Source organism: Oryctolagus cuniculus, chromosome 21, assembly GCF_051225735.1.
Source record: "Oryctolagus cuniculus isolate XC-2025 breed Fujian yellow rabbit chromosome 21, ASM5122573v1, whole genome shotgun sequence".
NCBI classification, from domain to species: Eukaryota; Metazoa; Chordata; class Mammalia; order Lagomorpha; family Leporidae; genus Oryctolagus; species Oryctolagus cuniculus.
In genome coordinates, this window is record NC_142887.1 from 36,101,980 (window position 1) to 36,174,068 (window position 72,089).

At 40.9% G+C, this 72,089-nt stretch overlaps 2 pseudogenes; one reads left to right on the plus strand and one right to left on the minus strand.

Moving 5' to 3' along the window:
* Window positions 1–3,365: 3,365 nt before the first annotated feature.
* Window positions 3,366–4,483, minus strand: LOC149119929 (ubiquitin-conjugating enzyme E2 R2 pseudogene; annotated as a pseudogene).
* An 11,813-nt stretch (window positions 4,484–16,296) lies between these two features.
* Window positions 16,297–21,780, plus strand: LOC127488344 (embryonic polyadenylate-binding protein 2 pseudogene; annotated as a pseudogene).
* Window positions 21,781–72,089: the final 50,309 nt, after the last annotated feature.

Genomic DNA, 72,089 nt, shown 5'->3' on the forward strand with positions numbered 1-72,089 from the left:
GGGACTGCCATGTACTGTCCTTGTGTCCTGTGGTTTTAGTTTTCAGTTGCTGGATAAAATCTAGGTTTGATGGCTACCTTGCTTTATTACTGAAGTTTTGTGAATGTAGTGGGAGAATTTTTTTTGTCCTATCTTTGGTTCCTGTTCTCAGTGTTGCTTTAAGTTCAATCACTTAACCCAGAAACTAGGATACTGTTTAGGTTGGTCTTGGATCTGTTTACTTGTCTCAGTTTATTTGACTCCTTAAATTCACTTCCTCATCTTAATCTTTGACCCCAGCCTTTGGCCAATTGCTTATTGGACCATCTGCCACTTCTGTCACCTCTTTTACCAACACATCTTATCTCTACCTCCCCTGGATAGTCAGGTTTTGATACCAGTGTTGGTACTGCAGCAGATCTAGATCAACCAAACAAGGGGCTTTGACTATGCTCACTATTTCAAGTCTTAGATGAACCAAAATGATGTATCATGTGGAATCTGCATGGTCACCAGAGTGATGGATTAACATTACCTTTCCGTTCCTCCATCTGAGATGAAATTGTCACATACAGTCTATCCTACCCAGAAGTATATCCTGTGAGACAGAAAAACTAGTTAGCATTTATTTCAAGCTCTGAGAAATTTGGTAAATAGTCCCTTTTATTTTATTTTCCTCATTCTCCTTTCTTTTCTTTTCTTTTCTTTTCTTTTCTTTTCTTTTCTTTTCTTTTTTTTGACAGGCAGAGTGGACAGTGAGAGAGAGAGAGAGAGAGAGACAGAGAGAAAGGTTTTCCTTTGCTGTTGGTTCACCCCACAATGGCCACTGTGGCTGGCACGCTGTGACCTGCACACCGCGCTGCTCCGAGGCCAGGAGCCAGGTGCTTCTCCTGGTCTCCCATGCAGGTGCAGGGCCCAAGGACTTGAGCCATCCTCCACTGCACTTCCGGGCCACAGCAGAGAGCTGGACTGGAAGAGGGACAACCGGGACAGAATCTGGCGCCCCGACTGGGACTAGAACCCGGTGTGCTGGCGCCACAGGTGGAGGATTAGCCTATTGAGCTGCGGCGCCAGTCTCTCTCTCTCTCTCTCTCTTTCTTTCTTTCTTTCTTTCTTTCTTTCTTTCTTTCTTTCTTTCTTTCTTTCTTTCTTTCTTTCTTTCTTTTTTTAAAGATCTATTTATTTATTTGAAAGTCAGAGTTACAGAGAGAGAGAGGAGAGGCAGAGAGAGAAAAAGACATCTTCCATCCATTGGTTCACTCCCTATCGACCACAACAGCCCGGGTTGCACTGATCTGAAGCCAGAAGCCAGGAGGTTCCTCTGGGTCTCCCATGTGTGTGCAGGAGCCCAAAGACTTGGACCATTTTCTACTGCTTTTCCAAGGCCATAGCAGAGAGCTGGATCAGAAGTGGAACAGCTGGGACTTGAACTGGCACCCATATGGGATTCCAGCACTTCAGACAGCTTTACCCACTATGCCACAGTGCCTGCCCCTCTCCTTTTACTTCTTGGTGTCCTAGGCTTGTATTTTCCAATTAAGTTTAAACAAATAAGCTTCACCTTAGGTTCTGTTTTCTAGTGAAGCAGAGCAAAAACTTAAGAGAGCCAAGTGTTACGTTAAACTGTAGTGCAGAGCAACAAGTATATACTGAACTTTTATACTGTCCCATTATTTGAGTGCATTTTGCCTTATCTTTGTCCAAAACAGGTTATAGATTGATGAGGTTTTGGAATTCTTAAAATTGATTTCTACAGCACTAAAATAAAAAAAGAAGAAGAAAAAAATCACATTCTGGGAGAAGTCAAGGTGACCATGAAAGGCTTAAGGTGGGGCATAAAGAAGCCCTCTTATATAGATAGAAGGTGTGTTTTTTTATTCTTAACAGATAAGGTTGACTGTACCCTATTCTTTCTTTTTTTTAAAGATTTATTTATGTATTTATTTTAAAGTCAGAGTTACACAGAGAGAGGAGAGAGAGAGAGAGAGAGAGAGAGAGAGAGAGCAAGAGAGCTCTTCCATCCACTGGTTCATTTGCCAATTGGCTGCAATGGTCGGAGCTGTGCTAATCCAAAGCCAGGAGACAGGAGTTTCCTTCTGGTCTCCCACATGGGTGCAGGTGCCCAAGGACTTGGGCCGTCTTCTATTACTTTCCCAGGACATAGCAGAGAGCTGATTCAGAAGTGGAGTAGCCGGGACTAGAACCAGCACCCATATGGGATGCTGGCACTTCAGGCCAGGGCTTTAACCCATGGCACCACAGTGTTGGCCCTGACTGTACACTATTCTTTTTCCAGAACTAGGGATATAACAAAGTCAGAGACAGAAAAGGGTATCTTATAGCCTCTTATATTTATTATTTTATTTATTCTTGCTTATTTATTTTCCTATTCTTCCTTTTCCACCACATGTTCAGTATAGAAACTCTTTAAGGATAGAGGTTGCATTGTCATATTTACTGCTGAATCTCTTACCGGTGGTACTCTGCATCTTTGTTGGCTGATTGAGCAAGTGTAGGTAATGTCTAGGTGACAATCAGAGGAAGATGATCTTGTCCCAACTGCAAGAATGGGAAACTAGGGAGACACATTTCCACTCCCCTGGCACTAAGGGAAGTGCCATCTGTCCTCACTGCTCTTCATTCCCTCACTTGCTCACAAATATTTTTGGCATGCCTGTTTTAATGTATAAATATTTATTTCATGCTTTATGTCCCAATTTATTTCATAAAACAAAATCTGATCCTCTCTTCAAAGCAGCTGACTCATTTGTTAGGATGCTTTCATAGAGGCTAAAGGACCATATTTCATAAGGCTTAACCTAAGCATAAAGTCCTCAGTGCACACTATATTCCAGCCTGGTGAGCTGAAAGAAGCAAAATTCACCACCATGGGGCAGAATGGATGAATAAACACTAATGTAAATGAAGTACCCCTTGGAAAATTTGCTTTTTAAATTTTTTGTGTGTTTTCACTTCCATTTTCCTTTGCTACTCAGTACACACAGCATTTATGAGTTCTCAGCTTCAAACACATTAAACATCCAGAAAGAATAACTATTCAGGAACATGAATATGTATTGCTGAGAACATTCTGTAGGGAAGACATCAGGTAGGAATTGGTTGCTGCCATTTAAGATAAAAAGAATGAATGAAGTGATGGAAGAGTGAAGAATGCAAAACTTCTTTCATGGAGTGGTATTTGCTCTCCCCTGAAAGTCCATAAAAAGAAAACTGAGATCCACAAGGGGAGTAGGCAGGAGCTGTGCTTGTTTTTTGCTTTTCTCACCTGCAGTGAAAGTGTTTTGCTGATGGGTCACTGCTAAGTCCCCACTTGCTTCCTTCCCTTCGGCCTGAAGAGGCAGGGAAGTATGAGAAGCTGAGCGAGTTCACTGGGGCTCCTCATTCCCAGAATTGAAAGAACAGTTAGCATCTTCCTCCTCATAATCACCCATGCCATCATTTTATAAGTCGGCATAAAGCAAATCTGAACTATTGTCATTGAATGGCCCTTTAAATTACGTGCAGTATTCTGCCAGGTTTGTGGGGACCTTCACATCATCCTTTTCTGTCTTAGCCTTAGTAGCTGAAACCTGCTTCCTAACGACACTAAACTTGATCTTAGCCAAAAAGCCAAGAAGCAATTCTGCTTCCTAGTGACTTCAGTATTTTCTTTTTTTAAAAAAGATTTATTTTTATTTATTTGAAAGATAGAGTTAGAGAGAGAGGTAGAGCCAGAGTGAGTAAAGGTCTTCCATCTGCTGGTTCACTCCCCAAATGACCAAAATGACCAGAGCTGAGCCGATCCAAAACCAGGAGCCAGGAACTTCTTTTGTTTCTCCCACATGGTTACAGGGGCCCAAGGACTTGGGCCATCTTCTACTGCTTTCTCAGGCAACAGCAGAGCTGGATTGGAAGAGGGGCAGCTGGGACTCAAACTGTTGCCCATATGGGGTGCCGGCATTGCAGGCTGTTTTAATCCATTACACCACAGTGCTGGACCCAGTATCCTCTTTATCTGTTTTCTTTAATATCCTTCCATTTCCTGAACACAACCAAAGCAACTATATTGGCTGGGGAGAAGGTATTGGGCCAATTATGCAATATGATTGCATTTAACAGTGTAGTCCTCACATTTGGAATAGCATCCACCTTTCAGAGAACAGTTCTTTACTCTGTGTGTCATCAATAGGTGGATGAAGAGTTGCAATGCATCTCTAACCATTCTCAGAAATGTTGGGGTGCCATATGTTGGTTAAGAATCTGAAGGTAAGTTATAAATATGGGTAGTTATTAGGAAATGTAATATGTGCCTTGAAGTGGCAGCCTTCCCGAAGGAAGTGGGGGGTCAGAAGGTGGTGATCTCCAAGTTGCAGGGGACAAACTCATCAATCAGAATGATTTAGAAGCCCTCCATGGGTTCTTCCTGCAGATATTTCAGTTGAGTACTGGAACCTTCCATGGGCTTATCATCCAATGGCTCATCATGTGCCATTGAGGTGGCCATGTTAGGGTCTCATAAACCAGCCAGAATGGACCAGGCTCCCCCCTCCACTTGGCATCAAGCTGAACGGCACCAGGCCTCTCTTTTTGATGGACTACCTGGGTCTTCTTCACTCACATGGGTGGTGTGACATGTAGTGTGGGGCAGAGGGAGTCCAGGGAGTTAGAGGAAGTCATTCCTAATCCTGGACTTACCAATTATCTTTTCCCGTAGGGCCTCAGTTGATGGAGGGAGAAGAGGCAGATTTGGGGAAAGAAAGCAGAAGGCCAGTGATGGTAAGGGGAGAGGCCTTTGCAGTTTTGACAATTCCGGGATCACTGGCCATCTTATTCTCTTCTGGGATGGAGGGTGCGGATGTGCAGAGGGGGTAGGATGTGCAGTGCATAGGGTTCTCACGGTAGCAGCTGCCCATGGGGACTAGTGGAGGAGAAGAGCAAGAGCCTCTTGCACTTCAGGAGTGACAGAGTTGACAAGGAGGAATATAGAGAAGGACACATGCCTGATTTATGCTTGGTGCTGTGTATAATTGATGCTACATGAATCATATGGCAATAATGCCTACCCTAAAGGTGCCTCCAGTCTTGGGGGAGAGATGAAAAGTTTTAGACAATTACAGAACAACGTGAGAAATGCTGAAGGTGCTCTGTAGAATCACCTGCTTCATTTGTAGGTGGGATTAAGGCACCATTTCCTGATACGGTGATTTCTAGCCATGCCGAGGTCAGGTTGGAACCACTGGGTTAAGGTCAAGTCTCAGAGCTGGTAGAGCCGAGAACTGATATGATTGTCCTTTTTCAAAATATTTATTTTATTTATTTGAAAGGCAGAGTTACATTTCCCAAATGTCCATAACTGCAAGAGGTGGGGCCAGGCCAAGGTCAGGAGCCTGAAATTCCTTTCAGGTCTCCCACATGGACTTCAGGAGCCCAAGCACTTGGGCCATTATCCACTGCCTGTCTTCCTAAATGAATTAGCACAGAACTGGATGAGAAGTAGCAGCAAGGACATGCACCTGTGCACTTATGACATGCTGGCATTGCAGGAGTTAGCTTAACCTGCTATGCTGTAATACACCAACATCACTGTGTTGAGTGAAATGCAGAGGCTAGACAGAAGGCTTGATAACTGAACCTGAGCCAAGAAGATGAGTCCTGACTGATTGAGAAGCTACCAGGGCCATCACTAGCTTGGCCAAGGCCAAGGTCTCCCAGTATAACCTGATGCCTTTGCAGAGAGTCCTAATAAGAGGGAGAGATGCATCTCTGGTTGTAGCCAGAGTTCTTCGCTGACTGGAGGCATTGTGGAAACTCCCATTATTGAGGTCAGAATCTTTTTAACTCTGAAGTTCCCTAATCCTTGGGAAATCTAAGCATTTTCTACTTAGCCTAAACCTCTCCTGTGATCAGATCTCCCATGGGCTTACATTAGAAAGCAGATGATAACTACCTGTTGAGTAAACAGAATAATGAGATATTATCTAAATAGAACACATCATTTTATGAGCCTAATACTTGTAGGTATACTGGAAGGTGAGAAAATGGAGGTGGAAGACTTGGTTCATGGTAAGCCTTAAAATGTCTTCCTTTAACAACATAAGAACTTCTGTTTCACAGCTCAAAAGCGCCCCCTGCCTTGTGAGGAGGTACAACTGGAAAACTACAAACTCATAAGGCCAGCCAAAGGGAGGAATGATCTTGAGATACTTTAGAGAGTATTTGGGGAGAAGGCCTGGGCCACTAAGACCTGTTGGTCAATGGGGTAAATGGCAGGTTCAGAAGGTGGCTACATCACTTGCCTGTCCACCACATTAATTGAGGTCAGAGTGTGCAAATTTAGTCATGTTTTTGAGCACATGACGCTAACTGAAGGTGTTAAGATGTCCAGGAATGGGTGGTGGAGAGTGAACAGAACTAGCCCTGTCGCACCATCACTAAGAGAACTTGAGACTGAGGACTTTCAAGGCCTGCACCTGAAAGAACTCTGATGCACTGGCCCTGAGGTTGGAATGTCACCATGGAGACATCCTTTTCTACAGCTGATGGGGTTGTGGACTGCCTTGGAAAGGAGGGATGGTCTCCTGGCCCCATGCCTTTCCTCTTATGTTCCTCTGAACTTAGATAAACTTGAGTTAGGGGCAACACTCTGGGGTGGGTGATGGCAAGCAGCTCCCTCAGTCTGGCCTCTGGTTAATACATGCAGGATATGACTCATGGCATGAACACTTTGTGCAGCTTCTGTTGCTGGCCAGTGTGTTTACCCTGGATGCATGATCTGAGCAAGGTTCTGGCAAGGGAAGTGTGGCAATGATTTTGCTAGACAGATGAATGAATTGGTTAAGGAAGTTGACTTCTTATGTGGGACTAAGAGAGAAAATGAAAAGAGGTTTGCCAGCATAGAAACTGAACAAGGAGATAGCAGATAGTATGACCTCTTTGCCCCTCCACAGGAAACACAAACAAGATTAGCAGTTGGCCACTGTGAATTTGGTGTTAGTTCTGTGGGGTAGTGCATATATGTATTTTTTATTCCAGATCATTGTCATGCATAAAGAGAAGAATTCTTATTGCTGAAATACAGTAAATTTTATTCAGAAATTAGAATGTGAACACACAGAGAAGATTAGCATTGTAGCATAGCAGGTAGTGCCTGAGATGCCAGCATCTTATGTGGGTGCTGGTTCGTGTCCCAGATGTTCCACTTCATATCCAGATCCTAAATTCTGCTGCTTAGTATCTCTTACTTCAATTTCTAGGGAAATCAAGTGGCTGGTAGTTCTTGTAACACACCACAAAAAAGACTGTTCAATAAATTCTTGTTTAATAAATGACATATCTAGAGTAACCATTCAACTTGCATTGTTTCTGATGGTTCTTGTTCACACATTTCATCCCTTTGTAATTATTAGTATGCCCCTTTTAATTGTCAAACTTGTCTTAGAAAATAAATCTTGTTTATTCACCTAATTGTGGCAGCCATCAAATAGACTTATAACTTTTTCCTCGTGTCATCTACTAGTGAGAAGGACCCCAACACCTCAGGAACAAGAGACAAAATTCCATCTTAAGACCAGATCAGACCCCTACTATCTCCCTACTTCTTGCCTACATGTTCACACACAGGCTGTAAAAGCAAGATATTGTGCTTGACCTTGAGGGGCCCAGTCCAGCTCAACTGGTTTAACCACCAATGTTCTGTTGAATAAATTAGGAAAGTTCCTTCTGCAACCCTGACCATAGCTCCTCCGCCCAACAACAACAGCCATCATAGCAGGTTCCAGTCAGCTTCAGTCCCATCTTCTTTTAGAAACCAATCAATATGAGAATCATAAATACCACTGGACTGTGTCTACCTCAGCTTGGTCCTTTTCCACCAGCTTCTGCCATTGATGGGAGCTTTATTATTATTTAATAAAGCTTTGTTCCACTTCTCACCACCGCATTTAGCCTCATTATTCTTCTTCAACTCTCAGAGACCAATCCAGATTTGATCTAGAAAATTTCCACAATCATAGATAGTAAGCTCTCGAAGGTCAAGGATTTTGTTTGCTCAGTCCTGATATCCTCATTCACTTATTTTTTAACTTTTATTTAATGAATATTAATTTCCAAAGTACAGCTTATGGAATACAATGGCTTCCCCCTCCCATAACTTCCCTCCCACCTGAAACCCTCCCCTTTCCCTCTCCCTCCCCCCTTCCATTCACATCAAGATTCATTTTCAATTCTCTTTATATACAGAAGATCATTTTAGAAAATATTAAGTAAAGATTTCAACAGTTTGCACCCACATAGAAACACAAAGTGAAAAATACTGTTTGAGTACTAGTTACAGCATTAAATCACAATGTACAGCACATTAAGGACAGAGATCCTACATGAGGAGTAAGTGCACAATGACTCCTGTTGTTGACTTAACAAATTGACAGTCTTGTTTATGGCATCAGTAATCACCCTAGGCTCTTGTCATGAGTTGCCAAGGCTATGGAAGCCTTTTGAGTTCACTGACTCTGATCATATTTAGACAAGGTCATAGTCAAAGTGGAAGTTCTCCCTTCAGAAAAAGGTACCTCCTTCTTTGATGACCTGTTCTTTTCACTGGGATCTCACTCGCAGAGATCTTTCATGTAGGGTTTTTTTTTTTTGCCAGAGTGTTTTGGCTTTCCATGCCTGTAATACTCTCATGGGCTTTTCAGCCAGATCCGCGTGCCTTAAGGGCTGATTCTGAGGCCAGAGTGCTGTTTAGGACATCTTCCATTCTATGGGTCTGCTGTGTATCTCACTTCTCATGTTGGATTGTTCTCTCCCTTTTTTATTCTATCAGCTAGTATTTGCAGACACTAGTCTTGTTTATGTGCTCCCTTTGGCTCTTAGTCCTATCATTATGATAAATTGTGAACAGAAATTGATCACCGGGACTAGTGAGATGGCATTGGTACATGCCACCTTGATGGGATTGAATTGGAATGCCCTGGTATGTTTCTAACTCTACTGCTTGAGGTAAGTCAGCTTGAGCATGTCCCGAATTGCACATCTCTTCCCTCTCTTATTCCCACTCTTATATTTAACAACGATCACTTTTCAGTTAAGTTTCAACACTTGAGAATAACTGAGTATTGATTACAGTATTCAACCAAAAGTATTAAGTAGAACAAATAAACAAAAAAAATACTAAGAGGGATAACGTATTAAGTTGCTCATCAACAGTCAGGGCAAGGGCTGATCAAGTCACCATTTCTCAGAGTGTCCATTTCACTTCAGGAGGTTTCCTTTTTGGTGTTGAGTCAGTTGTCACTGATCAGGGAGAACATATGGTATTTGTCCCTTTGGGACTGGCTTATTTCACTCAGCATAATGCTTTCCAGATTCCTAACAGGGATCACTTTTCAGTTAAAATTTAAACACGTAAGAATAATTGTGTGTTAATTACAGAGTTCAACCAATAGTACTAGAACAAGAAAAAAAATACTAAAATGGATAAAGTATTACATTGTACATCAACAGTCAGGACAAGAGCTGATCAAGTCACTGTTTCTCATAGTGTCCATTTCACTTCAACAGGTTTCCCCTTTGGTGCTCAGTTAGCTGTTGTCGATCAGGGAGAACATATGATACTTGTCCCTTTGGGACTGGCTTAATTCTCTCAGCATGATGTTTTCCCAATTCCTCCATCTTGTTGCAAATGACCGGATTTCATTGTTTTTGACTGCTGTGTAGTATTCTATAGAGTACATGTCCCATAATTTCTTTATCCAGTCTACTGTTGATGGGCATTTGGGTTGGTTCCAGGTCTTAGCTATTGTGAATTGATCTGCAATAAACATTAAGGTGCAGACAGCTTGTTTGTTTGCCAATTTCATTTCCTTTGGGTAAATTCCAAGGAGTGGGATGGCTGGGTTGAATGGTAGGGTTATATTCAGGTTTCTGAGGAATCTCCAGACTGACTTCCATAGTGGCATAACCAGTTTGGATTCCCACCAACCCACTGTTGGTGGGTTAGTGGGTTAGTGTCCCTTTTTCCCCACATCCTCGCCAGCATCTATTGTTGGTAGATTTCTGAATGTGAGCCATTCTAACCGGGGTGAGGTGAAACCTCATTGTGGTTTTGATTTGCATTTCTCTAATTGCTAGTGATCTTGAACATTTTTTCATGTGTCTGTTGGCCATTTGGATTTCCTCTTTTGAAAAATGTCTCTTGAGGTCCTTGGCCCATCTCTTAAGTGGTTTTTTTTTTTTTTTTGTGGAGTTTTGGTATGTTGTCCTGTTATCCTCATTTACTTCCAGAAAATTTTTGATTTCTCTTTCAATTTCTTCTATGACCCATTGTTCATTCAGGAGCATGTTGTTCAATCTCCATGTGGTTGCATATGCTCTAGGGATTCCTGAGTTGCTAATTTCCAACTTCATTCCTTTATGGTCTGAGAAGCTGCATGGTATGATTCTAATTCTTTTGAATTTGCTAAGACTTGCTTTATGGCCTAGTATGTGGTCAATCCTAGAGAAGGTTCCATGTACTGCTCAGAAGAATGTGAATGCTTTCTGTGTAGGATGAAAAGTTCTGTATATATCTGTTAGATCCATTTGGGCTATAGTGTCGTTTAAATCTACTGTCTCCTTGTTGATCTTCTGTACTGTTGATCTGTCTATTTCTGAGAGTGGAGTATTGAATTCCCCCAGTACTATTGTATTGGGGTCTAAGTCTCCCTTTAAGTCCCTTAACAAATCTTTTAAATAAACCGGTGCCCTGTAATTAGGTGCATATACATTGATAATCGCTATATCTTCCTGTTGAATTGATCCCTGAATCATTATATAGTGCCCCTCTTTGTGTCTCCTAACAGTTTTTGTGGTAAAGTTTATGTTGTCCAGTATTAAGATGGCTACGCCCGCTCTTTTTTCATTTCTGTTGGCATGGTATATCTTTTTCCAGCCTTTCACTTTTAGTCTGTATGGATCTTTATTGGAAAGATGTGTTTCTTGTAGGTAGCAAATAGTTGGGTTTTGTTCCTTAAGCCAATCAGCCAATTGGTGTCTTTTAACTGGAGAGTTCAGGACATTAATGTTCAATGTGACTATTGATAAGTAGTAGCTTTGCCCTGCCATTTGCCAAAGATATTTTCTGATATATGTTTTGAACTTCCTGTGATCTTTTGGTGTGAGATTTCCTTAATTTACCTTCTTTCATATTGATGACCCTGTTTCTGTGTTTCTGTGTGTAACACATCTTTAAGCATCTTTTGCAGGGCTGGACGAGTGGCAACAAATTCTTTCAATTTCTCTTTGCTGTGAAAGGTCTTTATTTCACCTTCATTCACAAATGAGAGCTTTGCAGGATATAATATTCTGGGCTGGCAGTTTTTCTCTCTTAGTACCTGGGCTATATCTCGCCATTCCCTCCTAGCTTGTAGTGTTTGTGATGAGAAGTCAGCTGTGAGTCTGATTGGAGATCCTCTGAGAGTAATCTGGCGTTTCTCTCTTGCACATTTTAGGATCTTTTCTTTATGTTTCACTGTGGTGAGTTTAATTACCATGTGTCGCGGTGAGGATCTCTTTTGGTCATGTTTATTAGGGGTTCTGTGAGCTTCCTGTACTAGGATGTCTCTGTCCTTCTCCAAACCTGGGAAATTTTCTGCTAATATCTCACTAAAAAGGCCTTCTAATCCTTTCTCCCTCTCCATGTCTTCAGGAACTCCTAGAACCTGAATGTTGGGTTTTTTAATAGTATCCTGTAGATTCCCAACAATATTTTTTAGGTTTCTAATTTCCTCTTCTTTTCTTTGGTTTGACTGTATGTTTTCCTGTGCTCTATCTTCTAAGTCCGATATTCTCTCTTCTGCTTCACCCATTCTGTTTTTAAGGCTTTCTAATGTGTTTGTCATTTGATCTATTGAGCTCTTCATTTCATTTTGATTTCTCTTCACTATCACACTTTCCTGTTCTACTAGTTTCTGAGTTTCATTTTGACTCTTCCTGTCAATGGCATCAGTAATCTCCCTATGCTCCAGTCATGAGTTTCCTGCAAAGGTGACACCCTCAGGTTATGCGTGGTAAATCTCTCTCTTTTTATTTATGTATTTATTTATTTATTTATTTATTTTACTTATTCAGTGGGTAAGTAATACCGCAAGGCACGGCTGTGCAGAATTGATGGTATTTAGCTTCCAGTCTCTGGCTTCTACCCAAAGAGTCTGTGTAGGCTCCGTTTCTCCTCTGGACTCCCACTGGGTTGCCTAGGCTACTGAATTGTAGTGACTCAGTTCCTTAGCTCTCCCCCATTGATATGTAAATCCAGAGAGGAGGCCTGCTTTTTGTCTCTTGGGAATTCTTCAAGCCTTGCAGCCTTGTAACCTTTGCAAGGTTAGGGGGAAGAGAAACCCCGAAGCTTTTTTTTTTTTCCTTCTTTCCGGTAGTGAGTTTGCTGCACTTTCCGGCCCCCCTCTAGATTCTGACCCCCGTTTCCCCACCAATGTCTCGGGTTATTGAGCTCACCTCCCCTTCCAGCGCCGATGTGTGGACTCGGAGCCCTGAGCGTCCCAAGTCTCCCCGCTGTTGTCTGTGTGGCATGCAATCCCCTTGGAGCACTGGCGTGCAGACCCTGGGGCTTCTGCGGCTCGGTCCCGCGACTTGGCTTCCGTGCGGTGGGCGACCTTGTTCTCCCAGTAGGTCCTCCGATTCACGGCTGCTCCATCTAGAAGGGTTTCCCCTGCAATTTTTTTTTGGTTCTATTTTCTGCAGCTACCGTAACTCCCCTTTTATTAAACTAAATTTTCCCGGACTATCGGTGCGCGCCCTCACTATTCCGCCATCTTGGCTCCGCCCGGGACCAAATTTCATACATCAACTACTCTCAATTCCACTCAGCTATGTGGAATTACTTCCCAACTGAGTCAAAAAAAAGAGAGAGAGAGAGAGAGAGCAAGAGAACAATCAGGGTGAATCACCTTTGGCACACCCCTAACCCTGTAACCAGAGCTCTCTGGCCACACCCATCACAGCCTCTAAGGATCCATCAAAAGCAGACAGTCCTCTTAATCTAGAGTCACAGTATAACAAGAAAAAAACAAAGAATATCTCCAATATGACAAACAAATGCAAAAGCCGAGGTAACAAGAACAAGGAAGATGCTATGATGCCCCCAAATGAAATAGACACCCCAATTCAAGATTATGAAGATGATGAGATAGAAGAAATGCAAGAAGCGGGTCTCAAAAAATTGATAAGAACATTAAGAAGTTCTCAGAAACAAATTCTCGAACTACAGAAATCCTTAATGGACAAGATAGAAAATCTCTCTCATGAAAATGAAATATTAAGGAGGAATCAAAATGAAATGAAACAACTAGTACAACAGGAAACTGTGATAGTGACGAGAAATCATAATGAAGTGAAGAATTCAATAGATCAAATGACAAACACATTAGAAAGCCTTAAAAACAGAATGGGTGAAGCAGAAGAGAGAATATCAGAAGACAGAGTACAGGAAAATATACAATCAAACCAAAGAAAAGAAGAGGAAATTAGACTGGGACTGGCTTAGTTCACTCAGCATGATGTTTTCCAAATTCCTCCATCTTGTTGCAAATGACCAGATTTCATTGTTTTTGACTGCTGTCAAAATTATGTCCCATAATTTCTTTATCCAGTCTACTGTTGATGGGCATTTGGGTTGATCCTGGTCTTAGCTATTGTGAATTGATCTGCAATAAACATTAATGTGCAGACAGCTTTTTTGTTTGTCAATTTAATTTCCTTTGCGTAAATTCCAAGGAGTGGGATGGCTGGGTTGAATGGTAGGGTTATTTTCAGGTTTCTGAGGAATCTCCAGACTGACTTCCATAGTGGCTTGACCAGATTGCATTCCCACCAACAGTGGGTTAGTGTCCCTTTTCCCCACATCCTCGCCAGCATCTATTGTTGGTAGATTTCTGAATGTGAGCCATTCTAACCGGGGTGAGGTGAAACTTCATTGTGATTTTGATTTGCATTTCCCTGATTGCTAGTGATCTTGAACATTTTTTCATGTGTCTGTTGGCCATTTGGATTTCCTCTTTTGAAAAATGTCTGTTCTGGTTTAATTCTGTAATTAATACACAGTTATTCTTAAGTGTTGAAATTAAACTGAAATGTGATCCCTGTTAAACATAAGAGTGGGAATAAGAGAGGGAAGAGATGTACAATTTGGGACATGCTCAAGCTGACTTGTCCCAAACGGTAGAATTAGAAACATACCAGGGGACTCCAATTCAATCCCATCAAGGTGGCATGTACCAATGCCATCTCACTATTCCAAGTGATCAATTTCAGTTCACAATTGATCATAATGAAAGGACTAAGAGTCAAAGGGAGCACATAAACAAGTCTAGTACCTGCTAACACTAACCGATAGAATAAATAAAGGGGAGAGTGATCCAACATGGGAAGCGAGATACTCAGCAGACTCCTAGAATGGCAGATGTCCTAAACAGCACTCTGGCCTCAGAATCAGGCCTAAAGCCATTCGGATCTGGCTGAAAAGCACATGAGAGTATTTCAGGCATGGAAAGCCAAGACACTCTGGCCAAAAAAAAAAAAAAAACCTAAATGAAAGATCTCTGTGAGTGAGATCCCAGTGGAAAGAACGGGTCTTCAAAGAAGAAGGTACCTTTCTCTGAAGGGAGGAGAGAACCTCCACTTTGACTATGACCTTGTCTAAACAAGATAAGAGTCGGAGAACTCAAGGGGCTTCCATAGCCTTGGCAACTCATGACAAGAGCCTAGGGTGATTACTGATGCCATAAACAAGAGTGTCAATTTGTTAAGTCAACAACAGGAGTCACTGTGCACTTACTCCTCATGTAGGATCTCTGTCCTTAATGTGCTGTACATTGAGATTTAATGCTATAACGAGTACTCAAACAGTATATTTCACTTTGTGTTTCTATGGGGGTGCAAACTGTTGAAATCTTTACTTAATGTATCCTAAACTGATCTTCTGTAAAAAAAAAAAGACGAAATTATCAATTCCCAACTTGACTCTCACTGGGATTAAACATGACAATAGGTCTGATCTGATTTCATCATCATTTAAAAAATCATCTATTATTTTTCACTTTATGTTTCTGTGTGGGAGCAAACTGTTGAAATCTTTACTTAATGTATGCTAAACTGATCTTCTGTATATAAAGAGAATTGAAAATGAATGTTGATGTGAATGGAAGGGGAGAGGGAATGGGAAAGGGGAGGGTTGTGGGTGGGAGGGACATTATGGGGGGGAAGCCATTGTAATCCATAAGCCGTACTTTGGAAATTTATATTCATTAAATAAAAGTTAAAAAAAAAGAAAAATGTCTGTTGAGATCCTTGGCCCATCTCTTAAGTGGGTTGTTTGTTTTGATGTTGGGGAGTTTCTTGATTTCTTTGTAGATTCTGCTTATCAACCCTTTACCTGTTGCATAGTTTGCAAATATTTTTTCCCATTCTGTTGGTTGCCTCTTCACTCTCCTGTTTCTTTTGCAGTACAGAAACTTCTCAATTTGATGCAATCCCAAATGTTAATTTTGGCTTTGACTGCCTGTGCTTCTGGGGTATTTTCCAAGAAGTCTTTACCAGTTCCTATATCTTGCAGGGTTTCTCCAATGCTCTCTAATAATTTGATGGTGTCGGGTTGTAGATTTAAGTCTTTAATCCATGTTGAGTGAATTTTTGTGTAAGGTGAAAGGTAGGGGTCTTGCTTCATGATTCTGCACGTGGAAATCCAATTTTCCCAGCACCATTTATTGAATAGACTGTCCTTACTCCAGGGACTGGTTTTGGATCCTTGATCAAATATAAGTTGGCTGTAGATGTTTGGATTGATTTCTGGTGTTTCTATTCTGTTCCATTGGTCTATCCATCTGCAATTTATTCTTTAACTGCTTCAAGCATCTGGAATTCTTTCTTGCTATTGCTTTTAGTTGTTGAATATTCATGAATTGCATGTATTTAGTACATGAATGTGTATTATTTAACATTAACAGTATACATTTTGTCATGAACGATTAACTACATTTTATAGACATGATATCTGCATTAGGATTTGGAGAAGAGCAAGATAATCTCCTGGGAATTCTGAGGAACTGTCCATTGCTGCTTACATTTTCAAACAATTTTTATTGATGTTAAGACATAAAATATACTTATTTTCTTATCTTCCCTTTTTTAAAAGATTGTTTTAGATTGGTGAGGTAGAGGCAGAAAGATGTCCCATCTAACAATTCTTTCTCAAAATGACTTCATCGGCCATACTGTCCCATGATACACCTAAGAGCCAGTAGACCAGTCTTGGTCTTCCATATACGCAGCATGGAATCAACCACTTCATCAATCACCTTCTCCCTCCCAAAGAGCACAATAACAAGAATTCGCAATCAAGAGCCCCTTTCAAGAATAAGTCTAGGTTTTCTTATTCAGGAGGTAGCCATTCTAACTGGCTTCTTAACTATTGGCTAGATGCCCACAAATATACTAAGATTTGACTTATTTATCTCCATATATAGCCATAGAACTTTTAAAAAATTTACAATTATCAATCTATAATTAGTAATGTAATTAATTATATGTTAACTGCATAACTTTTTTTTTATTAGACAGGCAGAGTTAGACAGTGAGAGAGGGAGATATAGAGAAAGGTCTTCCTTCCATTGGTTCATCCCCCCAAATGGCCACTATGGCTGGCACTCTGCACCGATCTGAAGCCAGGAGCCAGGCACCACCTCCTGGTCCCATGCGGGTGCAGGGGCCCAAGCACTCGGGCCATCCCCCACTGCCTTCCTGGGCCACAGCAGAGAGCTGGACTGGAAGAGGAGCAACTGAGACTAGAACCAGTGCCCAGATGGGATGCTGGTGCCACAGGCAGAGGATTAACCAAGTGAGCCATGGCACTGGCGCTCCCCCCTTTTTTATTAGACAGGCAGAGTTAGTCAGAGAGGGAGACAGAGAGAAAGGGTTAACTGTATTACTTTTCTTTTTTTTTTTTTGACAGGCAGAGTGGACAGTGAGAGAGAGAGAGACAGAGAGAAAGGTCTTCCTTTGCTGTTGGTTCACCATCCAATGGCCGCCGCAGCCAGAGCACTGCGGCCGGCATACCGCGCTGATCCGATGGCAGGAGCCAGGTACTTATCCTGGTCTCCCATGGGGTGCAGGGCCCAAGGACTTGGGACATCCTCCACTGCACTCCCTGGCCACAGCAGAGAGCTGGCCTGGAAGAGAGGCAACCGGGACAGAATCTGGTGCCCCGACCGGGACTAGAACCCGGTGTGCTGGCGCCGCAAGGCGGAGGATTAGCCTAGTGAGCCAGCGGCGCTGGCCTGTATTACTTCTACATAGTAAAGTTCTACTAAGATGCATGATTCATTTATTTAATTCAGTGTCATATAGTATAAAATAATTCCCAAGGCTTAGAGTGAAATGATCATTTAGGGTTCTAAAACTAAGTGTATCTAAAACCCAAAGATTGGGGCTGTTGCTGTGTCCTAGCAATGTGATAATCACATCCCATATTGAAGTTCCTGGATTGAGTCTGGTTACATGGTTTCTAATTCAACTTCCTGTTAATGCACACCCTAGAAAGCAGCAGGTGATGGCTCAAATACTTGGGTTCTTCCACACAGGTAGGAAACCCAGATGGAGTTCCTGGCTCCCCACTTCCCTGGCCCAGCCATGACTGTTGGAGGAATATGGGGCTGAACTAGCAGATGGAAGATCTTTCTCTGTCTTTCATATAAACAAAAAATAAGACTTTAGGAAAATAAGAACTAGAACAGAAAACAATCATGGTAAATATTAATCCAACTACATCAATATCCTTACATGTATATTATCTTAATATATAAAAAATAGAATAACAGGGGCCAGTTCTGTGGCACAGCAGTTAAAGCTGATGCCTGCAACCCGGACATCCCATTTGGGCAGTGGTTTGAGTCTCAGCTGCTCCACTTCCAATCCAGCTCCCTATTAATGTTCCTGGGAAAGCAAAAGATGGACCAGTACTTGGGTCCCTGTACTCACAATGGGAGAACAAAAAGAAGCTCCTGGCTCCTGGTTTCATCCTGGCCCAGCCCTGGCCATTATGGCCATTTGAGGAGTGAACCAGCAGATGAAGACCTCTTTCTCTCTGTCTCTGCCTCCTTCTGTAAACTCCACCTTTCAAATAAATAAATAAATCTTTAAGAAAAGAGTAACAGGAAAATTAAAAGTATATAATTTTGTGTTGTCTACCAAAAATTAAATATAGAGAGAATTTGAGACCATGTTGGTCAAAGGAGAATAAATTTTATTTGCATAAGAGGAATGAGTTCCAGAGGTCTGATGTACAATACAGTGAAAATAATAACAATGTACTCTACTATGGAAATTAACTAAGAGATTAGAATTTAAGTATTTTCACCACAAGAAATATAGGTATGTGGAGGCTGGCATTGTGGCACAATGGGTTAAGCCACCACCTGCCATACTGACATTCCATGATGACTGGTTCAGGTCCCTGTTGCTCTACTTCTGATCTAGTTTTTTGCTAATTCACCTAGGAAAGCAGGGAAGATGATCCAAGTCTCTGAATCCCTGATACTCATGTGGAAGACCCAGGTGGAGTTCCAGTCTCCTAGCTTTGGCCTATCCCAGCCCTGGCCTTTGTGGAGTGAACCAACAGAAGAAAGATTCTCTCTCTCTCTCTCTCTCTCTCTCTCTCTCTCTCTGCCTTCTCTTTCATCCTCTTTCTGTAACTTTGCCTTTCAAATAAACATTAAACCTTCAAAAACAGATATGTGATAAACTACATATTATAATTAGCTTGACTTATCTGTTTTACAGTGTATAAATATTTCCAAACTTCATTTTATATGGTAAACTAATGTTTGTCAACTCAGATATATTAAAATATGTATTTTAAAAGGTAAGCATAAGGGCTGGCATGGTGGGATAGGGGGTAAAGCCACCACCTGCAACACCAGGATCTGATATGGGTGCCAGTTCCTGTCCCAGCTACTGCACTTCCAATCCAACTCTCTGATAACAGCCTAAAAAAGTAGGGGAGGTGGTGCAAGTGTTTAGGCCATGCCGCTCACATAGGAGACCTCAAAGGAGCTCCTTAGGCCTGACCCATTCCCAGGCATTGCAGCCATCTAGGGAGTGAACAAGCATATGGAAGATGAATCTCTCTCTCTCTCTCTCTCTCTCTCTCTCTCATTCATGTAAATAAATCTTTAAAAAAAGATATAAGCATAAAGATATAAATTTAAATGCATACAGAAATATAGACCACTGTAACACCAGTCCAAACAAACCTGGAATATCTATATTCAGACAAATCAGGACTTAGGTCAGAAAAAATTTGCAAAGGTTACATAAAGATACAGCAGGCAATTGTCTAAAAAGACATTAAAGTGCTTCATATCTATACATGTAACAGAGCATCAAACTAAGGCAAAAACTTACAGAATTGCAAGGGAAAATATTGATACACCATTGTTAAGTGTATAAACACAACAGTAAACATAATAAGCAAGTTATTACTATGTAGTATAATTATAAAGGAAGGACAGTTAATAGAAGATGGGAAAATCAATAATTAAGGTCACCCTAAGTTTTGGAAAATTGTAAAACAAATGAATACACACATGAAAAGTTATATATTAATCTATCAACACTTTCTACTAAATTTGAACTTGTTCACAATGTACAAAACAACAAAATTTTCTCATTATGTACAAAAATTTACCATGCATTAGCTCTTGGGGAATTAAATAATAAAAAAGAATAACACTGTCATTAACATCAAAAATAAACTTAAAACAAGCCAAATACCACAAACAACAAGAGCAGTGAGGGAATTTGGTGAACCACAGGCTCAAACAGCAGCATGCTGCATGTGCAAAAGTCTGAGGCAAGAAGCGTTAGTATAGTATCAATAGGCTAACAAATTGCACAATTCAAAAAAAGCAGAAACTGACAATAAGCTGCAAAGAACATCCAAAAGAATCAGGACTTGATCACCTCTGGGTGGAGAATTAGCAAAGGTCAGGAAGAGACCTAAACTGACCAAGGCCCATTTATCCTGGAGAACAACCCTATGAATATATTTTTTTTTAACCCTATGAATATTTACACCGTTCTTGAAACTTGGCAGAAAGGAAGGATGTCAAGCATTCTCTTTCCCTGGGGCTAGTGCTGTGACATAGTAGGTAAAGCAACTGGCTGCAGTACCATCATCACATGTGAGCACTCCACTTCCAATCCAACTCTCTGATGCACCCAGGAAAGCAGTAGAAGATAGCCCAAGTGCTTGGGTCATTGCACCCACATGCAGCCTGGGCAGCTTGGGAGGCTCCCTGAAACCCTCCTTCCAGGAGGGCTACAGGAACAAAATAAGTTTCACATCACTTGATTTTTCATACTCATTGTCAACATTCTCTACATACTCAAGTATAGACTGGGGTTTTTGCAGATGCTACATGAAATGGGTACCTGCTAAATGGCATAATCAGGGGGCATAGTTACTTCTTGGGGAAAGGAGGTAAAATAGGGTCAGAGGAGCCTACAGAGCAGCAACCCTTTGTGTAAGATTCTAGTTCCGGATCTTAGTGGTAGTGATGTGTGTATCCTTGCTCTTCTTTATAAATGTTTCTACATCTGAAGTATTCCACAATAAATCATAGCCCAACACAATTAAAAACAATAATGAATTTACCAACTGCAGGAAAAAAGAAAAAAGGGCCATGTGGAATGGATTGTTTATCTTGCAGCTTATAGAGAAAATATAAAATGTTCATCACCAGTTTTTTACAATTCTTGTTTCTGGATCACATGTTAAGGTGAGAAAGTCTCCTATTGTGTATTTATATATGCAAACTCTATTTACTAGTCTCACCTTGTGATGTTTAAAGAACAATCCTGAGTCATGGAGGAGAATAAACCGGGCTGCACCTTGCCCATGCCCTCTGTGTGCCCATGTGGCCTTTCCTGAGCTGTACGGTCTTCCCCCACCCACCGAGGCCTGGCTCCAGATGGTCTCCTCAGACCCCAAGGCTCAGGGCTGGGGGGCCTGGGGCAGCACTGAGAAGACTCCAGTGGGGCCAGGTCAGTGGTAGGGGGAGGGAAGGAAGGGGATGCGGTGGACAACACTGGGGAAGATGCAGGCTTCCTGTGTTCTCTGTTGGAGCCAGAGCACCTGGCTTAGTGCCCAGTACCTGACCAGGAGCTGGAGGCCATCAAGCTGAAGCTGTGGGCCATGGAGTGGGAGGAGGGTGCCCCAGAGCTGCCCAGAGCACAGGGCAAGGCCAGGAGGAGGAGGGCCCCTGGGGCTGTGCTGGCCGGGTAGCCACCAGGCCCCAAGACCTCAGGCTGCCCCTTCCCCGGTGCCTCCAAGGAGAAGGTAGAGGCTGACCACAGGTCCATCTATGTAGGCAACGTGGACTACGGTGGCACGGCCGAGGAGTTAGGGGGCCTACTTCAACCACTGTGGGGAGATCTACTGCGTGACCATCCTGTGTGACTTCTCCAGATGCCCCAAGGCTATGCCTACATAGAGTTTGCCACTAAGAGCTGGGCCTAGGTTGCCATGGAGCTAGATGAAAGGGTCTTCTGAGGCTGGATCATCAGGTGCTTCCCAAAAGGACCAACTTCCCTGGGATCAGCTCCACTGACCGTAGGGACATCCAGCTGTACCCCAGCTCCAGGGCTACACCCTTCTCCCATGCAGCCTCCATGGCAGGCCCTGCTTCAGACCCTGCGGGCAGAGCCAGGGCTGGTGGAGAGCGGCATTGTGGTTTGAACCATACTGAAGGAAACTGATTTTGAGAGTGAGGCTGTTCTTGGGAGACCGCTTGATGGCAGCTCTGGGCTATTGGTTTCCCCACTATCCATGTTACTTTTTCACACCCCTTTCCTCCTCGATTTGTAACACCCCTGGCTTTCCCTTACTGTCCACTGATGACCTGGATCATACTTCATTGAGCAAGTATAATGAATGAGATGAGAACTCTCTCATATTCCTATCATCCAAGACACCTTTCCCATATATAAATTCTATCTTTCTTCCTCCTCTTTCAACAGATGATATGTTCCTGCTCCTATAGGCTTCTCACTTGGGTTTCGAATCACATTCCCAACTACTTCTGAAAAAAATTTGGCTTTCAATTAAGTATTTATACAGAAAGGAAGGAAGGAAAGAAGGAAAAAAGGGAGGGAAGTAGAAGGGAGGGAAGAAGGGAGGGAAGAGAAAAAGATGTTTTCTTCATCACACCTCCTTTGGAGTTACAACCTCAATTCTTTCCCTCTTTTTCCAGCCATTTGGTGAGTGAACCAAAGGATGGAATATTCTCCCTCTCTCTCTTTCCCCCCTTTCTCCCTCTCTCTGTAACTCTGTTTTTCAAACAAATAGATAAATATATCTTAAAAATAAATAAAAATAAATTGTTATATAAATTTGGTCAAATATTGTTTGATTTTCATTTTTTTTTCTAAATTTCATTTTACTGATCAAAACACTATGGGGGCCAGCACTGTGGTTCAATAGGCTAATCCTCCACCTGCGGCGCTGGCACCGGGTTCTAGTCCCGGTCGGGGCGCCGGATTCTATCCTGGTTGCCCCTCTTCCAGGCCAGTCTCTGCTGTGGCCTGGGAGTGCAGTAGAGGATGGCCCAAGTCCTTGGGCCCTGCACCCCATGGGAGACCGGGAGAAGCACCTGGCTCCTGCCTTCAGATCACCACAGTGCGCTGGCTGCAGCGCGCCGGCCATGGCGGCCATTGGAGGGTGAATCAACGGCAAAGGAAGACCTTTCTCCCTGTCTCTCTCTCTCACTGTCCACTCTGCCTGTCAAAAACAAACAAACAAACAAACAGACAAACAAAAAACACAAAACATTGTGGGGAAACCAGGCAGGGAGTTAGATGGGGGCAAATGAGCTGGAATTTCTGCCAGTCATGCATTGTAACTTTATCCTTTCACCTATCTGTGAGCCACCTCCATTCCTTACTTGCAAAATGGAGATAATAATATGTCTTCAATAGGTAAGTATAGGGGTCACCTAGTTTGCCCACTTTGCCACACCACATGGGTGGCAGGAACTCATACACTTGAGCCATCACCTGCTGCCTCTAGGGTGCACATTAACATAATCTGGAATCAGAAGCAGCAGAGTCAGGACTTGAACCCAGGCACTCCAACATGGAATGAAGAAATCCCAAGTGACATCTTAACCACTGTACCAAACTACCAACCCCAGATGTCTTATTAAAAATGTACCTATTAAAGGGGCTGGCACCATTGTGCACTGGCTTGGTCCTTCGCCTGCAGTGCTGGCATCCCATATGGGCGCTGATTCTGGTCCTGGTTGCTCCTCTTCCAGTCCAGCTCTCTACTGTGGCCTGGGAAAGCAGTGGAGGATGGCCCAAGTGCTTGGGCCCCTACATCCTCATGGGAGACCAGGAGGAAGCACCTGGCTCCTGGCTTCGGATCGGCACAGCTCCAGCCATTGCGGCTATTTGGAGAGTGAACCAATGGAAGGAAGACCTTTCTCTCTGTCTCTCTCTCTGTCTGTAACTATGTCAAATAAATAAATAAAAATCTTTTTAAAAAGATGTACCTATTAAATTTAAGGAGGTCATGTTGGTTTTGATATAACATATTCCATACCACAGATAAATCTCAGGTATAACTTTGAAGTACATGAAGTGGAAATTCTAACACAAGGATTGGTAAAATCATTAACTTCTCTATAACATAAATCAACGGTTAATTTTTAACTCTGATTCATTCCTGACAAAAAAGCTAATTTTCTCTCTTAGCTTCTAGGTATGCAAATTACATTCTAAGAAATTAATCATGATTTTTATACTTCAGATCCTGTTATGAGTAGGTAAAGAATCTTGTGGGGTCATAGGCTCATTCTATTAATGAAGATTTCTCCAACAAAAAGTTAAATTAGGGACAGTCATTTACCCTGCAGGTAAGTTGCCCAAGTCCTACATCAGAGTAGTTGCATTCAATGCTTAGCTCTGGTTCCTGACTCCAGCTTCCTGCTAATATCAATCCTGGAAAGCAATAGTGATGGCTCATGTAGTTGGGTTCCTGAAAACCACATGGGATATTTAGACTGAGCTTCCACTCCTGGCTTCAGCCTGACCCAGTCCCAACTGTTGGCATTTGGGGAGTAAACCAGCAAATCAAGCGCATTCTCATTCTCTCTCTCTCCCTCCCTCTCTCTCTCCCTCTCTCTCTCTCTGCCTCCTAATTAAGTAAAAAATTAAATGGACTAAAAGTAATAATAAAGACAGATATTACACTTCTTTCATATGACCAACAAAGAGGTACTAAAGTTTTCAATTTTTCCAATTACTCATTGCATCCTTTGCCACATGCATTTAATTTTCTAGGTTTTACTTTTCTTTTTCCTTTTAAAAAACTAACCACTGGTATCCAGTGTTGTGGTATAGCAGGTTAGGCTGCCAGCTACAATGCTGGCAACCCATATGGGCACCAGTTTGCATCCCAGCTGCTCCACTTCTGATCCAGCTCCCTGATAATGGCTTGGGTAAAGCAGCAGAAGATGACCTAAGTGTTTGGGACACTGCCACTCACATGACAGACCCAATTAAGTGCCTGGCTCCTGGCTTTAGTCTGGCCTAGCTCTCGCCATTGTAGCCACCTGGGGAGTGAACTTGCAGATAGAAGATTTCTATCTATCTGTCTCCTATTTATCTATCTCTATCTCTCCACCCACACCTATCATTCAGGCTTTCAAATAAATAAAATTCTTCAAAATTTTTAAAAAAGAAAAAAAATTAACCACTTAAACTTTTATAAGGTAAGCAAGAGACTTACAGCACTTATACATTTAGGACCCAAGATATTTTACTGACTGAAAAAGAAAAGTACATAGCAATGCAGAGAATGATACTTTGTGGTGTTTCTTGAGGCATATATGTTGTTTCCTAAATTTCTGAAGTATAATCATGAGCATTATTATATATAAATATTTTTAACTTCTATTAATTAATAGAGCAGAGGAAGTTTGGTGGGGTATACTTTTTATTATCTATAATCTCTCCTTGATATTATCAGAAGCTTGTAAGTTTTTATTTGCCTTTTTATATAATTTATACTTTTAAGAAATTATGAAAATTTTCAAGAACAACTCTGAGAACCTCCACCACCAATGCATGTATCAGATATCTCTACAGCAGAGGGTGAGGTAGATGCAAAGTGGAAAATGCAAAGTGAATTTATCTACCTATCTCAGTGGCTTCACTGCCCACCTTTAACAACCCACTGCCTTGTTTCTTCTTCCTCCACATTAGTATGAAGCCATCCTATTTAGCCAAAAGCCGGGGCAGCAAAAAGCCCAAAGAGAAGTCATCAAATAAAAAGTTTCACTGTAAATACCTCAGTTTGTCTTTAAAGAGATATAGACATGGCAAGTTTTTGAGGATAAGGTTTCTGACTGTAGCAGTTATTGTCTTAACAGTATTTATTGACACAAAAATATAAACTGAAGGATAGATTTCTCAACCACATAATCTTCAGAAAAAAATTGCCATTCAGCATCAGCTATCAGTCTAAAAGAGTTCATAAATAAAAGCAATTAACTCTATTAAATACCTTTATTTATTTAAAATAAAACTCTATGGTACCCCTCATTTAAACCAGTTTCTTGCATGTACATACGCAGATTGACTTTTGCTAACCTGTGAAGATCAATGTATTTCCCTGGCATGGAGCTCTCTGAAGAGTTTAAATGCTGGACTATTTGCTTTCCTTTTATTTGCTTATCATCCAGAGTGCATTTATTAAATATCACGAGCTTCATACTCTACAAATCTGTATCAAGTATCTTGATATTTAAGGTACTTACACTTTTATAACCTGAGATAATTCTCATAACTTCCCTCTCTTGAATAGCTATGCCTTTCCCATTGTGCTTTTTACACACACATGCAAATGCAAAATCAACTTTAGTATGCTACTTTAGAATTTATAAAAGGCCTTTTGTGTAAGACTTGCATAACATGTAAAAACTTAGCTTCTACGACTTGAACTTACTTGAACATGTGAAACTGGCAAAAAGAACTTGGTTTTCTCATTACAGATGAGAAAGAGATATGAAGAGACTGTTCCAACAGTTAGATGCTATTGATCATGTCCAAACTCTAATTAGGTCTCAGGCAAACACACATCTAGATTTTTCTCCTTATGGTCTCTGTGTCAGAATTCCCAGCCTATGAGTGAATTTCAGCCTATGAGTGAATTCTAATAGCCAAGGTTCTCAGTCAAAAATTTATTGAGGTTTGTATTGATGAGATGAAGCATGTGTCTATATAATACATACTTTTAGGCCAGCGCTGTGGCTTACTAGGCTAATCCTCTGCCTGCAGCACCAGCACCCCTGGTTCTAGTCCCAGTCAGGGTGCCGGATTCTGTCCTGCTTGCTTCTCTTCCAGTCCAGCTCTCTGCTGTGGCCCAGGAAGGAAGTAGAGGATGGCCCAGGTGCTTGGGCCCTGCACCCACATGGGAGACTAGGAGGAGGCATCTGGATCCTGGCTTTGGTTTGGTGCAGCGCACTGGCCATAATGCACTGGCCGTAGTGGCCACTTAGGAGGTGAACCAATGGAAAAAGGAAGATCTTTCTCTCTATCTCTCTCTCACTGTCTAATGCTGCCTGTCAAAAAAATTAAAAAATAAATAAAATAGAAAATAAAATAAATAAAATATGTGATACATACAGTTAAAATAAGTACTGAATCACATGAAAGTAAAATTAGATATAAGAATACCATGCAAAGACTATTTTGAGATGAAGAACATGTTTAAAAATTATAGCCTAACAGTTTGCAAACATGTTTTAAAATGTGTTACTGGAGTACTTGTTTGGCACAATGATTAAGCCTTCCACATCCCATTCAGAATGCTTGAGTTCAAGTCTCAGTTATGCTTCTGATTCTAGCTTCCTGTTAATAGAACCCTGGGAGGTAGCAGGTGATGGTTCAAGTATTTGAGTCCCTGCAACCTACATGGAAAACCTAGATTGAGTTCTTGGCTTCAGCCTGACACAGCCCTGGTTGCTGCAGGCATTTGGAGAATGAATAATGAATGTAAGACCTCTCTCTGCATTTCAAATAACTGAAAATAAATACACAAAGCTTTTTTTTTTTGAAAGGCAGAGTTAGAGAGAGAGAGAAGGAGAGACAGAGAAGTGTTCCATTGCTGGTTCACTCCCCAGATGGCCAGAACAGCCAGGTCTGGACCAAGCCCAAGCCAAAGACAGGAGTTTCCTCTGGGTCTCCCATGTGGGTGCAGGGACCAAAGTGCTTGGGCCACCTTGGGCTGATTTCCCAGGTTCATTAGTTTGGTAGGGAGCTGGATTGTAAGTGGAGCAACCTGGACTGAAACCGGTTCCCATATGGGCTGCTGACACTGTAGACAGAATCTTTTCTACGCCACAGTGCCAGCCCCACAAAACTTTTTTTAAGTGTCTTCCTGATGTCTGAGTAAATTTCCTTTGCACCTAACTGTTCTCCCTAGTATCAATGCAGATTTTGCTTTCCAAGTCAAACCTGGAGTTCCCAGTACTGCTAGCTCACCCTAAGAACATGCTGACTGGATCCAATTTTCATGTTTTCTTCTGATAGGTCTAATGCAAAGAAAGGAGACTGTCTACAGTAATCAGTGCTTTGCTGTTAACCTAACTGTCCACTTACAGGCCTGAGACAGAACCACTGGAAGATGCACTGTCAAATTCTGCACATAGTATCCAAAATTTACTCACTTCATGGTTGAGGAACTCTGTCCTTACCAATCATTGTAAGTCTGCAGGAGTAGGGAGGGGTGGTTTCTGAAGAGTTCACAGATGCAGCTCATTCAAGCAAGCTGCTCTCACCCCCACCACACCCCTATATGCATTGTTTTTGCTAATTCAAGGTTCTGGTAAATTCTAAGCCAGACTCCTTGCATTGCTGGAACCCAAATACCCTGGTGCATACCAGTGCCAAGCTCACTGTGCCTTGCTCTCCCTCCCTGGCCACCAGATGCTGGGCTCCAGAGCCGACCCAAAAAAGCAGGCCCAGTTCAGGTGTCGCCTTCAGACAAAGTCACTTTCTCCTGCTCCCTCCCCAAAGACTGCCTGGCCTGGTGTTGCAGAGTTCCTGGTTCATCCACCCCCCCCCCCACCAGTGAGGGAAGCAGAGGCACAGCCTGTTCTTTCTGGAATCCCACTCAGCTTGCGGGCAGGCGTTTGGCAGGCTGGAGGAAAGGAGGGCCCAAGCCAGACTGCTCCACAGGACTGTGGTCTGGAAAAGTCCGTTGCCCTGAGAGCCCCTGTGGCTCACAGTATTTTGCCAGACAGTGCTCTAAGCTATAGTCTCAGATGTCTGCAGCTCCCAGAGACCCCCCCACCCCAGCTCGCTATAAAAGCTGTGGCAAGCTGCAGGCCACTAATCTCTGTGTGCCAGGACAGGACGAGTGAGTGCCGAGAATTGTTTTTATGGAGGTTTAACCCAACTGTGGAGGTATGGATGAGAGCATAGGCAGTGGCACCAAGAGCATGGAAAAGCGAGAGAAGAAAAAGCCATCCTTGTGAGTGTGGCTCCACTCTCTCCTGCTGGCTTGCTGCACACGTGGCACTTTGGGGAACACTTTAGCCTGAGTTTCTGCAGAAAAATCAAGTGCACAATGCTAATTTACTCCGGGAAATTATATCTTCAAGGGCTGTGCTCGCCTTGTGAGTGTTGACAGTCGGGGAGAGCTTGGTAGGAGGTGGGTCAAGGCATGCTGGGACCTTGTGGAGTGGCCTTCTGTGTGCATCTCAGAGGGCAGCTGAGAACCATGGTGTCCCAAGTGACTCTGGCTGCACTGTGCCCTTGATCATCATGTGCTGCTGCTGGTGTGGGGGGTGAGGGGGGAATCATTTACCTTTATTTTAAAATTATTAAGATTGATATCTTGAGGGTTCTTGTCTATTTACATAAGAATTCTAAGTATTGAGTTTCTGTAAATGAAACAGACAACATGGTACTGTTTAGCATTTAGAGTGTGAAATACACAGGAAGGTGAGGGTTTTATTATGAGAAAGGGAGTCAGAAATTGAAACCAGCTGTTGAATACCAGGCTTTTCCAGGGAGTAGACCAGAGGCTGCAAGGGAGAGAGAGCATGTGGGCAGAACAGCGGCAAGGCAAGCCAGCAGGCTCCAGAGGCAGCCAGAAGGCTGCCCACACCAAGAGGCGTGGGGTGAACAAGGGCCATGTGCAGGCCATTACAGGCCAGAGCCACATGGAGAGGAAAAACCGTGCAGGCAGGAATGACCCCAAAACCACATAGTGTGGGCAATGAGGGGCAGCCAAAAGAGGTTTCTGGAGGCTTGGGAGAGCACGCCCCAAATTGGGCTTGGTTGGTAATCTGATTGGCAGGTGGGAGAAGACAGGTGGGCTACTTAAGGGGTGGGGGCGTGGTTTCCTAGCTCATGAATCTGATTGATTTAACCCTTTCTGCCTGCCCATATCAGGGAAAGTGCTTTTTCTGGCTGAAAACCTTGTTTTGAGTCCTTTCTCACTTTTTCATGATAAAGCCGTTCTCACACAGTCATGACTGTGGAACCAATCATTGTTCTGCGGTGTCTTCCTCAAAGGAGCACTGTGGGTCAGAGGATGGGAGGCTGCGGGCCAGTCATCACTCCTATGCATGCCCCAATGATTTCCATCAAGTGCAAAATGTCTCCAAATTGCAATTAACCTTACAAAGAAACTGACACATTTTGTAGAACAGAAATAGCATCTGTGACTTTTTTAATTTTTAATTTTTTTCTTAGGTTTATTTGAAAGTCGGAGTTACAGAGAGGGAGAGGCAGAAAAAGAGAAGTCTTTCATCCTCTGGCTCACTCCCCTAAATGAGCACAACCACCAGGGTCTGGGCAAGGCTGGAGTCAGAAGCTTCTTCAGGGTCTTCGACAAGGGTGTAAGGGTCCAAGGAGTTGGGCCATCCTCCACTGCTTTCCCGGGTGCATTAGCAGGGAACTGGATTGAAAGTGGAACAGCCTGGACTCAAACCATTGCCAATATGGCTGGATGGATTAACTCATAGTGCCGGGCCCCACCATCTGCTTTTTTATTTTTATTTATTTATTTTTTTTGACAGGCAGAGTGGACAGTGAGAGAGACAGAGAGAAAGGTCTTCCTTTGCCGTTGGTTCACCCTCCAATGGCCACCGCAGCCGGCGCCCTGCGCTGATCCGAAGCCAGGAGCCAGGTGCTTCTCCTGGTCTCCCATGGGGTGCAGGGCCCAAGCACTTGGGCCATCCTCCACTGCACTCCCTGGCCACAGCAGAGACTGGCCTGGAAGAGGGGCAACCGGAACAGAATCCGGTGCTCTGACCGGGACTAGAACCCGGTGTGCCGGTGCCACAAGGCGGAGGATTAGCCTATTGAGCCACGGCACCGGCTGTACCGTCTGCTTTTTGGACTATGTCTTCACTTCACTGTTACTCTAGATAATGAGGAAAGCAACGGAAGTGCTTTTTCCTAGTGGGAAGAGGAAGGTCTGAATCTCTTCATTACAGAGTAACTGTTTAAAACAGAAAACCCTCTCCTTCAGAGGGCTGCCTTACAAGCTTCTGTAGTCCTTGTCTCAGACTTGGAAGATCTGACCCCCAAGAATGACTTCCCATGCTTTTGTGGCCTTGGGAGTCTCTAGCATCTTCCCTGACTCATTTTACACCTTCTTGCCTTGTGTGAGGTAGTTAGGAATTCTACAAATTATAAAGAATTAAAGAGTGCATTTATTTGATTTGCCAAGTGAAACATGAACTTTGGTAATTAAATTCCATTTTCATTTTGATCAAAATGATTTTTACCTTACCCAGACTTTCTGGCACCAAGAGGTACAAAATTCAAAAGATGCTCTGGCTAATCCGATACCACCTGTGGGCAAAATAATTTGTAATAGGTGCTCCATGAATAACAGTTAAATAAAGGAATTCTGAAGGATCAGTGAAACAACTCATTCAAGGATAAGTATGTCTAAACCCTTCACTTATGAAGATTTTAGCCCACAGAAGAATCCAGGGATCGTGCCATATATCTGATTTGCCCCCTTGGATGAGTCCTATTTACCTCAAATTTCCCCTCCCCCAGCTTACTTTCCATCACCACTATCATCAAAGATGCCTCATTTGATGCTGAACAACTACAATAGTCTCAAATTACTTCCCTCTGCTCATGCCCCACCCCCACTTCTTGTATTGCCTGCTGTTTATCTCTAGAAATCCTTTCAAGACACAAACCTGATCTTGTCTCTGGTTGCTTGTAAACCCTTGATAAGTTTCCCAGACTATCAGGATAAAGGCAGTATCCTTCTTTAAATTATTTATTTTATTTAATTGAAAGGCAGAGTTATAGAGAAAAGGATGGAGAAGTCTTCCATTCATTAGTTCACTCCTCAATGACCACAACAGCATGGGTGTCAGGGGTCCTTACGTTTGGGCCAACTTTTGCTGTCTTCCCAGTGCATGAGCAGAGAACTGGATCATATGTGGAGCAGCAAGAACTCGAACCAGCCCTGTGTGGGATGCCAGAGTCACAGACAGTGGCTTAACCTGCTGCAGAGGGCAATGCTCTTAATAAAGCCAACAGCTGCATGGCCAGACCCCTCCTGCCCTTCCTGTCATTTCTTCCCAGTTTTTTGTGCAATCCACCTCATGCCTACTGACCTTCAGGGCCCTTGATCTGCTGGATCCCCTGCATGCAGTGCAGTTTTAGTTCTCTCCCACCACTCACAAATCACTGTAGTGGCCACTTCCTTGGGGAAAGCATCCTTGATCTTATTGAGGATAGACCCCCTTTCAGATGTTCTCATAGCACCATGTTCTCTACAGTCACATATTCTCATTAATTTTCATGATTATTTGATAATTTGATGTCTGTCCCCACTACATTGTGGCTGTCATGACAGAACCTTGTGCTTTTTTTCTACCCACTGCTGCATCACAACACTGAGCATGGTACCTGCTGCACTGGAAGCGGTGTAAATCATTGTTGAATGTATGAGTGTTCAATGATCTTGCAGATAGACTTTGGTGATGCAAAAATTATCTACTAATGCACAGGGAAATAAGGACAAGATTTTAGAAGCCCCATGGACTCAAATGTCTGAGAATCTCTGCAAGATATCATCCCTTGGTAGGAAATAAACTCCCCCTACTAGTCACATTCTCTATGATTTCTGGGCTTTAATGGAAGGAGAAGTCAGATGATACCAACAAAAACAAGACTTTTGACTTTTCAGAGATGCTAAAAGAACATTTTCTCAGGTAATATTTCCCAGTGTTCTCTAGTATGAAACAAGTTGAAATAGATTCAACATGAGAAATCACATAACCGTGCAAGTAAACACCACTTAATGTTCCAGTTTCTCAGAGCTCAAAAGAAGCACAGTTCCTTCATTTTGGTAATGTTTTGTCACTCCGAAACAGATGTTTCAAAATAGAATAATTTACAGCAACTCTGAAAAAACAAATAGGAAATTGTATGTTATCTGTCATGACCTCACTTGAAATAATCAGCAAAATTTTCACTGGAGCGTGTCTTTTGTAGAGGTGTTGTTATTCAACCACAATATTTGACCATTTATGGTTCAAGTTTATATCACTGAGTTGGAGAGAAGAGAAATAATAGTGAATTTCTGGAACATGCCAGCTATCATAGATGGAAGTACATATTATATATTTGGACAGTGTGGAGACAGGGAGGTGCCTACCTGTGCCAGGTGTCATAATATTTCTAACTTTGTTTTCTTGTGTCAGCCCAAAATCACAGCTAAAGGAGTTAACCTGATATTAGAGTGTCCCCACCATTGAATCCATAAGTTTTGACATGTACGGAGATTCCTCGATTCTGGCTTAGATGCTTTTTGACAGCATCAGAAAATAATTTACTACATGGTAACCACAAATATTTTTCCTTTCTTTTTCAAAGATTTTATCCATTTATTTGAGAGGTAGAGTTACAGACAGTGAGAGGGAGAGACAGAGACAAATGTCCTCCATCCACTGCTTCACTCTCCAAATGGCCACAATGGCCAGAGATTAGCCAATCTGAAGCCAGAAGCCAAGATTGTCTTCCGGGTCTTGCAGGAGTCCAAGCACTTGGGCCATCCTCCACTGCTCTCCCAGGCCATAGCAGAGAGCTGGATCAGAAGAGAAGCAGCTGGGACTAGAACTGGCACCCATATGGGATGCTGGTGCCACAGGCAGAAGATTAACCCACTGCACCACAGTTCTAGCCTCACCACATGAATTTTATCTGATTTTTAATGTCTTAGCTAAGGTGAAGTTTGGAGTCACTCAAGGTGATGATAACAACTCGAAAGATCTTCTTGGGCTTATAGGTAAAAAGAGAAATTGCCTGGAAGAAGAAATGCACTCTAATCTGAGGAAATGGCATTAAGCAATGGTCTGATTTTTGGCTCATAATCCATCATGACCAGACCATTCAATATTTGGAAAATATAGGATCTCAATGAAAATTTGCAACAATAATTCATACAGTATCATGAAGGAAGGATTAGAGGCAGGGAGATGAGTTAAGAGATGACAGCTCAGAAGAAAAAAATTCCATGTGCCTGAATCCAAACTGTGCCACTCAACAATTCAGTGTAACTAGTGAGTTACACATCACCTACTCTGTGCTGAACACTGGTCTAAACTACCAAGGAATAAACATTAAGACCCTCAAGGCACATTTCGTGTTTTGCAGGAGGTACCAACTAAGAAGCTGATACCAAAATTAAGATGTAAGGTGGGTTGTCACTAATAAATAAGTGCAAATACCTTTAGATGGAATGAATCAAGAAACAAGGGGAAGTAGTGTATTTCAAGGTATTTTTTAAAAGAATGATGCATTTAGCAAAGATACAAAGGTGAGCATTCTGGGTGAGAAACCTCTAAATAAAAAAAGGGAAAAGCAGGATGGCATCCTTCATTGTACTATAAAGTTCTTATGGGCAGACATTTTTGATGGAATGTCTCTATGAAATCTGTTCTATGGAACCATATTTCGGCAAATATCTGTGATGGGCTTTTCTGGGCCAGTGGTCTGAAAAAGAGTAGAAGACATGGTTGTCAATAGGGGAGGAAAGGGAGAGAAAGGATGGAGACTCGAATCTTATTTTTTGGAAACAGATTTTGATAAGATCGTCAAGGGTAAAGTCATCCTCCACAACTTGACAGACTTTATCAGATCTACCTTCAGAATATCCCAGGCACCTGCCCTTCTCTTACTGCAGCCACATGCTTCCTTGGTAATGTTGTTGTCACCCTTCACTTAGTTATCAGAAGCCTCAGTACCTGTGTCTTGCTTCTGACCTGCTCTTGAAAATTTACTTGAACAGTGTTTTTCTCATTTTACATTTATGCTCAGAAAACTTGAACTCTTTTGGCTCTCAAATCATGGTAAACTCTTCTGCCTAAAACTACAATGTCTTTCTAATAGCTTGGTTTGTTTTCTGCCTTGCTACTCCTATCAGCAATATTTGATACTGGCTTTTTTATGAGACCCAAGATAAACTATCTCCTATTATTGATCCAATTTCCCTCTGCCTCTCTCTGCCTTTCAAGTATATTTTTAAAGAAGTTTTTTTTTTTAACAAAATATTCTCTTCCCTTGAATTTTACTCATTTGTCAAGGCTCAGATCGATTCACCTCCATGAACTATCCTCAAGGGTATATAAGTTTTCTTTCTCAAGTAAATGATCAATAACTGTATCATTCTGACTTATTATACTCTATAATTAAAGTAATTAGTCAAGTTCCAATCTTGGAAGATACTCAGGACCCATTGCTCATTGATGATCTAATTGATTCATTGATTGGCTGAATGATGCAAACTCTTTTTTTTTAAAATGTATTTATTAGAAAGGCAGAATTATTTGAAATGGAGAGAGAGAGAGAGAGAGAGAGAGAGAGAGAGAGAGAGAGAATGAGCGAGCTTCCATCTGCTGGTTCACTTCCCAAATGGCTGCAATGGCTGGAGCTGGGCTCAAACCAGGAGCCTGGAATTTCTTCCAGCTCTCCAACATGGTTCCAGGGGCCCAAGGACTTGGGCCATCTTCTACTGATTTCCCAAGCCATAGCAGAGAGATGTATTGGAAGTGGAACTGCTGGGACTCAAACCAGGGCCCATGTGGGATGCCGGCAATGCAGGTGGTGGCTTTATATGCCATGCCATGCCATAGCAACAGCGCCCAAAAAACTCTTAAACCCCGCAAGGGGTCAGCACTGTAGTGTAGCAGTTTAAGTCACCACCTGCAGTGCTGGCATCCCATATGGGCACAAGTTCATGTCCCAGCTGCTCTACTTCCAATTCAGCTTCCTGCTAATGTGCCTGGGAAAGCAGCAGAGGATGGCTCAAGTGCTTAGGCCCCTGAAGCCACATGGAAGACCTGGAAGAAGCTCCTGGCTCCTGGTTTTGACTTGGCCCAATCCCAGCCATTATGGTCATTTGGAAGCGAATCAGCAGATGGAAGACCTCTCTCTCTCCCTTCTGTACATCTCAAATAAATAAGTCAATCAAAATATATTCTCAAAATGTAACTGAAAACACATCATGTAAATATTCTAGGTGGGATTGAACAAAGATATTCTCAGGGCAAGACCTATTTTCTCATAGGCAGTCCCATTGCAGGAATAGCACTTGATTTTGTTCTTCTTGTTTACCCTACAATGAGTGTCTGTTCTTTCCCCTGTACATATTCCCTACCATCATCAAGGCTTCATATGTGTCATGCCAATATTAGTTCAAAGTCTTTTGCGTGTTCTCTGGAATTAGAGTTTCCTTTTACCAATTCACCTTACATATGGGGCCAGATTTCTTATCATAAACACCCATTTTATCATATATTGTTCTGTATTCTAATAGTTCCAAATTACCATGGAAAGAGCACTGGATTAGAAGTTAATGAATAAGATTCTGATCCTACAGCATTAACTTTCTTGTTAACCTAGTGACTATCACCCCTTAGGACTTCAATTACTTCATCTCTAAGGGAATTGATTGGATCCCTAAAACACTTCCAGCTCCAAAATCCTGCCTGGCTTTGGAAGTTCCTTGGAATCTGTCCCTACTCTGACAACTTTATTTTTTCTCCAAAAACATCTAACATAAAATCATGGCTTCAACCCATTTGCTGCCTTCCCAATTAGAATAAACAAAACCATCATGATTTTACTCATGATGACCTTCTGTCTGGATTGCTCCCTCTTCCCTTAATCTTCCCATATCTGATACATTCTTCAAGACCCAGCTCAACTTCTTAAGGCACAACATCTCTGGCCCAAGCTCACATTCAAAATATACTTGTTGAATGCCTACTCAAACAAGGCCCTAGTGACACCCAGGGGAATAAAAGACATTCCTGCTCCTGTGGAACTTACAGTCCAATGGAGTCAAAGGTAATGAACAAGTTACCAATAAAGCAACAAGGTAGTTCTGGATTATGACAAATGCTTGTGAGAAAAGAAGAGAAAACCTAAGTGGTGAGACAAAGGGGAGACTTGAATGCTTGGAAAGGCACATTCTATATGCTCCATGAATTTGTAGTGACTGAATAACTGAACTAAAGACTCTGCCTTTTAATAACAAATCCTCTTTGAATAGGATAAATGTAAAAGTTATTTTAGCTGGATCATAATTTTCTCTTGGTTCCAAAATAATTTTGTCTATAAAATAATCTTTTAATCAAAATATAATATGTGATATTTTAAAATTTGGAGTCATTGGTTTATTTACTTTTTAGAATTTATATATATATATAAAAGTATTTGGTGTATTTCAAATATACAACCTTAACATAATACTTTTCATTCTCCCTTCCTTCTTCCCCCCCTTAATTATTTTTCTTTTAAGTTTTGTGATGACATACTTTCAATTTACTTCATAATAACAAGCTTAATCCTCCAATAAATAAAGAAATCATCAAGTTTAATGAGCTAAAAAATAAAAATATCTTGAAGTATTTCTGAAATGATCAGGAATAACAGGCTTATCCAACTATTGTGCCAATGTTATGATGATACACTAGGCTGATGATCAAGATAACCTTCATCCTTATGATTATTATTTACATTTGTATTTATTTATTTTAGATATTAAAAGAGAGAGAGAGATGGAGGTAGATAAAGAAAGCTCTTCCCATCCAATAGTTCATTCCCCAGTTGCCCACCAAGGCCTGGGCTGGAACAGGCCAAAACCAGGAGTTGGAAACTCAATCTGGATCTCCCACAGGGATGGTGAGGATCCACATATTTGAGTCATCACCTGCTGTCTCCCAGAGTTCACATCAGCAAGAATTATCTTTCAAGCTCTGCCTTGAAGCACCTTGCCCACCACCAAGGGAGAGATCTCACTGTTTTATGTCAGTGTCAGCTTCTTGGTTGGTGACACTCATTTAGCCCTTTGCATGCATTGTTCTTGTGCCTAAAATGCCCTTTGCTCCTTTGGTTGAGATGATCTTAGCATTATTCAGCTCTTTGATAAAGTCTGGCTTCTTCAAAATTTCACAGATGAATTCTAGGCATGTGAATAATTTCTTATCTCTTGCAGTATTTTGTTCATACCTCAATTATAACATTTTTATTGAAATAATATATCTCAAAACATCATTTTATGTACTTAGTTTTAGAGATATTTCCTCTGTGAATAAGATTGTTCAATGTCCAGTTTATTTGTTTATTTTATCACAATATTACCTGAATTTTTTTTCTTTAATCAGTGTTTTGTAGCTTTCAGTTTACATGTTCTGCACATTTTTTGTTAGATTTGCAGGCTATGGTATTTTTTTCTTTTAAGATTTATTTATTTAAAAGGCATCACACACATCACACACACACACACACACACACACACAAACAGAAAGTTCTTCCATGCACTGGTTCACTCCCCAAATGGCCACATCAGCCAAGGCTGGGCCAGGTCGAAGGAAGCCAGGAGACAAGAGCTTCATTTGGGTCTCCCATGTGGGTGCAGGGAACCAAGGACTTGGGCCATCTTCTGCTGCTTCCCAAGGCACAATAAGCAGGGAGCTTGATTGGAAGTGGAGCAGCCGGGACCCAAATCGGTACCCGTATGGGACGTCAGCATCACACACAGCAACTTAACCTGCTATGCCACAATGCTGGCCCCTTTTCTTCATTTGAGTGTTTATACTTGCTATTAGAGTTTTCATTTTGTTGCCCGTAATTCATTGCTACTTTATACAAACACTACTAAGTTTGCATGTTTATTTTGTATTCTAAGACCCCTCATTGGACTTATTGGTTTCAAGATTTTATTTTTGTAGATTCTTCAATTTGTTTTGTTTTATTTAGACAGCCATGTCTTTTGCAAATATAGGCAGTCAAATTTATAACTGTCTCACTGAACCCTGTCAGATAATTCTAACATCTCTGCTTTCTCATTGTTGCTATCTACGGATTGAGTTCATTGAAGTAGACATTTGCCTGGTTCTTGGTATGACAGGTGATTTTCTGAGTCCGAGTGATTATGATGAGAACCTACATCCTATTTAGCCAAACCTGTTATAGATGGTTTGGGCTATGCTCTTCCAATGAATAGAAGAGGTCCTGCCTTATTCTCAGATGGGAAATAAATCCAGGATCCCTGCTGGCTTATGTTGACACCCAACAGGGAGAGACAATTCTTTTACTTTTGGACAGGTGTGCAGATGCAGCTCTCTGCTGGTTTCCATGGATGGTCCTGGCTGACAGCTTGCCCAGAGTTGCAGTTTACACTCTGCTTTCAGCCTTTGCTGGCCTCAGTAGAGGTGGGCAGTTATTTAAATAGCTCTGTCTTGTGAGGCTGCCTCTTTCCTAATCATTTGGCTTAAGAGATAGAGCTTTTGTTGTGCCTTTTTTTGCCTTCTTCCTGGCATTTCTGAGATACCAATTGTTGGACTCAAAATCTGACATATATTAGGCAAAAGGACAAGCTAGAGAAATTTCCACCATCTCATTCCTCGGGTCCTTGTCTCTAGCTGTTTGCCCTATTTCTCTACCTTTCAGCATTTTTTTAAAGATTTATTTGAAAAATAAAGATTCATTTGAAAAACAGAGTTACAGAAAGAGGGAAGGATATTCCATCCTTTGGGTCACTCTTTAAATGGCCACAACAGTCAGGGATGAACCAGACTGAAGCCAGGAGCTTTTTCCAGATCTCCTTTGTGTGTGGCAGGGACTTGGATTGACAATTATACTGGTGCATAAAAAAACCAGAAAATACAGATAGAGAAATCAAGTATACCTCCAAGCGTGAGAGTCAGTGATCAGTGCTCCTTTTCCTCCACACAATTTTGAAGAATTCTGGATCACATAATAGTCTCTTTACTGTATAACAAATAACTTCATCTTTTACCAAATTGTTATACTTTCCAATTTGAATTTTTCCTTCTGATGGTGTTTAATTTGCAGTGGATAAGCTCTTTGTTTTATAAATTTAGATATTTACTTGAAGGCAGAGTTATAGCAAAAGGGGGAATGAAAAGGAAGAGATCTTTCATCCTCTGGTTCACTCCTCAAATATCCACAGTATTGCAGAGTGGGACAGGCCAAAGCCAGGAGGCTGAACAGTGGATAATCTCTTTAGTCATTAATTTAAAATAGGAAGATTTATTGACATATGCTATGATCAAACTCAATGAAATAAAGAAAAGCAATAAATATTGCTACCTATACTTTTAGTTAGTCTATAAGTATTGTAGAACTACAATATATACTATTGTACAATATTGCAATATATAATACTCGGAATATACTATCAGAAATTACACTACTAATATTCAATTATTATAAATAAAAATTTTAGTAACTATACTGATTCTGAAAAATAATATAGTGATTCTATTTTTAAATTTAAACATTTCCATGAACTCAAATGATTCTATCTTTGTAGCTCCTAATAGAATCAGAAGCCTTATGTTGTAGTAGTACCTATGCTGATAGTCCTATGTTGTTTAGCACTTCATCTTCAGTGCCAGCTTGATTATTACACTGCTAACAATGCAGTAGAATTGAAGAAGATCTGACAGTCACAGAATGTTTCACAGTCATGTAAACCTTACCTTAAGATAGGAATGTGTAGAATAAATCCTTTAAATAGAAAGACGGTCTTCTTATGTTACAAGGGAGAAAGAACTAGAGAGGTAAAATGACTTGCCAGTGTCTCATAGATGTTTTGGGGCAGAAGCAAGATGAGCTGTCAGATTCTGGCCACCTCCCTTTATACTACCTGCCTCAACTAGATGAGCCTATAATTTTAAGGACATCAAACTTAGGCACAATGAATTCACATGGATTTTTTAAGGTTACATGAAAAAAAGTATCAAAGCCAAATGTAAAAATTATTGCCACAGCTCTCTCTTCCATATCTTTCATGTAAGTTTGATTTATAATTATACATTATTCAAATATTATTTACAGCCAAGAATTATTTTTGCTGAATTTAAGAGTGAAACTGCTCTTTAGCCATTAAGTCAGTCATTTTATTGGAAGACATAGAGATAGATTTTTTGTTTTGTTTTGTGTTTTAATTTGAGAGGAAAAAAGACAGACCGAGAAGGGGTATTCACCCTCTGGTTCACTGCTCAAATGTCCACAATGTGCAGGGATGGCCCAGGAGTAGAGAACCCAATTATTTGAGCCATCACACTGCTGCCTCCCAGAGGCCAGAACTAGGAATCACACCCAGAAACTCCAGTGTGTGTAACCAGCATCTTAACCAAAAGGTTAAATGCTGTCTTTCAGACATGTTTTTTCATCAGTCATTTGAAAATGAAAGTTAATTCAGACTTGAAATCCAAGATTTTGGAGTCCTCAGGTATGTATAGGCGAGTTTATGCATGAGAGTTATTTAGGTTGCTCAAGAGTCTGTAATTTAGAGAACAGAAGTGGCCAAACATCTGTGACAGGGTGTCAACATTTAGGAGGTGTGCTGTGCTCTATTAAGAGACCGAGAAAGACAAGTCAACAGATAACAGTAGCACCAAGGAAAATGCTATTCTAGAAGCTAAAGAGAAAACAATTGAAAATAAATTTATTTTTAAAAAATTTACTTACTTATTTGAAAAGCAGAGTGAGAGAGATCAATCATCTCCCATCTGCTGGCTTACTCCCCAAATGGCCACATGATCTGGGGCTGGGTCAGGCCAAACCCAGGAGCTGGAACTCCATCTAGGTTTTCCATGTGGATGGCAGGGACTCAATAACTTGGATCAGCTTCTGTTTCTTTCCATATGTATTAGCAAGGAGCTGAATGGGAAATGTAGCACTCGAGACTCAAGATGGTGCTCATATGGGATGGCAGCATCACTGGCAACATATTAATCTGCAGTATCACAGTACCAACTAGGTAAAATAATTCAAAATGCTAGAGAAATATCAAATATCAAAGAAATGTCAAATAAAATACTAGTGATGACATTATGGTGCAGTGGGTTAAGCTACCACTTGGGATGCCTACAACTCATATCAGAATGCCTGGGACTGAACCCTGCTTCTGCTTCTGACCCAGCTTCCTTTTAATGTGCATGGGTGGCACCAAATGTTGGCCCAAGTACTTAGGTCTCTAACACCCATGTGGGAGATTTGGGTGGAATTCCTGGTTCCTTGCTTCATCCTTACCCAACCCACCTGTTGTGGGCATTTGGTGAGTGAATCGTCAGATGAACCTCTCCCCACCCCAGGTTGCATGCGCACTCTCTCTTTTTCTCTCTCTCCCTTTCCTTCCCTCTCCCTGTCCCCCTCCACTTCCTTCCCTCCTTCCCTCCTTTCCTCCCTCCCTTTATCTCCCTCCCTGTCACTCCACTTTTCAAATAGATGTCTTTTTTTCAAAAAAAAAAAGTTAACAGGCCATTGGATTTATGGTATAAATAATCATCTGACTAAATATTATGTACTTTATTCTTAATGAAATATGAATATTTCTTTTGTTTTTTTAACCATTTTTGTACAAGAGAGTAACAAGTTAAAAACTGCTCTCAAAGAAGTTTGATCTGATCACTTCAAATAGGACAGAATGAGATGAGAAGAAATTGCAAGACAGAATACAATTGCACAGATAAGAAATAAAAATTAGAGTGATATCAGTAGGGACAAAATGAGGAAGGAAATACAATCAATGTTTTGCAAAAATGCAAATACATATATTATTTATAGAAAAGTAGAAATAACAGAAAATATGAGAGGTTTTCAAAAAAACTAGTGGAAAATTGAATTAAAATATCTTTATTTTGTGCAACAAATTTTGAAATCCATATACGTAAACATTCCTCAACAACTTCATGGAAAATGCATATTATGTAAAAATGATACATGGAATTCAAAAATTTTAAAAAAATCTATTTATTTGTTTGAACAGCAATTATATTGGGGGTTTGGAGGGAGAGGATACAGATATTCCATTTACTGTTTCACTTCCAAAATGACCAGAGTAGCCAGGTCTGAGGTAGGATGAAGCTGGGGATCAGAATCCCATCTGAGTCTCCCACATGAGTGGTAGTGGCTCTAGCAGTTGAAACCTTCTCAGGTACACTATCAGCAAGCTGGATTAGAAGTGGAGCAACTGGGACTCCAACTGTATTCTGATATGGAATGCCAATATCACACGCTTATTCTACTGCAATTAACGGTAAAACTTGTCTTCAAACAGTACTTTATACTTTGTGTGTCTGTGTATATGCAAACTGTTGAAATCTTTACTTAGTATATAGTACTTTACTTCCATAGCCTTGGCAGCTCATGACAAGAGCCTAGGGTGATTACTGATGCCATAAACAAGAGTGGCAATTTGTTAAGTCAACAACAGGAGTCACTGTGCACTTACTCCTCATGGAGGATCTTTGTCCTTAGTGTGCTGTACATTGAGATTTAATGCTATAACTAGTACTCAAACAGTATTTTTCACTTTATGTTTCTGTGTGGGATCAAACTGTTGAAATCTTTACTTAATGTATGCTAAACTGATCTTCTGTATATAAAGAGAATCGAAAATGAATCTAGATGTGAATGGAAGGGGAGAGGGAGTGGGAAAGGGGAGGGTTGCGGGTGGGAGGGAAGTTATGGGGGGGAAGCCATTGTAATCCATAAGCTGTACTTTGGAAATTTATATTCATTAAATAAAAGTTAAAAAAAAGAAAAAAAGAAATCTTTACTTAGTATAGAGTTTATTTTCTGTATATAAAGATAATTAAAAATAAATCTTAATGAAGAATGGAATGGGAGAAGGAGTAGGAGTTAGAACGGCTTGGGATTGGAAGGGCAGGTATGGGGGGAAGAACTGCTATATTACAAAATTTGTACCTATGATGGGGCCGGTGCCATGGCTCATTTGGTTAATCCTCTGCTTGCGGTGCAGGCATCCCATATGGGCATTGGGTTCTAGTCCCAGTTGCTCCTCTTCCAGTCCAGCTGTCTGCTGTGGGCCAGGAAGGCAGTGGAGGATGGCCCAAGTGCTTGGGCCCCTGCCCCCACATGATAGACCAGGAGGAGGCACCTGGCTCCTGGGTTTGGATGGGCATAGCTCTGGCCATAGTGGCCATCGGGGGGTGAACCAATGGAAGGAAGACCTTTCTCTCTATCTCTCACTGTCTGGCTCTATCTGTCAAATAAAAAAAAAACACAAAATTTGCACCTATGAAATTTATATTTATTAAATAAAATCTTTCTAAATATTCTGTACTAATAAGAATTTTTATAATAAACTATTACACTTAATAAATGGTGTAAAATTCTTGAACATTTAAAAGACCTGTTGCAATCTAAGTGCATAGTTACTTGCTAAACAGAAATGCTAATGCAGGTGCCAGAAGTGCTGGTATCAGGGATGCCTTGGTAAATTATTAGAGAATTGGGCAAGTCACTCAAGAGATTTTTATGCAGAAGCCAGGCACCAGTGTTTTAGCATTGAAGAGAAAGTGTTATTTTTGAAAATTTTTGTATTAATTTGAAAGTTATGCATTAACTTCCAACTGGAAGATCAGTACTTAAGTCAAGGTGGAGTTAGTAATTTTTTAGGTATTCATTTCACTTATTTGGAAGACAGTTACAGAGAGGGAGAGAGAGAGAGGTTGGTCTTCCATTCTGCTGGTCTACTCCTGAAATGACTGCAACAGCCAAAGCTGAGCTCATCTGAAGTCAGGAGCCAGTAGCTTCTTCCAGGTCTCTCACACAGGTGCAGGGGCCCAAGGAATTGGGCCATCTTCTACAGCTTTCCCAGGCCATAGCAGAGAGCTGGATCAGAAGAAGAGCAGCCATGACTGGAATTGGCACCCATATGGGATGCCAGCACTGCAGGCTGGGGTTTTAACCCACTATGGCACAGCACCAGCTCCAGAGCTAGTCATTTAACAGGCATGTAGTCAAATAAGTAATGGCAACGTCTTCATTTCTAAACACAGAAATTATTTTAAATGGCTTTAGACATGTATTTATCTAAATACTGTGGGTGAGACCCCAGTTGTAATAAGTTTGAATGACCATAGGCCAGCACTGCCTGAGGCAGCATGGAGACTGCAGAAGAAGAATGCAAAACACCTGAACCAGTCAGCCCTGACAAAAGTGTTTGTGCAGCTGGTGCAGGACTCACAGTCTTTAGGTGACAGACACGTTTCACAACCAGAAAGAGAAGAAAACTACCTGAGAAGAAGCACAGAGATAGGAACAGGCACAGAACCTTGAGATTCTATGGTACAGCCCCTTTTGCCCCCCATGGTTACTTCCCCTTAGCACACAGATGGAGCCTGAAGCATTATGCTACCCATACCCTCATCCCCGATAAAGAAAAATTTAGGGGACTGGCACTGTGGTTTAGTAGGCTAAGTCTCCACCTGTGGCACCAGCATTCCATATGGGTGCTGGTCCAAGTCCCAGCTGCTCTTCTTTCTATGCATCTCTGCTATGGCCTGGGAAAACAATGGAATATGGCCCAAGTGCACCCATGTGGGAGGCCTGGATGAAGCTCCTGGCTCCTGGCTTCGGATGGGCACAGCTCTTACCATTGTAGGCATTTAGGGAGTAAACCAGTGGATGGAGGATCTCCTTCCTTGTCTCTCACTCTCTCTGTGACTCTACCTCTCAAATAAATGAATAAAATCTTTTAAAAAAGAAAAAGTCAGAGGGGCCCAAGGAGAAGTGGTACCTCCTGGATGATTCCTTGGAGAAGAGGGCAGAGCGAGTGCAGAGCTCATCCAGTAGTGCCTGGGGACAGTATTTCTACTACTACATTTTAATGGGGACAGCAACAGCCTAACCACTCTCCCTCCCCCCCACCTCCCACACACACTGCAGATGCTTAATTGGTGAATCCTTCCAGACACCAAAGATTGGACCAGGAGCTAAACACAGCAGCCTCTGTACATCTGCAGCTGAGGGAATAGGTCCCACTCACAGGTGGGGACAGGCCACACTCCACCAAATGCTGGTCAGGTCAGAAGCCTCTGACCAGCTGAGAACTTGATTCCCAACCTCACTGCTTGGGAGGGACACACTGAGGATTTGACTTAGTGGCAAATCTAGAAGTTTGACTTGAGATAGTGGACAGTCCATTGTGATTCCCAAGTCTAATGTAGTCATGGGCAATGTTAATAGAGGTGTCACAGGCTGAGGGAGGTGACAGGCATGCTCTGCTGCAGACCTGTGACATAGGAGCAGGGACTCCAGGCCAGGAAAAGGAGTCCCTGAGGTTCCCAGGCTTTCCTCTGTTCTCAGTGACCACTCCTCAGGCCACCTCTTCTCTGTGGCCATAGACAGTTTTGAAAGCAGTATCCTGGGGCAGGGACATTTAGCCATTACTGAAGGCCACTGCGAGGGCAGGGAAGGAAGGGTGAAAAGAAGATCACTGAGTATTTAGTCCAGAGGGAGCATTCCTCTTAAAACATTATAGATCTGTCTGCCACAAGCAGCCTTGCAATGTGTCCACTTCTTTGGCCATGATGAGCATTTGTCTGTTAATGTCTTACTTCAAAATATACTTCCAACCATTGCTATTGGACAAGAGATAGTTGGTGGGAAAATTCTTCCTAGATTTTTTTTAAGATTTGTTTATTTGAAAGGCAGAGTGACAGAGAACACAGATCTTATATTTACTGGTTCATTCCCCAAATGTCTGCAAAGCCAGGGATGGGCCAGGTTGAGGGTAGGAACTCCATGCTGGTCTCCCACATGAGTGGCAGGAACCCACATACTTGGGCCATCACCTATTGCCTCCCTGGGGCATTAAGAGGAAGCTCAGTCAGAAGCAGAAGTGAGAATTGATTGCAGGTACTTTAATATGGGTTGTGGCCATCCCAAGTGACAGCTTAACCCACTCACTGCACCATGACACCTTTTACCTTTGTTTTATCAATTGATTTATTCATGTACTTAAATATTTATTTATTTACTTGAAAGACAGGGATCTTCCATCCACTTCCATGATTATGCCTGGGACAGGATGAGGTTGGAAGTGGACAGCTCAGTCTAGTTTCCCTCATGGGTGGCAGGGATCCAACTACATGAGACATCACCTTTTGCCTCCCAGGATGCACACTGGCAGGACACACTAGCAGGAAGTTGGAATTGGAAGTGCTGAGTGGTTGAACCCAGGCACTTTAGTTTGGGTTGCAAGTGTCCTGAGGTATCTTAAGCACTGTTCCAAACACCCACCCCCACCTTAGTTTTAAAGAAAGAGAAGAAAACCCATTTCTCTTTTTGCTTGCTATAAATAGAAGAGTAGATAATATCAATTGCTTGCTCCAAGCCATCCTTCCTGTTGCCACAAAAAGAACCAACTTTCAGATAATGCTATGCTGTGTGTCACAGGGCAGAGGTGAAAAGAACCCATGTTCTCAATAACATCACTCAGCTATGGAATTCATCAACCCCAGGTCCACTCTGTGTCTGAATTTTCTCATTCTTCAACCCAGTTTGAGTTGGGCTTTTAGCGACTTGAAGTCAAAACCATCTTTAGCAAAATACCATGTATTATCTGCATGGTGTTTGTGGAAGGATTTTGAACTAAACTACCCATGGACAGCTAATAAGCCACTAGAGTTGTATTCACAATTTTGTGTTACTACAAAAATGACTTATTATTTATTTGAAAGGCAGCATTAGGTAGGTGTTCTACCTAAGGACACAAGACCACTGGGATTTCTTCTATTTGATTAGTCTTATATTTGGTGAATGTAGTATAGTGCATAAAAAGGGGCAGAAGAAACACACCTTTACCACTTGGCTGTGTGGTCCTGAGAAAGATATTCAGGTTCTTGGGGCCTCATTTTTTCACCTGCCCATGGAGCTAATCACAGTGCTTGCCTTAGAAGGTTCTGGTCAACATAGTGTTTATTTGAGTTTATTTCAGCTATGAATAGCAAGCAAAAATAAATTTTTAAAAGTGTAACTTAGGGGCTGACATTGTAGTGTAGTGGGTTAAACCACATTCTAAGACTTTGGCATCCCATAATGGTGCCAGTTCCATTACTGGCTGCTCTAGTTCTGAGCTAGCTCCCTGCTAATACAACTGGGAATGCAGTGGAGGATGGCCCAAGTGCTTGGGAACCCAGATGAAGCTCCTAGCTCACGGCTTTAGCCTGGTCAGGCCTGGCAGTTGTAGCTATTTGAGCAGTGAACCAGCAGATGCTCTTCCTCTCTCTCTGTATTACTGTCCTTCTCTCTTTGAAATGCTGCCTTTCAAATAAATAATAAGTCATTTTCAAACAAAGGTTCCCTCATGGTACAAACTGGGCCCCACAGCTCCAGTCGCCCACTTTCCATCCCACCCAGGAGGACAACAGCAAATAATAAGTGCATGTTCCTGGGCCGGCGCTGTGGTGTAGAGGGTAAAGCCACTGCCTGCAGTGCTGGCATCTTATATGGGTGCTGGTTCAAGACCTGGAAGCTCCACTTCCAATCCAGCTCTCTACCATGGCCTGGGAAAGCAGTAGAAGATTGCCCAAGTCCTTGGGCCCAGAAGAAGCTCTTGGCTCCTGGCTTTGGTGCGGCCAATTGGGGAGTGAACCAGAAAATGGAAGACTTCTCTTTCTCTCTTTCTCTGCCTCTCCTTCTCTCTGTGTGTTTATCTTTCAAATTAAATAAATAAATCTTTAAAAAAAGAAAGAAGTGTATGTTGCTACTCTTTAAGAACACTTCCTTGAGTTCAGCATTTGGCCTAGCAGTTAAGATGTCTTGTCCCATATCAGAGTGCTCAGCTTTGACTCTTGGCTTCAACTCCCAATTTCAACTTCTGCCTAATGTTTACACAGGAAGGCAGCAGGGATGAACCAAGTAATTGGGTTCCTGCCACCCTCCTGGGAGACCTCCTGGGAGATTGGGTCCCTGGCTCCTGACTTAGACCCAGCCCAGTCCTGACCACTGTGGACATTTGAAGAGTGAATCAACAGATGAGAGATTTCTCTATGTCTACTTCTCTCCCTTTCTCTGCCTCTCAAATAAATAAGTACTTTAAAAGAACATTTCCTGGGACTCAGACACTGTGACAACAGGTGTGCTCGACTGAGAAATCAAGGAATCTGTTATTGAAAAGGGGAAGGAAGGATCTGGCTTCTACTGCCCCTGCAGAGGATGATCGCTATGATGTGGAACAGAGGCAGTAGCCACACAGAGCAGGTGTTCTCATTGAAATTTCTACAGGGCAGGTCTTCTCCCCACCACCCAGATGCCAACCCCCATCTTACTTCTGTCAAAATCTCATCCTGTCTTTTAGTCCCATCAAAGGTGCATTTACACTGTTTTTGAGCTAACACACTGCATAGACACATAGAGTCTGGTAATTTCAGTGTGAAGTAAAGGATGTGGTTTCCAAGTCACTGTAGACTGGCTCATATCATGTACTCAGTGAATCTTTGCAATTACTATCCTTGTGGTTAAGCAACTAGATTATCATGGTCACAAGGAGTAGAGCTTAAATTCCTCCTTGACCACTTATCAGCTGTCTGACCTTGGGCAATTCCTTAAACCTCTCTGTGTAGCAGCCTTGTTTCCTTGTGTTTCAGAGCTGCATTTAACTTTTGCCTCATGCATTCCTTTATAAACTAAACATTCCTTTATAAACTTGACTTTTCTGTCACAAGCCTGTAAGTCACAGCACTCTTATACGTTATCATCTGGAATGTGATCTCTAAATGTCACTACATGAGAAAATGTTTTTCATCCTTGTTCTTTTGTCTAGTGATTAAAAGAACATGTCTTGACAAGTAGTTGAGGTTCCAATACACCAAAAGGATGCTCAGACAAAAGAACAAAAAGCCAAGAAACAACTTAGGCTACATGTACTCATTTTCCTTGGAGTGAGAAGGCAGCTAATGTTTTGACCATACGGCTTAGAAATCTATAAATAGCTTTTCATAAAAGGCCAGATCCATGAAACATGGTAGACTTATAATTCAGTATTGTTGTTGTAACCATAGTTACACATTAATCCAAGATAAACATGAATAAAGATTTGATTGGATGAGTTTGCAGTCAATTCATTGATTTTTTTATCATGAAAAGTTTAAAGATAGATGTTTCCAATAAAAATATCATCTGGGTTTGCTAGAATGAGAAAGGAGGGAAGTGAGAGAGAGGGGAAGAAGAAAAATGGTGTCTGTATTTGTAGGAAGCTTGGGAATCACAGCTTCTTTAGCAAAGGAGTGAGAGCCCAGTGCTTGGTGTTGCATATGAAGTGTGTTTCTCTCTCCAATCTCCTCAGTCCAAGCCATGGGACAGGAATCTGAGTCCAATTAGAAAATATCTGATTGTTTTCTAGAGAGCATTTAGTCTGCCATTATCAGAATTGTTCATTACTCCTTTCCACGACAAATGGCTCTCTCAGGTGAAGACTGTAATCAGCAATGTGGTGCCATCTCTTCCTTTGGGAGATCCAATTTTCCCTGCAATGTGCCTTGCAGGAAGTTATTCAGTCATTAATCAAAGTCCAAGAATCTAAAAATATTAACAAAGTATTCACAAAAAAGAGTGTCCTATGTTCAAAATTCACTTGTCTTAGCTCTTACATTCTGTTCCTCATCTGTTGTTACGGCCCTGGTAAAGGGAGTCTCATTATGAGAAAATTGAAATTTCACAAACAGCCCAAAGATAACAGAACTTCTAACTTGAGAGTCTATAACACACAAGGTTTTCAGGGCCCAAGATGTTTGCAAAAAATAAAAGGTCTGGGGAAACTACTAAGAAAGCATTACACTACTGTAACTCATGAGAGTTTGGTAAAATAGTGTGATATAAAATCAACACACAAAAAAAACAACTGCCTTTTTATACACAGACAATGCCATGGCTGAGAAAGAACTTCTAAGGTCAATCCCATTCACAATAGCTACAAAAAATTAAATAACTTGGAATAAATTTAACCAAGGAGGTCAAAGACCTCTTCAATGAGAATTACAAAACTCTAATGGAAGAAATAGAAGAAGACATTAAAAAATGGAAAATACTTCTATGTTCATGAATCAGAAGAATCAACATCATCAAAATGTTGGTTCTTATGAAAATAATTTACAAATTCAATGAAATACCAATCAAAATATCAAACACATTCTTCTCAGATCTAGAAAAAATGATGTGAAATTTATTTGGAAACATACGAGGCCTAGGATAGCTAAAGCAATCTCATATGACAAAAATAATGTCAGAGGCATAACAATACCAGATTTTAAGACATGCAAGGCAGTTATAATCAAACCAGCCTAATATTGGTACAAAAACAGATGGATAGGCCAATGGAACAGAATAGAAACACCAGAAATCAATCCAACCATCTACAATCAACTTATATTTGATCAAGGAACTAAAACAATTCCCTGGAGCAAGGAGAGTCTCTTCAACAAATGGTGCTGGGAAAACTGGATTTCTACATGCAGAAATATGAAGCAAGACCCCCTACCTTACACCTTACACAAAAATCCATTCAAAATAGAATAAAGACCTAAATCTACAACCAATATCATTGAATTATTAGAGAGCATTGGGGAAACCCTGCAAGACATCAGCCTAGGCACAAAGACACACAGGCAATAAAAACCAAGATTAACAAGTAGGATTATATCAAATTGAGAAGCATTTGTACAGCAAAAGAAACAGAAAAGTAAGGAGGCAACCAACAGAATGTGAGAAATTATTTGCAAAACATGCAACTGATAAAGAGTTAATAATCAGAATATACAAAGCAATCAAAAACATCAAAAATAGCAAAGCAAACAACCAGTCAAAAAATGGGCAAAGGACTTAAATAGACATTTCTCAAAAAAGGAAATCCAAATGGCCTAAAGGCACATGAAAAAATGCTCAGGATCACAAGCATTCAGGGAGAAGCAAATCAAAACCACAATGAGGTTTCACCTCATTCCAGTTAGAATGGCTTTCCTACAGAAATCAACAAACAACAAATGCTGGTGAGGATGTGGGGAAAAAATGTACCCTAATCCACTGTTGGTGGGAATATAAATGGGTAAAGCCGCTATGGAAGACTGTATGGAGATACCTCAGAAATCTGAAGATAGCCCTACCACATGACCCAGTCATCCCACTCCTTGGTATTTACCCAAAGGAAATGATATCAGCAAACAAAAGGGACATCTGCACCTGTATGTTTATTGCAGCTCAATTCACAATAGCCAAGACATGGAGTCAACCTAAATGCCCATCAATGGAAGACTGGATAAAGAAACTATGGAATATGTACTCTATAGAATGCGACACAGCAGTTAAAAAATAACAAATTCTGGACATTTATAGCTAAATGGATGAATCTGGAAAATTTCATACTTAGTGAAATAAGTCAGTCTCAAAGGCACAAATACCATATATTCTCCCTGATTTGTGACAAAAGAGCACCCAAAGGGAAAACTGTAGAACTGAAACAGACACTATGAGAAGCAATTACTTGAATAGCTCTTGTCTTGACTGTTAAGGAACATTTTATTATTTCATTTTATCTATTTTATATTCTTTTTTTCTTTTCTATTAATATCATTGGCTGAACTCCTTACTTAACATAGAATTAATCATAGATGTATTAAGTCAATTGAAAATAGGTCCAGGTTAAAAATAAGAGTGGGAATGAGAGAGGGAGGAGCTGTACAGAACAGCACACATTCCCACAGACCTACCCCTAAGGGTGAAGCTAAAAACTTGCCATGGGACTCCAAATTCCATTTAACTGGGTGGCACTAATCCCATCTTATGTGATAAAGTGATCATATTAAGTATGGAATTGATCATATACATAGGACCATCAGTCAAAGGAATCACATAAATAAGACCAAGTGCCTGGTAATAACAATAGATAGAATTACAAAGAAGAGAAAGTTCTGACATGGGAAGCAGTCCACACAGTAGACTCATAGAATGACAAACACCCTAAACAGCAATCTGACCTCAAAATTAGCCCCTAAGTCCTGACTGAAAACACCATAAGAGCATTTCAGGCATGGAAAGCCAAGACATAGTGGCAAAAATGGTTCTGCATGAAGGATCTCTGTGGATGAGACCCTGGTGGAAAGATGGGGTCATCAAAGAAGGATGTACTTTTCTCTGAAGAGAGGAGAGAACTTCCACTTTAAATATGGTCCTGTCTAAAAACCGATGTAGTTTGTGAACATCTTCCATAGCCTTGGAAGCTCATATTAAGAGCCTCATGCAATCACTGACAGCATAAACAAGAGTGTCAGTTGTTAAATCAGCAGTAGGTGTCACTGTGCACTTGCTCCCCATGCAGGACCTCTGACCTTAATGAGTTGTTCTATGAGAATTAATGGTGAAACTTGTCTTAAAACTCTGTTTTATACTTTTTAAGTTTGTGCGGGTGCAAATAGTTGAAATCTCTCCTTAGTAAAGAGTTGATCTTCTGTATATAAACTCAATTAAAATGAATCTTAATGGAAAATGGAATGGGAGAGGGAGTGGAAGGTGGGATGGGAGTGCGGGTGGGAGGGTGGGAATGGGGGAGAAGAAACACTATCCTTAAAATCTGTACAAGATTTATATATATATATATATATATATATAGGATTAATGCTTGCATTATTTGTGCTCAGTCCAATACAACTTCAGTCTACAATTTTGGAATATGAGGGAATGTTGATAAATTAGTATCAAGAACGTATCTCCTAAACCACAAAGACCTGACTGCAATCATGATCATGTTTCTTTTTTTGCTGGATTTGCATTCTGGAAATTTACACCAATGTTTTGGCTTCATGTGAATTATAAAGGTAATTTTTAATAAAATGTTACATAATTTTCTAAAGAATATGAGTGTTTATTTTAACTGGAGTACATAATGGAAAACAGAACACAATACAATACAGGAACTCTTTCCATATTGAGCTAATGAGTAAGAAAGGCAAAACAAGCCCTGAAGACTGGAGCTGGCCTCACCTCAGTAAAAGGCCTAGACTTACGCTGTTAAAGAAATATATTAGGAGGATGTCCCAACTGCTTGGGCCCTGCACCTGCATGGGAGACCAAGAGGAAGCACCTGGCTTCTGGCTTCAGATTGGTGCAGCACGCTGGCTGTAGCAGCCATTTGGGGGGTGAACCAATGGAAGGAAGACCTTTCTCTCTGTCTCTCTCACTGTCTAACTCTGCCTGTCAAAAAAAATGTATGAGTATGTCATGTGTGAGTATGTCACACACTCAACCAAAGGCAACACTTCTCAGTCACTTTGTTAAATCAAGACAAAGAAGGGCATTGTGTAAATATATCTCAAAAATGGTGTAGTTCTCTCTCCCTCTTTTTATTTCTATGTAACTCTTTGATCCATTTCCCTGTTAATGGCAAGGGATAAGTAGTGGAAGATGGCTCAAGTGCTTGGGCCCTGCCGCCCATGTGAGAGACCTGGAAGAACCTCCTGGCTCCTGTTTCTTGGCTTTAGCTTGGCATAACAATGGCCACTGAGGCCATCTGGGGAGTGAAACATTGAATGGGAGCTCTCTCTCTCTCTCTCCCCTCCCCTTCCTCTCTCTTCCTTTCTCTGCCTGCAGTTGATTTTCAAGTAAACAAATAAATGGGAAAGGGACACATGAAAATGCCCATTAAGTCCCTCTTGTCACTACCATAACTGACTGGTCCTCCATATAAATCAGCTTTAGCTCTACTGCATTCTCTCTGCATTCTTATTTGAACTATTAGGATTACCAAGGGCAGAATGAACTTCCTCAATATAGCCAATACCGAGAAGCATCCTTGAGCAATAATCATTACATGTGAAATGGGCAAATCCATTAAGAAGCTCTTTTGAGTAGTCTCTGAGTGATACACTACACAATCACTTATGGTCTGCAGTCATATTTATTACTCAAAATATTTACTCTTCTTTAGACAACAGCTGTCATCCTGATGGTCGTTGGGAAAAGTGGCCTCATAAATTTTTTTCCAATTTTTGGCATCACAGCACAATAAAAAATATTGATCATGACAAACATTGAGACTATGTGAGGGTGAAGAGTAAAAATCACAGAAGGAAACGAAATTGGATACATATAGCAGCTGCCTCAGAACTCAGCCAACAAGTTCATCATCAGATGCCCTTCCCAATCCCTGCACCCAAAAGCTGAGTCCAAGCTGGTTCTCTGATTTACAGAGTTTGTGGTATAGTATGCTGCTTGGGAGAAAGGAGAGACAGGCGCCATCCAACAGATCACAGCTCCTTCATGCATGAATCCTGTACTCCAAGTCCAGATTCTCCCTGACCACCCTCCTGTCCTCACTGCACAACCTGAGAAGAGTTGGGAGTGCAGCCACTCTGAAGGGAAGGCTCTGGTGCTGAGCCCAAGTCGCTGTGTGCATGGACAAGGCATGTCACCCATATTCCAGGGCCAGCCCAGCCCTCACCTCTGGAGTCCGCAGACTCAAGAACTCACCATGGGGAAGTCTGAGTCACTCGATGATCAGTTCCATCAGGATCCAGCCGTTCCACCTCCCCCTTCTCAGACACCTGGCCCTAAGCACTCCGGCTTTCCTGATTCTCAAGTGTCTGGCTTCCTCTTTGCAGGGGGAGAAAGATGCGCCACCACACGGACGCTTTGCCCAGTGCAGCCTGGAAGGGACTGTGATGTGACGATCTCGCGAGGTTATATGGGTTCCCCTCCCCTGAGGTGTGCCTGGTTGGACAGTTTGCAAAGGGGGGGAGTGGGCATGGATGAGGTCATAAAGCCGTAGCCAATCAGTATGCTCCCTGGCATAGTGGGCGTGGGGAACTGTTGCCAGGTGAGGGGAGTGAGGAGCTGCACCTTGGGTCTGAAGCCGCCTCCTCTGCTGCTGGGCTCCCCAGAGGTGGACGCCATCACCTCCATGTTCCTGCACAGCTCTTGTGATATAAAACCCCATTCAGGTGAGATACAATTTCCTGACCTACTGGTATTTTATTGACTTCTGGGTCTTTGCTTCTCTCCATGTTCTGGTGTTATTTCTCTGTTGTGTCATTTGTGTGTGTGCCTGTGTGTTTAATATGTGTTTGAATAATGTTTAAACATATTACATAATTTAAATTTCTCTTGTAGATATGTGTGTGCTAGTTTGCCTTTTGTCCTTTAATATTGTCTGTTTGTTTCTTGCTATGGTAGCTTTACTGGTTGTATTTGGCTTGGGGTTAGATGGGATTATCTCTCCATATAATGGTGTCATCCACATATATTGAGTTTTATTGCTTAAAAGTTGATATTTAAACTTTATGTTTCTTTTTTGTTGATTTCCCTGACCACTCCTCCAGTATAGTGTTGAAGAGGGATGGGGAGAGAAGCTAGTCATGTCCGGGTCTGTTTCCAGGAAGAAGGCTTTCACTGCCCTGTATTAAGTAGTGCACTGTGGTCCATTTTATACTATCTTGATCACATAAAGGAAGTCACTGTGTTTTCCTAATCTGCGATAAGTTGATTTATTTTCTGGTTGGATATTGAATTTTATTAAATGTTTTTTAATATTTAATCTAAATGGTCATGTAATTTCCTCATATTTTTCACCTATCTGGATGATATATAGGGTTTGTTTGAGAATGCTAAAAATCTTCACTTTTTAGTGTAGCTCACTTGTTATTTATCTGGTATGCCTTCCTATGTGATTGAATTCATATAATCATATTTTGCTTAGAATATATGTACCCCAGTTTAGGAAAGACATGCTTTTTTATTTCATTTTCATTGCATATCCTGGTCTCATTTGCACATTGCTTCCCAAAACAGATTGAAAAACATTTTGTGTATGTCCACACTTGGAACAAGTCAGGAAAATTCAGTGTTTTTTCTCTTAGAAGTGTATAATGTTCCATAAGTCTGGACCCAGATTTTTGCTTGTGGAACATTTTTGTTTTTGATTGGCTGGTATGGATTTTCAAATATTGGTTCAACTTTTTAAATTATATAGGAATTTTCCTATTTCATCTTATATTTGTGCTTTTGGAAATTGGATTTAAAAATATAGCAGATTTTGAACTCTGAAGTCAATTTTTAAATAATTTTCTACTTATATAAGGTGAATAAATTTCATATATTTCATATGTATAGATTTAGGAGCATAGTGCTAATTCCTACCCTACCCTCCCTCCCATTCATGCTGCCATCCTCCCTCCTGCTTCCTGTCATATTCTTTCATTTAATTTTTACAGTGACACATTTTCAGTTTATTTTATATTCATAAACTTACCCTAACACTAAGTAAAGAATTCAACAAATAGTAAGAAAAAAAAGCCAATTCCTCAACAGTAGAGATAAGGGTTGTAGACAATAATCAGATATCAAAACATCAATTTCATTCATATATTACATTTTTTGTTCTCTTAATTATCACAAATAAGGGAAAACATAAGATATTTGTATTTTAGGGACTGGCTTATTTCATTAAGTATAATGACTTTCAGTTGCATCATTTTATTGCAAAGGGCAGAATTTCATTATTTTTTATAGCTGAGTAGTAGTTCATAGTGTATATATAACACATTTTCTTTATCCAGTCAATAGTTGGTGTACAACTAGGCTGATTCCATATCTTAGTTATTGCAAATTGAGCTGCAATAAACATGGAGGTACAGATAACTTTCACATGCTGATTTTATTTCATTTGGGTAAATTCCCAGGAATAGGATGGCAGGGTCATATAGTAGATCTATTTTCAGATTTATGAGGAATCTCCATACTGTTTTCCACAACAGCTGTCTTAATTTACATTCCAAGAAGAGTGTATTTTCCCCCACATCCCTACCAGAATTTATTGTTTCTTTGGTTACTATATGAAGCTGTTTGAACTGGGGTGAGGTAAAACCTCATTGTGGTTTTTATTTTCAGTTCCCTGATGGCTAGTGATCTTAATAATTTTTTCATGTGCCTGTTGGCTATTTGAAAAAAATATCTGTTCAAGTCCTTTGAACCATTTCTTAACTGGATTGTTTGCTTTGTTGTTGTTGTTGAGTTTCTTTATGAGTTACATAGTTTGGAAATATATTCTCCCATTCTGTCTCTTTGGAGTCAAATTTTTACTCATAAGAATTTAACAAAATCTTAATATCTTGGTGATTTCTATAAGCTCTGTAAAGAACAGCATTGTTTTAATTTTTTTTCTTTGTTTTTAAAGATTTATTTTACTTATTTGAAAGACAGAGTTACAGAGAGAGGTAGAGCCAGAGAATGAGAGAGGTCTTCCATCCACTGATTCACTCCCCAAATGACTGCAATGGCCAGAGCTGAGCTGATCCAAAGCAAGGGGCCAGGAGTGTTTTCTGGGTCTCCCATTTTGGAGAAGGGGCCCAAGCACTTGGCCTCTTTCCCAGGACATAGCAGAGTGCTGGATCAGAAGCAGAGCAGCTGGGACTTGAACCAGCGCCCATATGGGATGCTGGTGCTACAGGCCATGGCTTTAACTCACTGTGCCACAGCACCAGCCTCCATGTTTTAACCTCTTAAAATTGGTTGTTGGCTTATTAATTTCTTAATATTTTAAAAATGTTTTTCCTTGCTTATATGTTTCTGTAGTATTTTTGTGAAACCAGCATTTTATTGATGTTTGCTATTACCTTTTTCCTGACTTTATTTAAATATTCTTCAAATATTTTTCTTTTTTAATTCTTAAGAAGGAAGCTGGGATGATTTGTGTGTCCTAATACATTCACTTAAGGATGCAGATTTTCTCTCAGCACTGATTTTTCTGCAACCCCTTAATTTTCTCACATTTCCAAACCCTGTATGTGCGGGTCCTATCTGCCCCAGTATCGCCATCCCCATTCTGCCTGCAGCCATATTGGGCTCCATGTGTCTCCATTCCTATGTCTGAAACCCATGTATGTTCTCCAGTGTCTATCTCTCATTTAACTGTGACCCCTATTCACCCTTGGTGTGTTGTCATTTATAAAATCTCTGACTTTGATGTCAGCTTTCAACATTCCCTAGTTCTCGTGCCTGCAGCATATGCCACCTGCATGAGTCTCCATTCCCTGCATCTCCAGCACATATTTCCTTGAGTGTCTCCCTGTACCATGTAAATCATCATGTCCTCCAGCCCCTCTTACATGATGCCAAGATCTTCCCGCAATTGTTTGCTTTCCTTCTCCAGAGCAATCTTTCTACTACCCTGGAGTAACTTCACTGCCTGTGCTTCCAGCTCATTGTAACCTTTATGTACCTCTCTGCTCTTTGCTTGAATCCCTGTCATACTTAGGTTTCTAGAATGCCTCTGACTGCAGCCAGGTTTTTCCTCTATGTCCCCATGCCCAATACCCATAACTTAAGCATCCCATGTGTCTGTATCTCCTGTTTTTCTCCCAGGGTCTCTACCCACTTTGAATATTTGGTTTCTGGTTAACTACTGAAGAAGAAATTGATTCTAAATGAGTTTTAGCCATTGTGAAAAAAGTTGCTATATATATTTCACATCAGTTTTTATTGTTTTTAAAGATTTATTTTATTTATTTGAAAGACAGTTACAGAGAGAGGTAGAGGTAAAGAAAAGAGGTATTCCACCCACTGGCTCACTCCCCAGATGGCTGCAAAGAGTGGAGCTGAGCTGATCCAAAGTCAGGAGCCAGAAAATTTTTCTGGGTCTTCCACATGGGTGCAGAGGCCCAAGGACTTGGGCCACCTTCTACTGCTTTCCCAGGCCATAGCAGAGAGCTGGATCAAAGAGGAGCAGCTGGGACTAGAACTGGCATCCATATGGGATGCTGGTACTTCAGGCCAGGGCTTTAACCTACTGTGTTGCAACACTGGCCCCTCACATCGGTTTTTATCTACTCATTTTAAGTATATTGGAACCTGTATGCTGTATGATATGGTGATACTATGGTTGGATTTCTAATATCACATCAAGATGTCTGATAAAATGGCTGTCCCACTATATATTCTCACCAGTAATGAATGAGATATACTGCTATTCTGTATTCTTGCAAAAATATTGTTGTTGTGTTGACTTTTTAAATAAAACCATCCTAATACATGATGTGTCCATCTTATTGCTGTTCAAATATGCTTGTCCTTAATGTACAATGCATTTAACTTCCTAATAATTCTCTTTTTTTAACTTTTATTTAATGAATATAAATTTCCAAAGTACGACTTATGGATTACAATGGCTCCCCCCCCATAACGTCCCTCCCACCCACAACCCTCCCCTTTCACATTCCCTCTCCCCGTCCATTCACATGAGGATTCATTTTCAATTCTCTTTATATACAGAAGATCAGTTTAGCATACATTAAGTAAAGATTTCAACAGGTTGCTCCCACACAGAAACATAAAGTGAAAAATAATAGATGATTTTTAAATGATGATGAAATCAGATCAGACCTATTGTCATGTTTAATCCCAGCAAGAGTCAAGTTGGGAATTGCTAATTTTTTCTTTTTTTTTTTTTAACAGAAGATCAGTTTAGTATGCATTAAGTAAAGATTTCAATGGTTTGCACCCCCATAGAAACACAAAGTGAAATAAACTGTTTGAGTACTCGTTATAGCATTAAGCCTCAATGTACAGCACATTAAGGACAGAGATCCTACATGAGGAGTAAGTGCACAGTGACTCCTGTTGTTGACTTTACAAATTGACACTCCTGTTTATGGCATCAGTAATCTCCCTATGCACCAGTCATGAGTTTCCAAGGCTATGGAAGCCCCTTGAGTTCTCCGACTCTTATCTTGTTTAGACAAGGTCATAGTCAAAGTGGAGGTTCTCTCCTCCCTTCAGCGAAAGGTACCTCCTTCTTTGAAGACCTGTTCTTTCCACTGGGATCTCACTCACATCCACCATTCTATGAGTCTGCTGAATATCTCACTTCCCATGTTGGATCACTCTCCCCTTTATTTATTCTATCGGTTAGTGTTAGCAGGTACTAGACTTGTTTATGTGCTCCCTTTGACTCTTAGTCCTTTCATTATGATCAATTGTGAACTGAAATTGATCACTTGGACTAGTGAGATGGCATTGGTACATGCCACCTTGATGGGATTAAATTGGAGTCCCCTGGTATGTTTCTAACTCTACCATTTGGGGCAAGTCAGCTTGAGCATGTCCCAAATTGTACATCTCTTCCCTCTCTTATCCCCACTCTTAAGTTTAACAGGGATCACATTTCAGTTAAATTTCAACACTTAAGAATAACTGTGTATTAATTACAGAATTAAACCAGTCATATTAAGTAGAACAGACAAAAAAAACTACTAAGAGGGATAATGTATTAAGTTGTTCATTAACAGTCAGGGCTATGCTGATCAAGTCACCGTTTCCCATAGTGTCCATTTCACTTCAACAGGTTTCCTTTTTGGTGTTCAGTCAGTTGTCACCGATCAGGGAGAACATATGGTATTTGTCCCTTTGGGACTGGCTTATTTCACTCAGCATGATGTATTCCAGATTCCTCCATTTTGTTGCAAATGACTGGATTTCATTGTTTCTTACAGCGGTATAGTATTCTAAAGAGTACATATCCCATAATTTCTTTATCCAGTCTACCGTTGATGGGCATTTAGGTTGGTTCCAGGTCTTGGCTATTGTGAATTGTGCTGCAATAAACATTAGGGTGCAGACCGCTTTTTTGTTTGCCAATTTAAATTCCTTCGGGTAAATTCCAAGGAGTGGGATGGCTGGGTCGAATGGTAGGGTTATATTCAGGTTTCTGAGGAATCTCCAGAGTGACTTCCATAGTGGCTTGACCAGTTTGTATTCCCACCAACAGTGGGTTAGTGTCCCTTTTTCCCCACATCCTCGCCAGCATCTGTTGTTGGTAGATTTCTGCATGTGAGCCATTCTAACCGGGGTGAGGTGAAACCTCATTGTGGTTTTGATTTGCATTTCCCTGATTGCTAGTGACCTTGAACATTTTTTCAAGTGCCTGTTGGCCATTTGGATTTCCTCTTTTGAAAAATGTCTATTGAGGTCCTTGTCCCATCTCTTAAGTGGGTTGTTGGTTTTGTTTTTGTGGAGTTTCTTGATCTCTTTGTAGATTCTGGCTATTAACCCTTTATCTGTTGCATAGTTTGCAAATATTTTTTCCCATTCTGTCGGTTGTCTCTTCACTCTCCTGACTGTTTCTTTTGCAGTACAGAAACTTCTCAATTTGATGCAATCCCAATAGTTGATTTTGGCTTTGACTGCCTGTGCCTCCCGGGTCTTTTCCAGAAACTCTTTGCCTGTGCCAATATCTTGAAGGGTTTCTCCAATGTTCTCTAATAACTTGATGGTGTCAGGTCGTAGACTTAGGACTTTAATCCACGTTGAGTGGATTTTTGTGTAAGGCGTAAGGTAGGGGTCTTGCTTCAGGCTTCTGCACGTGGAAATCCAGTTTTCCCAGCACCATTTATTGAATAGACTGTCCTTGCTCCAGGAATTGGTTTTAGATCCTTGATCAAATATAAGTTGGCTGTAGATGTTTGGGTTGATTTCTGGTGTTTCAATTCTGTTCCATTGGTCTATCCATCTGTTTCTGTACCAGTACTATGCTGTTTTGATTACAACTGCCCTGTAGTATGTCCTGAAATCTGGTATTATGATGCCTCCGGCTTTGTTTTTGTTGTACAAGATTGCTTTAGCTATTCGAGGTCTCTTGTGCCTCCATATAAATTTCAGCACCATTTTTTCCAGATCTGAGAAGAAGGTCTTTGGTATCTTGATTGGTATTGCATTGAATCTATAAATTGCTTTTGGGAGAATGGACATTTTGATGATATTGATTCTTCCAATCCATGAGCATGGAAGATTTTTCCATTTCTTGGTATCCTCTTCTATTTCTTTCTTTAAGGTTTTGTAATTTTCATCATAGACATCTTTAACATCCTTGGTTAAGTTTATTCCAAGGTATTTGATTGTTTTTGTAGCTATTGTGAATGGGATTGATCTTAGAAGTTCTTCCTCAGCCATGGCATTGTCTGTGTATACAAAGGCTGTTGATTTTGGTGCATTGATTTTATATCCTGCCACTTTGCCAAACTCTTCTATGAGTTCCAATAGTCTCTTAGCAGAGTTCTTTGGGTCCCCTAAATAAAGAATCATATCATCTGCAAAGAGGGATAGTTTGAGTTCTTCCTTCCCAATTTGTATCTCTTTAATTTCTTTTTCTTGCCTGGCTTCATAGAAAAGAATTTGGGAGGATTCCCTCTTCTTCGATTGTTCTGAATAGTTTGAGAAGAATTGGAGTCAGTTCTTCTTTAAATGTCTGGTAGAATTCAGCAGTGAATCCATCTGGCCCTGGGCTTTTCTTTGTTGGGAGGGCCTTTATTACTGTTTCAATTTCTGTCTCAGTTATGGGTCTGTTTAGGTTTTCAATGTCTTCCTGGTTCAATTTAGGTAGGTTGCATGTGTCCAGGAATCTATCCATTTCTGATAGGTTTCCCTGTTTGCTGGCATACAAGTCCTTGTAGTAATTTCTGATGATTCTTTTTATTTCTGTGGTGTCTGTTGGTACGTTTCCTTTTAATCTCTGATTTTGTTATTTGGGTCTTTTCTTTTTTTAGTTAGTTGGGCCAATGGGGTGTCAATTTTGTTTATTTTTTCAAAAAACCAGCTCCTCATTTGGCTGATTTTTTGTATTTTTTTTTGATTCAATCCTGTTGATTTCTTCTCTGATTTTAATTATTTCTCTTCTCCTACTAGATTTGGGTCTGGTTTGCTGTAGGTTTTCTAGATCCTTGAGGTGAATTGAAAGCTCATCTATTTGGTGCCTTTCCAATTTCTTGATGTAGGCACCTATTGATATAAACTTCCCTCTTAACACTGCTTTTGCTGCGTCCCATAAGTTTTGGTATGTTGTGCTGTTATCCTCATTTACTTCCAGAAAGTTTTTGATTTCTCTTTTGATTTCTTGAATGACCCATTGTTTATTCAGGAGCATGTTGTTCAATCTCCATGTGTTTGCGTATGCTCTAGGGATTCCTGAGTTGCTAATTTCCAACTTCATTCCTTTATGGTCTGAGAAGCTGCATGGTATGATTCTAATTCTTTTGAATTTGCTGAGACTTGCTTTATGGCCTAGTATGTGGTCAATCCTAGAGAAGGTTCCATGTGCTGCTGAGAAGAATGTAAAATCTTTACTGTAGGATTGAAAGTTCTCTAAATATGTGTTAGATCCATTTGGGCTATAGTGTCATTTAAATCTACTGTATCCTTGTTGATCTTCTGTCCTGTTGATCTGTCTGTTTCTGAGAGTGGAGTATTGAAGTCCCCCAGTACTATTGTATTGGGGTCTAAGTCTCCCTTTAAGTCTGTTAACAAATCTTTTAGATAAACCGGTGCCCTGTAGTTAGGTGCATATACATTGATAATTGTTATATCTTCTTGTTGTATTGATCCCTTAATCATTATATAGTGTCCCTCTTTGTCACTCTTAACAGTTTTTGTGGTAAAGTTTATGTTGTCCGATATTAAGATGGCTATGCCCGCTCTTTTTTCATTTCTGTTGGCATGGTATATCTTTTTCCAGCCTTTCACTTTCAGTCTGTATGGATCTTTGTTGGAAAGATGTGTTTCTTGTAAGCAGCAAATAGATGGGTTTTGTTCCTTAACCCAATCAGCCAATGTGTGTCTTTTAACTGGACAGCTCAGGCCATTAACGTTCAATGTGACTAATGATAAGTGGTAACTTTTCCCTGCCATTTGCCAAAGATAAGTTCTAATATATGCTTTGAATTCCCTGTGATCTTTTGCTGTGAGGTTTCCTTCCTTTACCTTCTTTCATATTGATGACCGTGTTTCTGTGTTTCTGTGTGTAACACATCTTTAAGCATCTTTTGCTGGGCTGTATGAGTGACAACAAATTCTTTCAATTTCTGTTTGCTATGAAAAGTCTTTATTTCACCTTCATTCACAAATGATAGCTTTGCAGGATATAATATTCTGGGCTGGCAGTTGTTCTCTCTTAGTACCTGGGCTATATCTCGCCATTCCCTCCTAGCTTGTAGGGTTTCTGATGAGAAGTCAGCTGTGAGTCTGATTGGAGATCCTCTGAGAGTAATTTGATGTTTCTCTCTTGCCCATTTTAGGATCTTTTCTTTATGTTTCACTGTGGAGAGTTTAATTACCACGTGTCGTGGTGAGGATCTCTTTTGGTCGTGTTTATTAGGGGTTCTGTGAGCTTCCTGTACTAGGATTTCTCTGTCCTTCTCCAAACCTGGGAAATTTTCTGCTAATATCTCACTAAAAAGGCCTTCTAATCCTTTCTCCCTCTCCATGCCTTCAGGAACTCCTAGAACTCGAATGTTGGTTTTTTTAATAGTATCCTGAAGATTCCTGACAATATGTTTTAGATTTCTAATTTCCTCTTCTTTTCTTTGGTCTGACTGTATGTTTTCCTGTTCTCTGTCTTCTAAGTCCAATATTCTCTCTTCTGCTTCACCCATTCTGTTTTTAAGTCTCTCTATTGTGTTTTTCATTTGATCTATTAAATTCTTCACTTCATTATGATTTCTCATCACTATCACAGTTTCCTGTTGTACTAGTTGTTTCGTTTCATTTTGATTCCTCCTTAATATTTCATTTTCACGAGAGAGAGATTTTCTACCTTGTCCATTAAGGATTTCTGTAGTTCAAGAATTTGTTTTTGAGAACTTCTTAATGTTCTTATCAATTTTTTGAGATCTGCTTCTTGCATTTCTTCTAACTCATCATCTTCATAATCTTGAATTGGGGTGTCTTTTTCATTTGGGGGCGTCATGGTGATTTCCTTGTTTCTATTATCTCGGTTTTTGCGTTTGTTATTTGGCATATTGGAGATATTTGGTTTTTTCACTGTGGTGCTTTCTCTTGTTATACTATGACTCTAGATTAAGTGGACTGTCTGTTTTTGATGGAGCCTTAGAGGCTTGAGATGGGTGTGGCCTGAGAGCTCTGTTTGGTGTGCCAAAGGTGACACTCCCAGGTTAGGTGTGATAGATCTCTCTCTCTCTCTTTCTTTCTTTTTTTGATTCAAAAGGGAAGTAATTCTGCACAGCTGAACGAAGTTGGAGGTAGTTAGCACGCAAATGATATACCCACAGGAGCCAGAGATCAGAAGCTCTTTCCCAAGGACCACACAGGGAATCTGTTCTGCCCTCAGGGTGGGCTCAGATTCTCCTTCAGTCTCCCACTGGGTTGCCAAAGTTACGGAATTGTAGCGTCTCTGGAGAGTACTCACGTGAATTCTGTGAGTTCTCTCCCCCACCGTCTCTGTTTTCACAGTCTCAGTTCAGTACACCACAAATTTACTATGTCCTAATCTCCTGTTAATTCGCCCCGCCCAGAGTCAGGTTTTTCTGCTAGGCTCAGGGCCGGTGCAGACCTGAGGTCGCTCTGCTTATGACGTATGTCCAAGATGGCGCCTGCTCTTTGTCTTGCTCGCCCTTGAGAGGTGAGCGGAGAGAGAGAAACCCGTGTCCGTACCAGTCACCTTTTTTTTCTCTCTCTCTCTCTTCCAGTTAGCCTGGTGAACTTTCCCTCCCCCCCAGGGGTCGTTCCCTCTAGTCTCCTCTCTCCACTTGCCTGCTGGTGTCTCGGGCTATTGAGGTTCGGCTCACCTCGTGTTCCAGCACTGGTGTGTTGAGTCTGCCACTGGTGTCCTGAACTGTGGGTTCCCACGCTCTCCATGCAGGTCCACTGTGGATCATGCGTTCCAGAAGAGTTTCTTCTGCTGTTTCCTCCCCTACTCTTCCTTGAACCTGCAGTATCTCCACTTTTATTAAACTGTCTCTCCCCGGACTATCAGTGTGCTCCCTTCCTATTCCACCATCTTGCCTCCTCCCCTAATAATTCTCTTAATGTTCAGAATGCTTTATGTGCTTATTTTAATACGTGTATACATATAAACATATATATGTTTAAGGTGTCTGTATTCTATCAGTATTTAAATTGGGGAATTTCCTTCTTTTATTGAATTTTACAAGTTCATTATAAAATTTGCATGCAATTCCTTCAAATGTATACTTTTCTTTTTAAAAACATTTATTTATATGAAAGGCAGAGTTAAAAGAGAGAGAAAGAGAGAAATCTTCCATCTTCTGGTTCATTCCCTAGATGCCCCCCCTAGTCAGGCTGAAGCCAGAGCCTGACATCCAACAAGCTCTCCCACGTGGGTGGCAGGAGCCCAGGCACTTGGACAATATGTTGCTGCTTTCCAAGGCAAAATAGCATGGAGCTGGATGGAAAGTAGAGCAGTTGGGACTTGAACTGGTGCTCATATGGGATGCTGGTGTCACAGGCCATGGCTTAACCTGCAGTGCCACAACATCATCCCCTGTTTCATCTTCTTTTTAATGGTTTAATTTTAATTTTTACTTAGTTTTTTAACACATTCAATGATTCATATACACAATTCTAACAACAAAAAGATATTCTCTTCCTTTCTCCCTCCCTTCCTCCCTCTCACCCTTCCTTCCACCTCCTTCCTTCCCCCCGTTTTTTTAGTTTTTGAGATAACATATTTTAAACTTTAGAATAAAAAGGCTTAATACCTCACCAATAAGGATTTAACAAGTAAAAAGCAAAAAGACCCTAATTTAATGGGAATATAGACAATGGCTATAAATAATACTTGAACACAAAAATGACTGTTTCACCCATATACAGTAGAGCTTAAAGTAATCACAGATCCTTAAGACTACAGTAGTATAACATTCCTAACCATTGGTTTGACAAAGGTATAGGACAAAGTTTTAGAAAACTATATTTGCTGCAATACTGGTAACACACAGAAATTTCTTTTTAAAAAATTTTAGCTCCCACGTATAAGGCAGAACATCTGGAATTCTGTCTTTCTAGGTCCAGCTTATTTCACTCAATATGATATCCTAGAAAATGTTTAATTTCCAAATATTGTGAGTGTTCTATTGTTTCTTTCTGATCTTATTCCTTTATTGTCTATCAACATATATTATTATATTGGAATATATCACTCCCTTTAGATCTAATAGTATTTTTCATATATATATATATATATATATATGGATGGTCTTGTGTCAGGTATATATATATATATATATATATATGATATGTCTTCTTGCTGAATTGAGCCTTTAATCAAAATATAATGTCCTTCTTTATTTATTTTTTGATTTAAAGTATGTTTTACCTGATACCAGGATAGCTAAACAAGCTCGCTTTTGATTTCCATTTGCCGAGTATATCTTTTTCCAACCCTTCACTTTCAGTCTGTGTGTATCTTTGTGAAGTGATTTTCTTGTAGGCAGCATATAGTGGGGTTGTGGTTTTTATCTGTTTAACCAAACTAAGTCTTTTCTTGGTGAATTTAATTTAATATGTACATTCCAAGTTAGTATTGATGAATAAGAACTAATACCTGTTATCTGTTGATTAGATAATTATTTTATCTGCTCTGTTGGTGAATTAGGTGGTGTTGTGTCTTTACATGTTTACGTCTAAGGCAAGGGCGCCATTCAGAATTTCTTGTAAGGCTGGTCTGGTGGTGGTGAATTCTCTGTTTTTGCTTATCTGGAAAATACTTTATTTCTCCTTCACTTTTAAAGTATAGCTTCACTGGATATAATATTCTTGGGTTGAAATGTTTTCTTTCTTTTAAGACTTTGAATGTATCATATCACTCTTCTGGCCTGTAGGGTTTCTGCTAAGGAGTTTGATGTCAATCTAATGCATTTTGCTTTATCTGTAATGATGCTTTTCTCTTACTGTCTTTAGAATTTCTCCTGTCTTTAGCTTTTGACAGTTTGGTAACAATATGCTGTGGAGAAGGCCTTTTTTGTTTGTATCTGCTTGGGGTTCTTTGAGCTTCTTATAACTGGAGGTCCAGGTCTATTTCAAGACATGGAAAATTTTCAACTATTTCATTTAGAAGGTTCTCAACACCTTTTTCCTTTGCTTCTCCTTCAGGAATACATATAACATGAATATTTAGTCATTTATGGGATCCCATATTTCACATAGACTTCATTATTTTTATTTCTTTTCTGTTTATTTTTGTCTGATTGCATTGTTTCAAAATTCTTGTCCTCAAGTTCAAAAATTCTTTCCTCCACTTGGCCTATTCTACTGTTAAAGTTCTCAGTCAGGAGCCAGTGTTGTATTCACATGGGTTAAACTACATCTGCAGTGCCAGCATTTCATATGGGCACCAGTGGGAATCCTGGCTGCTCCACATCTGATCTAGCTCTTTACTAATGTGCCTGGGAAAAGAGAGAAGATGACAGCAGTCCTTGTGCCCTTGAACCCACACAGGAGACCTGAATGAAGCCTCAGGCTCCTGGCTATGGCCCAGCCCAGCACTGGAAACTGCAGCCCTTTGGAGAGTGAACTAACAGGTGGAAGATTCTCTCTCTCTCTCTCTTTCTCTCCCTCTCTTTCTGTAATTCTAATTTTCAAATACATTTTTAAAAAAATGCTCTCCTTCAATTTTTATTTCACTGATTGACAATTTCATCTCCAATATTTCTATTTTGTTCTTTTCTAAAAATGTATTTATTTATTTGAAAGGCAGAAACGAAGAATGACAGAGAATTACAGATAGAAGGAGGGGGAGAGAGGGGTAGGGAGGGAAAGGGGGAGGGGAGAGGAAGGAGGAGAGGGAAGGGAGAGGAAGGAGAAGGAGAAGTAAGAGGAAGAAGGAGGGAGAGGAGAGGAAGGAGGAGTGGAGTGGAATGGGCACAAAGAGAGAGAGGTACCTTCCATGCACTGGCTCATTCCCCAAATAGCCTCAATGGCCAAGGCTGGGCCAAGTTGAAACAAAGAGCTAGGAACTTCTTCTGGATCTCCATCATTGGTGCTGTGGCCCATGTATTTGAGAAATCCTACACAGATTTCCAAGGTGCATTAGCAGGAACCTGAATTGAGAGTGGAACAACCAGGACTCAAACTCATGCCCATATGGGGTGCCATCACCAAAGATTACCTGCTGAGCCCCATTAATGAGCCCATATTTGGTTCTTCTTAGAGTTCTAGCTCCTTAGTAATGTTTCCATACTTGTCACTCATTAATTTTCTCATTTATTTAATATATCTGTATGCTCTTACATCCCACTGAGTTTTCTTACAATCATTATTTTGAATTCTATATCTGTCATTTCATAGATTTCCTTCAGTTCAGGATCTCCTGGAGGATTGTTTGTTCTTTTGGAGGCATCATGCTACCTTGCTTCTTTGTGTCTCTAGGTCCCTACATTGGTGTCTGCCTTTCAGGTAAAATAATCCCTTCTTCTTTATGAAGTAGATTTTATCAAAGAGTTTATGGTTTGGCTAGCACTTGCCTTGTGGCTTTGGCTTTGGTTCCAGAGGAGCACAGGAGTGTAGTCTCTGAGTGATTTCTTTTGTCTTCATCAAAGTCAGCAGTGTCTATAAATGACCCCGTTTTGTAATCTGCTGCAGTTTGTAGGGATAGAACTGTGGATTCAAGATGAATAAGAGTTTATCTTTGGTCCACAGAGTCCTTTGTAAGTCTCCCTGGTGAATGTGACAGACAGGGCCTCATTCTTGGTGCTAAGGGAGACAAGGGTTGCTGCTTCCTTATCCTACTGGCCAGTCTCAGGATGTCAGGGCTTGTTGCACCAATTTCTATGGCTCAAAGACAGTGATATGGATGGATCCTTCCTCTGGTGCTGCTGGGAGAGTCTAACTGGTTCTGTGGATTGTAATACAAACAGCTCTAGTCTTAGGACTAGAATTGTGAGTTGAACCTTGTTCCAGTCCTACAGAGTGTCTACAATGCTTATACGATATTTGACTCTGGAGGGTATGAGTCCAGAAAGATGGAATAGAGGCAGGTTTTTCCCTGTGTTCATCAGGTAGATTCCAGTGGCATTAAGAAATTTTGAATCAATTGTTACAGTCCTTTTTTTGCAGTGTATAATGGAATCATTACCCAGATCTTCCAGAGTGAGAGTGGATTTTTTTTTTTTGCAGGCTGCTGTGGGTGTTGGTCTCCAGCAGCTAAGGTGAATCCCCTGTAGCTCATGTAGAGTTCATGAGTTAGCTCTGGGTCTAATGCCCAAAAATTCCCACCATTGAAGGATGTAGGAGATCTGTCCTTTGACCTACATATTTCCCTGACTCTGATTGTGGTGCTGGTAGGAGCAGAACAGAGGCCTGCCGCACTACTTTCCACTGTAGAGTGTTATGTTCTGTGGGAGTGAGGGAGGGGAAGGAAGCAAGGCAGTTTCCATGCTCCAAGGCCAGCAGGTTCTCAGACATCAGTCAGCTCTCCAGGTAAGTAAAACTCAGTGAGTGACTGTGGAATTCCTTGTCAGCTAGAACTGAGAATAGTGGGCACACAGCAATTTCTTCCTACTTTCACATGGTAAGATGGGGGCTCACAGCCAGCAGATGTCTGTGTCACGTGGTTGGCTGCAGTGGTCTCTCTGTCTTCTCTCCTCTTGTCTCATGGAGTCTTTGTCTTTTTTTTTACTTCTTCACTGAAAATTTTCCATCAGTCAGACCCTGGAAACCTAGTCTTTCCTTTATTCTTTTCATATCCCAGAGGAGTTTAAGTTACTGTGGCTGCACCCTATTCAGCCATCTTGGATAAGATTTGTGACATACTTTTGATAATAGGCATGCTAACTGAAGTAACTTAGTATCTAACTGTGGATTTGAATTGCATTTCTTTGTTGATTGGTGATGCTGAGCATTTTTTTTTCCTGTACTTGCTGACCATTTTGTTGACTTTCTTTGACAAATGTGTTTAGGTCTATTGCTTAAAATTATGTTACTTGTTCATTTGTTGTTGAATTTTTGAAATTTCATATATATTCTGATTATTAGCCCTTTATTAGATGTATGGATTGCAAATATTTTCTCCAATTTCACAGGTTGTCTATTTGCTGCACTGATTATTTTACTTGCTGTGCAGAAGCTTCTTAATTTGATTAAATTCTATTTGACTATTAGATTTTTTTAAATTATTATGTACTGGTGTCTTATCCCAAAAATTCTTGCCTGTTACAGTGTCCTGAAGTGTTTCCCTATGTTCTTTCCTAGTAGTTTTAAGTCTTACATTTAGGTCTTTAATCCAATTTGAATTGATCTAAAAATTATTTAATTAGAATCAATTATTTAATTGAGAACAGAAACACAGAAAAAGAGCTATAGAGGGCTCTCATTTATTGATTGACCCAACAAATGCTCACAAAGGATGAGACTGGGCTAGACCAAAGCTAGTAGTGGGGAATTAAATCCAGCTCTCCTACCTGGGTGGAAGGAACTCAGTACTATCACCACTCCCTCCCAGCATCTGCATTAACAAGAAATGTGAGTCAGGAGTCAGACCTGGGTATCCAACTGAGATTTTTAAAAGACCTAGAAACCTTTTATTTAAGATACACAAACTTCATGTACTTCATATTAACAAACTTAGATACATAGTAATTCTTCCCACTCCAACCTCTTTTCCTCTTGCACTTCCATTCTTCTTTCTCCTTCCTCTCCTATTCCCATTCTTATTTTTGCAATGATGTATTTTCTTTCTTTTTTTAAGATTTTTTATTTATTCATTTGAGAGGTAGAGTTACAGACAGTGAGAGGGAGAGACAGAGAGAAAGGTCTTCCTTCTGTTGGTTCACTCCCCAGTTGGCTGCAATGGCTTGAGCTGTGCTGATCCAAAGCCAGGGGCCAGGAACTTCTGGGTCTTCCACGTTGGTGCAGGGGCCCAAGGACTTGGGCCATATTGTACTGTT